This window comes from Marmota monax, unplaced genomic scaffold, assembly GCF_021218885.2.
Source record: "Marmota monax isolate L192 unplaced genomic scaffold, Marmota_monax_Labrador192_F-V1.1 WCK01_AAM20220418_F8-fsc00181, whole genome shotgun sequence".
In the NCBI taxonomy this organism is placed as follows: domain Eukaryota; kingdom Metazoa; phylum Chordata; class Mammalia; order Rodentia; family Sciuridae; genus Marmota; species Marmota monax.
The window spans coordinates 348,207-406,020 of record NW_026694276.1 but is presented as its reverse complement, the minus strand read 5'-3'; the positions used below and the strand labels follow the sequence as shown (position 1 = coordinate 406,020).

The 57,814-nt window shown below is 34.6% G+C and overlaps 1 protein-coding gene and 1 pseudogene across 3 annotated transcripts; one reads left to right on the top strand and one right to left on the bottom strand.

The window, feature by feature from the left end:
* Window positions 1-25,213: 25,213 nt before the first annotated feature.
* Window positions 25,214-43,625, bottom strand: Lrif1 (ligand dependent nuclear receptor interacting factor 1). Of its 3 annotated transcripts, XM_046467171.2 has the most exons (4): window positions 43,486-43,625; window positions 32,383-33,889; window positions 30,968-31,240; window positions 25,214-30,147 (listed from the first exon to the last, which is right to left on the bottom strand). In XM_046467171.2, the coding sequence occupies exons 1-4, from the start codon at window positions 43,551-43,553 to the stop codon at window positions 29,710-29,712; spliced, it is 2,286 nt and encodes a 761-aa protein (XP_046323127.1). In that variant the 5' UTR covers window positions 43,554-43,625; the 3' UTR covers window positions 25,214-29,709. The 3 variants fall into 3 exon arrangements, with proteins under 3 accessions (XP_046323127.1, XP_046323129.1, XP_058442292.1); XM_046467173.2 differs by lacking the exon at window positions 32,383-33,889 and having other exon boundaries at window positions 43,486-43,623; XM_058586309.1 differs by lacking the exon at window positions 43,486-43,625 and having other exon boundaries at window positions 33,606-33,742.
* A 6,077-nt stretch (window positions 43,626-49,702) lies between these two features.
* LOC124108661 (ETS-related transcription factor Elf-2-like) lies at window positions 49,703-51,937 on the top strand (annotated as a pseudogene).
* Window positions 51,938-57,814: the final 5,877 nt, after the last annotated feature.

The following is a 57,814-nucleotide window of genomic DNA, read 5'->3' as shown; positions in this document are numbered from 1 at the left end:
ATTACCAAAAGTAATTCACGTGTACAAAACACAACACACCATTATATCTTCCAAACATTTAAATGAAATTTACCATTATATCTTCTTTGTTCCCCATATCAGTGAGTGATAACACCAGGTTCCTAGCCATAACCTGGGCCTTCTCTTTAACTCTAGTCTGTGCTTTACTCCCAACATACACTCAGTCACAAAGTTATAAAGATTGTATAAGGATTGAGTCAAGCATTATCAAATTCATCTATTCATCTCATCTTATTTCTTGCCCACATTCCTTCAAAAGTCTATTATCTGCTCTCCTAGTATTCACCATTGGCTCTGTCTGAACTGTTCTCCGTATAGCAGCCCCAAAATGTGTATAAAACCTAATCAGGACAGGGTTGGGACTGTAGCTCAGTGGCAAAGTGCTTGCCTAGCATGTGTGAGGCGCTGGCTTCAATCCTCAGCACCACATAAAAATTAACAAATAAAATAAAGGCATTATGTCCATCTACAACCACAAAAATTGTTTTAAAAAAACATAACCAGGACATATTTATGCTTGAAACTCTTCAATGACTTTTGTTCTTAGGATAAAGTTCTAACTATCAGGCCCTACATGATCTATTCCATTCTTAGCTCTTGGGCTTCACCTCCTGTTATTCTCACTTGTACATTTTATGCTTTAGTTATATCAATGTTTATTTAATTTCTCTAAGCTTTATCCATGCTAATTAACTTTTCCTATTTACCACACACACCTTTGTCTGGATACTTCCTATCCTTTCCTTCCTATAAGAAACATTTTTATTTTTTGTTTTAATTAGTTATACATGAAAGTAGAATGCATTTATGCACTCTGATATTTCCTACATAGATGGGATATAATTTCTCATTTTTCTGAGTGTAAATATTGCAGAATCATATTGGTCATATAGTCACATATATACATACAGTAATAATGTCTGTTCCAATCTACTGTCTTTCCTATCCCCATATCCCCTCCCCCCACTCCCATCACTTCCCTCTACCTAATCTAAGATAATGCTATTCTTCCCTAGTGCCCCCTGCCTTAATGTGAATTAGCATCTGCATATTAGAGAAAAAATTTGACCTTTGGTTTTGTGGGATTGGTTTATTTTGCTTAGCATGGTATTTTCCAACTCCAACCATTTCTTGGCAAATGCCATAATTTTACTCTTCTTTAAAGCTGAGTAATATTCCATTGAGTATATATACCACATTTTCTTTATCCATTCATCTATTTAGGGACACCTAGGTTGCTATCATAGTCTAGCTACTGTGAATTGAGCTGCTATAAGCATTAATGTGGCTGCGTCACTATAGTATTCTGATTTTAAGTCCTTTGGGTATAAACCAAGTAGTGAGATAGCTGGGTCAAATGGTAGTTCTATTTCCAATTTTCAGAGGAATCTCCATATTGCTTTCCATAGTGGTTGCACCAATTTGCAGTCCCACCAGCAATGTATAAGCTAAGGAACTGAATAGACACTCCACAGAAGAAGAAACATTTTTTTCTAACCTCACAAAGTTAAATTATTATTGAGGTCTTCCATACTTCCATAAGATGCCATACTAATACCATTACATACATTTTCCCATTTAAATTTTGACAAAATATGTCTTGTATATACCTATGTAATAGTCATAGAAAATTCACAGATCTTATCTCATTTATAGATCTTAATACATCACATTTGATTGCCAATTCGTCTTTACTAACCATCAGTTTGTTCAAGTTAGAAACAAGAAAAAAAGCACAAATTAACTACAAATTAAAATTGGGCTGATTTCAATGAAGTATTAAGCATTACCAATACATGAAAGAGTGTTTGCAAAAAGGGAAAAATTGTTTATTGCTCATCAATCCTAGAACTAAGAGAAAGAAGAGGAAAGAGAAAGAAAGGGAGAGAAGTTTAAGCCCTAGGTTTTAGCCTTTCAACAACAACAACAAAATAATAGCAATCATCAGATGCATCAGCGGAGGAGGATAAAGGTTCTTAAATAGGATAGAAAGAAATTTTGAAGGCAGTAGATTGTATTTGTATATGGTGTATGTGTATGATACACATATACATATTTTTTTCATGGGTATTTAGTTGGGCTGGGGGTTGTAGCTCAGTGGCAAAGTGTTTGCCTATTATACAAAGAATCTCTGGGTTCAATTCTCAGCACTGGAGAAAACAAAATAAAACATAAATATATAGTTATCTTCAACTCATAAAGCTGAAGATTAAATATGTAGAACTTTTTGCAAGTCCATAATACATAAAATTTATAGATTCATAGTGGAGTAGAGAGGGGGAGCATGGGAGGAATAGACCAACTCTAGATAGAGCAGATTGGTGGGAGGGGAAGGAAGAGGGGCATGGGGTCAGAAATGATGGTGGAATGTGAGGGACATTATTATCCAAAGTACATGTATAAAGACACAAATTGGTGTGAAAATACTTTGTATAAAACCAGAGATATGAAAAATTGTGCTCTAATTGTGTAATAAGAATTGTAATGCATTCCGTTGTCATATATAAATAAAAAAATAATTAATAAAAAAGAATACAGACAACAATAAATGTTGGCAAGGATGTGGGGAAAAGGCACGTTCATACATTCCTAGTGGTCTATACCCAAAGGGCTTAAAATCAGCATACTATAGTAACACAGCCACATGAATTTTTATAGCAGCTTAATTCATAATAGATAAACTGTGAAAGCAACCTAGAAGCCCTTCAATAGATGAATGGATAAAGAAACTGTGGAATATACACACAATGGATTATTACTCAGCATTAAAAGAGAATAAAATTATGGCATTTGCAAGTAAATGGATGGAGCTGGAGAATATCATGCTAAGAGAAATAAGCCAATCCCAGAAAAACAAAGGCTGAATGTTCTCTCTGGTAAGTGGATGCTGATCCATAATGGGGGGCCTGGGGAAAATGGAGAAACTTTGATAGGGCAAAGGGGAGGGAGGAGTGGAGAGGGGGGAGGGGGGCAGGAAAGATGGTGGAATGAGATGGACATCATTACCCTAGGTTCATGTATGACTGCACATATGATGCAGCACTACATCATGTACAACCAGAGAAATGAAAAGTTGTGCTGCAATTGTGTACAATTAATCAAAATGCATTCTGCTGTCATATATACCTAATTTAAGTAAATTAATTAATTAATAAAAAAATTTTAAAAAGATTTTTGAGTTCTTTATATATTCTAGATATTAATCCTCTGTCAAAAGAATAGCTAAGTTTTTTTTTTCATTTTTTAGGTTCTTTCTTCACATTCCTAATTGCTTTGCCTTGCAGAAGCTCTTCAATTTGATGCCACCACACTTATTAACTCTTAGTATTATTTCCTGAATTTTGGGGGTTCTATTGAGAAAGTCATTGTCTGTGCCTATATGCTGGAGTGTTGAATATGTTTTCTTATAGAAGTAATACAATTTTGGATCTAATTCCTGGATCTTTGAACTTGATTAGTTTTAAAGTTTCTTTTGTGGCTTCTACGTTTAAACAATGATGAAGATACTTTTAACTGATTTTGAATCTTGCCAAAAATAGCTGATAAACATGGATTTTAAAAACACAAAAACAAACAAGGAATCTTTAAAGAGGTTTCAAAGAGCTGATAAGAGCACCACAAGGCACAAGATTCTGGGAACAAGGATACTGTGGGGAGATAACCTAATAATCCATAGCTGTCTTGTGCTTTAGGCATTTGTCAGTTTGGATACAAACTAGCGCCAAGCATCCCCTCAGAGAGCCACTTTCAAAAGGCAGAGAAATAGAGCAGTATGGAGGTAGGAGGGGAAAAATAAAGCCTTGAGGGACTGAGTCTCAGCAAGAAGGAGCAAATTGAAAACTTGAGTCTTACATTCAACTTTTTCTTTACCATATTAAATTCTAAAACTGTACAAGGCAGAGTTCCATGAAATTTTGAAATGAGAGGGTGGGAGGGGAGCCTTGGAAATGCAGAGCAGAATATCCTACAGACATGTAACACTAGAAAGAAAAGAATTTCAATTCAGGATTTGTTGGAATGCACATAACTCATTTGTGTGAACTCCTGAAGATTATGATATTGTAATGGAGAAATAAGCCTATAAAAAAAGAAATAAACCTTACCAAAGGGCACTCATCTTGATACCATGATTAAATAGATATCATCCTTATTTCAATGTCTATTAGAGGAAAATGTGAGCCCACTGTGGAAAAAATGACATCATATGGAAAATTATTTTCAAAAAAGTGGCATTCAAAGAAAAACTTATAGATGTGCCAGACACAAGAACAAATTACCTAAAATCAAAGGAAACCAATAGCCAATAGAAGTAGATAGAGGTTATCACAATATTGTGTGTATCATATAAGAACTTTATACTATGTTGATTATAATAAAGGAAAAATGGAGAATATACATAAGAAGTTATAGATTTTATCAGATAGTTGGAAACCATGAAAAAGAAATAAATCAAAATTATTTAAGTGAAAGACATTAATTAAAATTAAGAATTCAGAATAGAAAAGTTTTTCTTTTTTTCTGTTTTCTTGAGACTTTTGAAAAAAGCATGTACAAATGTTGAATTTCCTTTCTGAGACCATGGAGATAAGATTATAGTCTTTTTCTTTTATTCCTTAATAGGTTTAGGTTTTTTAATGGTAATTAATGTACAATACTAAGATAAATTTTCATCAAAATATATTTTGATCAAAATATATTTTCATTTTTATATGGTTTTGGATTTTTTTTGGCCATTTTCTTTTCTAGGATTTTTGTAGTTATGCATCTGAGTAAAATTAAGTTGTTATTTTTTAATAAGGTTGTCTTTGTTTAGTGTTGGTATCATAGTTATACCTAACTCAAAATTGGGTTAAAGTATGTTCTTTGTTTGTTTTCTGGATAGTCGTTGTGAAATATTGGGATAATTTCTTACTTGAACACTTGGCTGAACTTAACAATGAAGTCTTTGCTCCATGTGTTCAAGAATCAATTTTTGGACATTGAATCACTTATCATGACAAATTATAAACGTGTAAGAGTATGTGTATATCTAGGTTTTCAATTTTTTCTTGAGTTAATTTTTGTTATGTATGGAAGGATATAGAATAATAACCCCCAGAGAGAAAGAAGGCCAAAAAATGTGCCCTGGGCTCTGGACTTTTATCCCAGTAACAATGGATTTTGAGCTTTTGCAACTATTTTCCTGATTTAGACTTTGAACCTGCACAACTAGTTTCCTGACTGCCCAACCAACTCATTCTAACTCTCTAATCATTAAGTCACACTAAACATTCTGCTATGATTAATTTCATAAAAACCTATAAAAAAACAGACCCCTCTTTTGTAACCAGTTGCCATTTTCTACCCTGAAAATGTGCCATTCCACCACTGCTTAATAAAGAAAGCTTGCTGATCCATTGATTCAATTTATCCAACAATTCAATTGTTCCAATTTTGGTTATTTTTGCTTACAGGTATACTTTTTAGAATTTATTTATTTTATGTAAATATTTACATTGGCATAATTTATTCATAGTATTTTCTCCAGTAGTCATTAGAGATGTTTGCAAAATGTATCTAGTGTTTTTCATCTACTAGACACATGGTAGATTTCATGACCTTTTTGTGGTTGGATGGGCTCATGGGACTAGTTCATGCCAATGAGTTCTAAGCAAAAGTCATCTGTCACTTCTGACTTGGAACATTTGATCTAGTATAATATTTTTGTCTTTTGACTAGCTCATATAGTCCACTTAGGAACTCCTAATGGAGTTCTTTCTAGCCTCCTTTTTTGTTCTTTACATTTATCACAGGTTCACTCTATTTTTCCTCCCCCCTTGATTTTTCTTTAGCAATCTAAATATTGTTTTATCTCTACTCCTTCTGTTTCATCCTGTCCTAGCCTAAAGTTTTTAGCTGTTCTTTCAATTCTTGTGGTGACTACTCTAGGAATTATAACACGTGTGCTCTATTTGCCACTCTCTGAAATTCCAAGATGAGAAGACACTAAAAGAATTCATAACTAGTAAGAATTCACTTAGAGAAAATGCAAAAAGAAATACTTCACACAGAAGGAAAAAAAACCCTGGAGCTTACAAATGAAAAAAAAATTGTATTTGAAGAGTACATAAGCAAATGAAGACAAGAACCAAATTAAATATTGTCAATATATCAAAATGGCAAAAATTAATAAACACCTTTCTATAATAAGACTGGATGTAAATGACCTCAATTTCCAATTAAAAGATTTAGACTGAAAGAATGGATTAAAAAATAAGAGTGAACTCTATGTTGTTGGCAAGAGATTCACATCATAGGCAAAGATACCTACAGGCTGAAAGTAAAAAAATGAACATACTTTATATACAGAGTTATGAAAAATTGTGCTTTATATGGGTAATAATGAGTGTAATGCATTCCACTATTGTCATGTATTTAAAAAATAAATAAATTAAATGTAAATGGAGCTCCCAAACAAGCAGAAGTAGTCTTGTATCGATAAAGCATCCATCAAGTCAAAAATTAGTCAAAAGAGACAAAGAAGGTAACTTCTTGCTCTGTAAGAATAACAATTCAACAAAAAGATATAACAACAGTAAATATTAATGTCCCCAATATTGGTACACCTAACTACATAAAACAGACATGACTCAAATTAAAGACTCAAATAGACCTGAATACAGTAATGCTGGGTGATTTCAGCATACCTCTCTCACCAATAGATAGGTCATCCACACACAAACTCAATAAAGACTATTTGGACCTGAAAAATATTATAAATCAAGTAGAATAAATAGACATCTATGGAATATATCACACAACAGTAACAGAATACACTTTGTTCTCAGCTCCTTAAGGAAATTCCCCAAGGTAGCTCATATTTTATGCCACAAAGAAACCTTTAGCAAATTAAAAAATTTATATAATTCCTTGCTTCTTATCAGATCATAATGAAATGAAATCAGAAATTAACACCCCCACCCCCCAAAAAAACCCTACAGAAATTTATAAACACATGGAGATAGAATAGTACAATTTTGAATGATGAGGTAATATAAGAAATAAGGGGAAATTTTTAAAAATTATAAGACCCAAATAAGGATTGCACTATAATATACCAGAACCTATGAAAAAATATTGTGAAGGTGTTTCTAAGAGAAAAGTTTATACCTACAAGTGCCCACATAATAATATCAGAAAGATCCCAAATCAACAATCTAATGATGCATCTCAAGGCTCTTGAAAAATAAGAAGAAACCAATTCCATAACCACTAGAAGAAAGGAAGCAATTAAGATCAGAGTCAAAATCAATGGAATTGAGGATAAAAAACAATACAAATGATCAATAAAATAAAGAGTTCTTATTTCAAAAAGATAAACAGGATTGATAAGTTCTTAGTTTAACTAACCAAAAGAAAAAGAGAGAATCTAAATTAATAAAATTAGTGATGTAAAAGGAGAAATCACCACAGACATTACAGATATACAGCAGATCATTAGGGACTATTTTGAAAACTTACACCCCAATAGAAACAACTTATACTTCAAATAAAAAACCTGAATTAAATGTATATATTCCTAGATGCATATGATCTGCCAAAACTAAACAAAGAGGACATAGAAAATCTAAGTAGATCAATATCAAGCAATGAGATAAAAGGAGTAATAAAAAGTCTTCCAACAAAGAAAATCTCAGGACCAGATGGATTCTCAGCTGAATTATACTAAATTTTTAAAGAAAAATTAATGTTAATGTTTCTCAAATTATTTTATAAAATAGAAAGAGATAGAATACTTCCAAATTCACTATATGATGCCAGTATCACACTTATATCAAAATCAAGGAAAGAAAACTATAGACCAAAGTCCCTGATAAACTAGTTGCCTAATTCCTTAACAAAATATTAGAAAATCATATTTAACAATATTTTTTCATAATTACATTATGACCAAGTTGGTTTTATGCCAGGAATGCAATGATGTTTAAACCTATGCAAATCAATAAATGTAATTCACCACATAAATAGAATTAAGAACAAAATCACAGTCATCTCAATAGATGCAGAGAAGGCCTTTGGTGAAATTCAGCACATATTCATGATAAAACACTGAAGAAATTAGGAATAGAAGTGACCTACCTCAACATCTCAATATGATGAATCCAAAACTAAAATCATAGTGAAGAGAAAAAACTGAAAGCATTTTTTTTTAATCTGGAAAAACACAAAATTGTCTACTCATCCTACTCCTAATAAATACAGTATAGAATTTCTATTACTAGCCAGAGAAACTAGAACTAATTCTAGCCAGAGAAATCAGGCAAGAGAAAGAAGTAAAAAGGATAAACATAGGAAAAGAAGGAATCCAGTTATTAATGTTTGCACATGATATGATCCCACACTTAAAAGATTCAAAAAGCTCCACCAGAAGATTGCTAGAGCTAATGAGCAAATTCAACAAAGTAGTAGATTACAAAATCAACATACTAAAATCAATAGTATACACCAATTATTCATTATACACCATTTCTAATCATGTATTCATTATACACCAATAATGAATCTGCTGTGAACAAAATCAGAAACCAATCCCATTCATAGTAACCTAAAAAATAACACTTGGAACTAAATCTAACCAAAGAGGTGCATTATGAAAATTATTGAACAAAAATTGAAGAAGACCCCCCCCCACACCAAAATGGAAAGATCTCCTCCGTTCATGGATAGAAAGCTCTATACACTTCAATATAATTTTCATCAAAATATCAATGGCATACTTTACAGAACTAGGAAAAACACCGTCCTAAAATTTATTTGCAAGAATAAAAGCCCCAGAAGAGCCAAAGCAATCTTGAGTGTGAAGAGTGATGCTGAATGCATCCCAATATCTGACTTTCAATTATAGTACACAGCTATAGTAATAAAACTGCACGGCACTGACAAAAACATAGACCACTAGTACATAATGGAAGCTACAGAATCAAATGCATGCAGATACAATCATCTGATCCTTGACAAATGAGCCAAAAATATACACTGAAGAAAAGACAAACTTTTTAACAAATGGTGCTGGGAAAACTGGTCATCCATATGTAGAAGAATAAGACTAGTACCTTGTCTATTACCTTACTAGTACCTTATCTGTTCAAAAATCTACTCAAAATTTAACAAAGACCAAGGAATTAGACTACAAACTACAAAACTCCTAAAAGAAATTATAGGATCAACACTCCAACATATACGTGCAGGTAGTGACTTTACCAATAGAAAATAATGCCAAGAGTGAATAAATGGGACTATTTAAATTAAAATGCTTCTGTATTTTGCAAAATGCAAAGTAAATAATCTTTCTAGCTATTCTTCTGACACAGGATTAATATCCAGAATACATAAAGAACTCAAAGACTTAAAACTAAAACTCCAAATAACTCAATCAATAAGTGGGCAAATGAACTAACAGATATTTCTCAAAAGTATAAATATCAATGGTCAAGAAACATATAAAAATGTTCAACATTATTAGCAATTAGGGAAATGCTTATCAAAATGACTCTGAGATGTCATCTCACACAAGTCAGAACGACAGTCATCAAGAATACAAACACTGATATATGTTGGAGAGGATGTGGGGGAAAAGGAACACTTTTCGCTGTTGGTGAAATTATAAATTAGTACAAACACTGTGGAAATTGGTACAGAGATTCCTGAAAAAAAACCTAGGACTGTAATGACCCAGCTCTACCACTCCTGTGAATATATCTGAAAAAAAAATAGTTCTTGTACTGTAGTGACACACGCCTACCCATGTTTATAGCAGCAAATTCACAACAGCCAAACTGTGAAAGCAGCCTAGGTGTCCTAGGTGTCTGTCAATGAATAAATGAAATTTTTAAAATGTAACACACACACACACACACACACAATAGAGTCATAAAGAAGAATGAAATTGTCATTTGCCAGAAAATGGATGAAATTTGATAACATTATGTTTAAAAAAGAAAGCTAAACTCAGAAATTCAAGGGTCATATATTTTCTTTCATATATGAGAACTAGAGAGGGAAAAGGAAAAAGAAAGGTTGAGGGTGAATCTCATGAAAATTAGAAATAGTGGGACTTAGGGGTGGAAGGGGAGGAGAGAAAGGGGGAAGCTCTGGGGAATGATAGTGGCCAAATGATATTGTTATATTATGTGCATTTATAAAGATGTTACAAGAAATTCCACCATCAATGCATATTGACACATTATATAACACACCAATAAAAATATGAAAAAGAAGTTTTGAGGAAACAATATAGATCAGAATGTATTCATATATTTAGGTTAGGAAATGACTTATTAAGTACATCCACAAAGAAAGTTATTTCCTTAGTATCCTTGTAATGGCTTTGTGATCTCAAGTAATAGTTTCATTCCTGGTATGGGTGATCATATCCTCTCTTGTTAATTTTTTGACAGTCATACTAGGGTAGTTTTATTACATATGGAATTTGAATTTGATAGTTGTTTACTTTCATTCTTGAAAGATTTTTCCCTGCCTCCTCGGGCCTTTGTGGTTTCAGGTATCATTTGAAATGATATTCCCTTATGAGTAAATTTTTGTTACTCTTAGTGTGCTTTTCAGTCTTTGTCTCTGGTTTTCATAAGTTTAATTATGAGATGTATTTGTTTTGGGGAGGTTTATGTTACTAGGGATTCACTTAGTTTCTAAAGTCTGTAGATTATATCTGACAAATTCACGACATTTTCAGCCATTTTTTATCTGTATGCTCTTTCACTTCCATTCTTTTTTCTCCTCTTTCTATAACTCTGATAATAGAAATAGTGGGTCTTTGGTATTGTGTCTCACAGGTCTCTGAGGTTCTGTTCATTTTTTTATCAGTCTATTTTATCCTCCATGTTTCAAATTAGGTGAACTCTATTGATCTTTCCTCAAATTCATCAATTCTTTTCTGTGTAGTTTTCACTTTATTACCGAGTTTATTGAGCAGGGTGATCTTTTTTAAAAAAGATTTATATTTAAAAACGATTATTTATTATTTTATCTGGCAGAAAGTATTTATTTATTAATTTATTTTTAAATTCAGTCTAAGTAGTTACACATGATGGTAGAATGCATATTGACACATTGTACATAAATGGAGCACAACTTCTACTTCCTCTTGCTGAACATGGTCTAGAGTCACACGGGTAGTGTATACATAGAGTAATAATGTCCATTTCATTCCACCATCCTCCTCATCCTCACTACCACTACCCCCCCTTCACTCCCCTCTGCCCAACCCAAAGTTCTTTCATTCTTCCCTACCCCCTTGCCCCCATTATGTGTCAGCATCCACTGATCAAAGAAAACAGTCATCCTTTGTTTTTTGGGTTTAGCTTATTTCACTTAACATGATGTTCTACAGCTCCATCCCATTTACCTGAAAATGCCATAATTTCATTATGGTTGAGTAATATTCCATTGTGATATATATATCTATCTCACGGTTTTTTTTTATCCATTCATCTATTGTAGGGCATCCAGACTGGTTCCATAGTTTAGCTACTATGAAATAAGCTGCTATATACATTGATGTAGGTGCATCTTAAGTGTTCTTTTTTAAGTCCTTTGGGTATAAACCAAACAGTGGGATAACTGGGTCAAATGGTGGTTTCATTTCAAGTTTTCTGAGGAATAAGCGTATTGCTTTCCATAGTGGTTGCACAAATTTGCAGTCTGACCAGCAATGTGTGAGTGTACCTTTTCCCCCACATCCTTGCAAAAACTTATTGTTGCTTGTATTCATGATAATTGCCATTCTGACTGGAGTGAGATAAAATCTTAGAGTAGTTTTGATTTGCATTTGTCTAATTGCTAGAGATGATGAACATTTTTTCATATATTTATTGATTGATTGTATTTCTTCTGTGAAGTGTCTGTTCAATTCCTTAGACCACTTATTTATTGGATTATTTGTTTTTTGGTGTTAGTTTTGAGTTCTTTGTATATTCTGGAGATTAGTGCTCTATCTGAGGTGCATGTGGTAAAGATTTTCTCCCATTCTGTAGGCTATCTCTTCACATTACTGATTGTTTCCTTTGCAGAGAAGAAGATTTTTAGTTTGACTCCATCCCATTTATTGATTTATTTTAATTCTTACACTTTAGGAGTCTTGTTAAGTAAGTCAGTTCCTAAGCTGACATGGTGGAGGTTTGGGCCCACTTTTTCTTCTATTAGGAACAGGGTCTCTATTCTAGTGCTTAAGTCTTTGATCCACTTAGAGTTGATTTTTGTGTGGAGTGAGAGTGAGGTTTGATCTCATTTTGCTTAATATGAATTTCCAGTTTTCCCAGCACCATTTGTTGAATAGGCATATTTTCTCTGATGTCTGTTTTTGGCACCTTGGTCTAGTATGAGATACTGTATTTATGTAGGTGTGTCTCTGTGTCTACTATTCTGCACCATTGTTCTACAAGTCTATTTTGGTGCCAACACCATGCTGTTTTTCTTACTGTTGCCCTGTAGTATTGTTTAAGGTCTGGTATAATAATGCTTCCGGCTTTGCTTTTCTTGCTAAGGATGGCTTTGGATATTCTGGATCTCTTATTTTTCCAAATGAATTTCATGACTGCTTTTTCTAGTTTTATGAAGAATGTCATTGGCATTTTAATAGGAATTGCATTATAGCTGTGTAACAGTTTTGGTAGTATGGCCATTTGGACAATATTAATTCTGCCTATATAAGAACATGAGAGATTTTTTCCATCTTCTAAGGTGTTCTTTAATTTTTTTTTCTTTAGTGTTCTTTAGTTTCCATTGTAGAGGTCTTTCACTTCTTTTGTTAGATTGGTCGCCAAGTATTTTAACTTTTTTGAGGCTATTGCAAATGAGGTAGTTTTCCCCATTTCTCTTTCAGTGGATTTATCATTGATATATAAAAATGTATTTGATTTATGGGTGTTGATTATATCCTGCTACTTGATTGAATTTATTTATTCAATTTTTAAATTTATTTTTATTTATTCAATTTATTTATTATTTATTTATTAGCTTGAGGAGTGTCTGGTGGAATTTTTTGGATCCCCTAAATATAGAATTATGTCATTAGCAAATAGTGTTAGTTTGAGTTCTTCTTTTCCTATTTGTGTCCCTATAATTTCTTTCATCTGTCTAATTTCTCTGGCTAGAATTTCAAGAATTATGCTGAATCAAAGACATTCCTGTCTGGGAAAGAGGGCTTCCCTGTCTTGTTCCAATTTTTAAAGGGAATGCTTTCAATTTTTTCCCATTTAGAATGGTGTTGGCCTTGGGCTTAGCATAGATAGCTTTTAAAATGTTGAGGTGTTTTCCTACTATCCCCAGTTCTTCTAGTGTTTGAACATCAAAGGGTGCTGTTATTTTGTCAAATGTTTTTTTATCCATCTATTGAAATGATCACGTAATTCTTATCTTTAAGTCTATTGATGGATGAATTACATTTCTTGATTTCCATATGTTGAAACAAACTTGCATTGCTGGGATGAACCCCACTTGATCATGGTGCACTATTTATCTTTTTAATATGTGTTTGTATGCGATTTGTCAGCATCTTATTGAGAGTTTTTGTGTCTATGTTAATCAGAGATATTGTTCTGAAGTTTTCTTTCCTTGATGTGTCTTTGTCTGGTTTTGGTATCAGGGTGATACTAGCCTCATAGAATGAGTTGGAAGGGTTCCCTCCTTTTCATGGAATAATTTGAGGAGTAGTGATGTTAATTCTTCTTTGAAGGTCTTGTAGAACTTGGCTGAGAATTCATCTGGTCCTGGACTTTCTTGTTTGTTAGGCTTTAGATGGTATCTTCTATTTCATTACTTGACATTGATCTGTTTAAACTGTGAATGTCTTCTTGATTCACTTTGGGTAGATCATATGTCTCTAGAAAATTGTCAATGTCTTCAAGATTTTCTATTTTATTGGAGTATAAATTTTCAAAACAATTTCTAATTATCTTCTGTATTTCATTAGTGTTCATCATGATATTTATTTTTTCACCATGAATTTTAGTAATTTGGGCTTTCTCTCTCTTCATTGGTGTAGCTAAGGGCTTATCAATTTTATTTATTTTTCAAAGAACCAACTTTTGTCAATTTTTTGAATTGTTTTCTTTTGTTTCAATTTCATTGATTTCAGCTCTGACTTTAATTATTTTCTGTCTTCTACTTTTGGTGTATATTTATTCTTTTTCTAAGGCTTCAAAATATAATGTTAGGTCATTTAGTTTTTTGATTTTTTATTCTTTTTATGAATGAGCTCAATGCAATGAACTTTCTTCTTAGCACTGCCTTTATAGTGACCCAGAAATTTTGATATGTTGTATCAGTGTTCTCATTTACCTCTAGGTAATTTTTTTATTTCTTTCCTGAATTCTTCTGCCATCCATTCATCATTCAATAGCATGATATTTAGTCTCGGTGTTGAAATAGCTTCTATTTTTTATTTATCATTGATTTCTAGTTTTATTCTGTTATGATCTGATAAAATGCAAGGTAGTATTTCTATTTTTTGTATTTGCTGAGATTTGCTTTCTGGCATAACATATATATTTTAAAGAAGGACCGCTGTGCTGCTGGGAAGAAAGTACATTTGTTGTTGATGGATGAAATATTCTATATATGTTCATTAAGTCTAAATTATTGATTTTATTATTTAGTTCTATAGTGTTTTTGTTAGTTTTCATTTGGAAGATCTATCCATTGGTGAGAGAGGTGTGTGTTAAAATCACCCAGAACTATTGTGTAGTATTCTATTTGACTCTTGAAATTGAGAAGTGTTTATTTGATATATGTAGATGCTCCATTGTTTGGGGCATAAATTTTTATGGTAGTTATATATTATTTATGTTTGATTTACTTAAGCAGTATGAAATGTCCTCCTTTATTCCTTCTGACTAACATTGGCTTGAAGTCTGCTTTATCTGATATGAGAATGGAAACCCCTGCTTGTCTACAAAGTCCTTGTGAGTGATACATTTTTTCCCATCATTTCACCTTCAGTCTGTGGATGTCTTTTCCTATGAGATGAGTCTCTTAAAGACAGTGTATTGTTGGGTCTTTTTATTTTTAAAACCTAACTTGCCATTCTGTTTCTTGATTGATGTGTGACTGTCAGGGTTATTAATGAAACATGATTTGTTTCCCTGGTCATTTTGGTTTTTAACTTGACCGAGTTTCTCCTTTGACTTTTTCTTAATTTAATTCCTCCCTTTGCAAAAAAATTTGCTCCTTATGGAATATTTTGTGAGAATGCTCTGTATTGCAGAATTTCTAGCTGTGAATTCTTTTAATTTTTGTTTATCATGGAAGGTTTTTATTTCATCTTCAAACATGAAGCTTAGTTTTGCTGTTATAAAATTCTCTGTTGGCATACTTTTTCTTTCAGAGCTTAATAAACATTATTCCAGGACTTCCTGGCATTGAGAGTCTGGATTGAGAAATCAGCTAAGATCCATGTTGGTTTGTATGTAATTTGATTTTTTTTTCCTTTCACGGCAATTAAAATTCTGTTAATATTTTATATGTTAGTTATTCTCATTATAATGTGCCTTGGTGTGGGTCTGCTGTAATTTTGTACATTTGGGGTCCTCTAGGCATCTTGTAGTTGATTTTCCATTTCATTCTTTTTAAAAAATTAATTAATTTATTTCTAATTTTATTACTTTTAAAATTATATATGACAGCAGAATGCATTACAATTCTTATTACACATATAGAGCACCATTTTTCATATCTGGTTGTATACAAAGTATATTCACATCAATTTGTGTCTTTATACATATACTTTGGATAATGATGCCTATCACATTCCACCATCATTTCTAACCCCCTGCCCCCTCTCTTTCCCTCCCACACCTCTGCCCTATTTAGAGTTCATTTATTCCTCCCACACTCCCCCTCCCTACCCACTATGAATCAGACTCCTTATATCAGAGAAAACATTCGACATTTGATTTTTTGGGATTGGCTAAATTCACTTAGCATTATCTTTTCTAACTTCATCCATTTACCTGCAAATGCCATGATTTTATTCTCTTTTATTGCTGGTAATATTCCATTGTGCATATATGCCACTTTTTTTTAACCCATTCATCTATTGAAGGGCATCTAGGTTGGTTCCTAAACTATGGAGTTTAGCTATTGAGAATTGTGCTGCTATAAACATTGATGGGGCTGTGTAAGGAAAGCTGTTTTCAAGTCCTTTGGGAGAGGGATAGCTGGGTCAAATGGTGGTTCCATTCCCAATTTTCCAAGAAATCTGCATACTGCTTTCCATATTGGCTGCACCAATTTGCAGCCCCACCAGCAATGTATGAGTGTACATTTCCCCCCACATCCTCGCCAACACTTATTGTTATGAGATGAAATCTTAAGAGTAGATTTGATTTGCATTTCTGTAATTGCTAGTGATGATGAACATTTTTTCATATATTTGTTGATTAATTGTATATCCTCTTCTGAGAAGTGTCTGTTCAAATCCATGGCATATTTATTTATTGGGTTATTTGGGTTTTTTTGGTGCTTAGATATTTGAATTCTTTATATACCCTAGAGATTAGTGCTCTATGTGATATGTGAGGAGTAAAGATTTGCTCTCTATTAACCTCACAGATTGTTGTTGTTTTCTGAAAATAAACATTTTAGTTTGAGTCTATCCCTATTTATTGATTCTTGATTTTAATTCTTGCACCACAGGAGTCTTACTAAGAAAGTTGGGGCCTAATCCCACATGATGGAGATTAGGGCCTACTTTTTCTTCTATTAGACACAGGATTTCTACTTTTATGCCTAGGTCCTTGATCCATTTTAAGTTGAGTTTTGTGCATGGTGAGAGATATGGTTTTAGTTTAATTTTGTTGCATATGGATTTCCAGTTATCCCAGCACAATTTGTTAAGAGGCTGTCTTTTCTCCAATGCATGTTTTTTTGTGCCTTTGTCTAATATAAGATAAATGTAGTTTTGTGGGTTAGTCTCTGTGTCCTCTGTACTGTACCATTGGTCTATCAGTCTGTTTTGGTGACAATGCCATGCTGTTTTTGTTACTATTGCTCTGCAGTATAGTTTAAGGTCTGGTATAGTGATGCCCACCTGCTTCACTCTTCCTGCTAAGGATTGCTTTAGCTATTCTGGGTCTCTTATTTTTCCAGTTGAATTTCATGATAGCTTTTTCTATTTCTATGAGGCATGTCATTTGGATTTTGATTGGAATTACATTAAGTCTGTATAGCGCTTTTGGTAGTGTGGTTATTTTGATAATATTAACTCTGCCTATTCTAGAGCAAGGTAGATCTTTTCATCTTCTAAGGTCTTCTTTGATTTCTTTCTTTAGGATTCTATAATTTTCATTATATAAAACTTTCACCTCTTTTATTAAGTTGATTCCCAAGTATTTTATTTTTTCTGAGACTATTGTAAATGGGGTAGTTTTCTGCATTTCCCTTTCTGAGGATTTCTCATGGATATATAGAAATCCATTTGATTTTATACCTTGGTATTTTGTTGAATTTATTTACTATTTCTAGAAGTTTTCTGGTGGAACTTTTAGGGTCTTCTAGGTATAGAATCATATTATCAGCAGATAGTGCCAATTTGAGTTCTTCTTTTCCCATGTGTATCCCTTTAATTTCTTTCATCTAATTGCTCTAGCCAGTGTTTCAATAACTATGTTAAATAGAAGTGGTGAAGGAGGGCATTTCTGTCTTGTTTCAGTTTTAAGAGGGAATGCTGTTTTGGTGACAATCTCTTCCTTGATGCAATTTTCCTCCATTTAGAATGATGCTGGCCTGGAGCTTAGCAGATAGCCTTTATAATGTTGAGGTATTTTCCTGTTATCCCTAATTTTTGTGTATTTTGTCAAATGCTTTTACTGCATCTATTGAGATGATCATATGATTCTCATCTTTAAGTCTATTGATGTGATAGATTACATTTATTAATTTCCATATGTTGAATCAACCTTGCATCCCTGGGATGAACCCCACTTTATCATGGGGTATCATCCTTTTGATATGTTTTTTATTTGATTTTCCAGAATTTTATTGAGAATTTTTGCATCTATGTTCATTAGAGATATTGGTCTGAAGTTTCCTTTTTTTTTTTTTTTTTTGATGTGCCTTTGCCTGGTTTTGGAATCAGGGTGATATTGGCCTCATAGAATGAGTTTGGATGTGCATCCTCATTTTTTATTTCCTGAAATAAATTGAAGAGCACTGGTGTTACTTCTTCTTTAAAGGTCTTGTAGAACTCAGCTGTATATACATTTGGTCCTGGGCTTTCCTTGGTTGGTAGACTTCTAATGTCATCTTTTATTTCTTCAATTGAAATTGATCTGTTTAAATTGTGTATATGATCCTGATTCAATTTGGGCCAATTATACGACTCTAGAAGTTTGTCAATGCCTTTGACAAACTTTCTATTTTATTGGAGTGCAAGTTTTCAAAATAACTTCTAATTATCTTCTGTATTTCTGTAGTGTCTGTCATGATTTTCCTGTCTCATCATGTACGTTAGTAATTTGAGTTTTCTGTCTCCTTCTCTTTCTTAGCATGGCTAATGGTTTGTCAATTTTATTTATTTTTTCAAAGAACCAACTTTTTGTTCTGTTAATTTTTTCAATTGTTTCTTTTGCTTCAATTTTATTGATTTTAGCTCTCATTTTAATTCTTTTCTGTCTTCTACTGCTTTTGATGTTGATTTGTTCTTCTTTTTCTAGGGCTTTGAGATGTTATGTTAAGTCATTTATTTGTTGACTTTTTCTTCTTTTAAGGAATGAACTCCATGTAATGAACTTTCCTCTTAGAACTGCTTTCATAGTGTCCCAGAGATTTTGATAGGTTGTGTCTGTGTTCTCATTCACCTCTAATTTTTTTTAATCTCTTCCTTGATGTCTTCTGCAATGCATTGTTAATTCAGTAGCATATTTAGTCTCCAGGTGTTGGAGTAGCTTTTATTTCTTATTTTATCATTGATTTCTAATTTTATTCCATTATGATCTGATAGAATGCAGGGTAGTATCTCTACTTTTTTACATTTGCTAAAAGTCGCTTTGTGGAATAATATATGGTCCTTTTTTGAGAAGGACTTATGTGCTGCTGAGAATAAAGTGTATTTGCTTGTTGGAGGATGAAATATTTTCTATGTGTCAGTTAAGTCTAAGTTATTTATTGTGTTATTGAGTTCTACAGTTTATTTGTTCATCTTTTGTTTGGAAGATCTATCCAGTGGAGAAAGAGGTGTGTTAACGTCACCCAAAATTATAGTGTTGTGGTCTATTTGACTCTTGAACTTGAGAAGGGTTTGTTTGATGAACATAGACATTCCACTGTTTGGGGCATATATATTTCTAATTGTTAAGTGTTGTTGGTGTATGGTTCCCATGAGCAGTATGTATTGTCCTTCTTTATCCTTTTTGATTGACTTTTGTTTGAAGTCTACTTTATTTGATATGAGGACGGAAACCCCTGCTTGCTCCTGCAGTCCATGTGAGTGGTATGCTTTTTCTCAACCCTTCACCTTCAGTCTGTGGATGTCTTTTCCTATGAGATATTGGAGGCAGAATATTGTTGGGTCTTTTTTTTTTTTATCCAATCTGCTAGTCTATGTCTTGTGATTGGCGAGTTTAGGCCATTAACTTTCAGGGTTATTATTGAGACATGATTTGTATTCCCAGCCATTTTTGTTTATTTTTGGTAGTTAACATGACTTGATTTCTCCTCTGATTAGATTTTCCTTTGGTGTAATACCTCCCTCTGCTGATTTTCATCATTGTTTTTCATTTCCTCTTTGTGGAATATTTTGCTGAGGATATTTTGTAGTGCAGGTTTTCTAGTTGAAAATTCTTTAACTTTTGTTTATCATAGAATGTTTTTATTTAATCATCAAATCTAAATCTTAGTTTTGCTGGATATAAGATTCTTGGTTGGCATCCATTTGAGGGTCTGGGTTGAAAAATCTGCTGAGATATGGATTGGTCTCTTCTATATGTGATCTGATTCCTCTCTCTTGTGGCTTTTAAGATTCTATCCTTATTCTGTATGCTAGGCATTTTCATTACAATGTGCCTTGGTGTAGATATGTTGTAACTGTACATTTGGTGTTCCGTAAGCCTCTTGTATTTGGTTTTACAATTTGTTCTTCATGCTTGGTAATTTTTTTTATATTATCTCATTGAAGAGATTGTGCATTCTTTGGTTTGAAACTCTGTACCTTCCTTCATCCCAATAACTCTTAGATTTAGTCTTTTGATGCTGTCCCATAATTTTTGGGTGTTCTGTTCATGGTTTCTTACTTTCTTCACTGTGTGATCAACTTTATTTTCCAGATTGTATACTTTGTCTTCATTATCTGATGTTTTTTCTTTCAAGTGATCTAGTCTGTTAGTTATGCTTTCTATTGAGTTTTTTATTTGGTTTATTATATCCTACATTTCAAGGATTTCTGACTGGTCTTTTTTTCAGAGTCTCTCTTTCTTGAAGTAATCTTTTGCTACCTGTATTTGCTCTCTTATCTCTTTGTTGGAGTGATCAATTTTTGCCTGTTTATGCTTATTTAGGTCATTCTTTAATTCACAGATCATTTTAAGTATGAACCTTCTGAACTCCTCCTCAGACATTTCATTAACATTACTGTCTATGGTTTCTGCTATTATAATATCCTGGTTTGTTTGAGACACTTTCTTCTCTTGTTTTTTCATGTTGTCTATGTGTCTTTATGTTTTTCTTTTATTTTCTTTCTAAAAAGAAAAAATACAAAAAGTAAAACTGAAATAAGGTGTCAAAATATTTTTGAATCAAACAAATCAAAAATAAATTGCTTCTAGAAAGAGAATAATATAGAGAAGTCCACAACATTTTATTGAGAGAAATTAAAGTAGATGTGAATGAATGGATACCCACACTAGGGATTAAAGTTTCAACATCTGAATGGGGGAGGTGGAGGGGAACACAAATGTTTAGTCCAAGATTACCACAAGTTAAAAGTCTTCCCCTGCCCCCCACCATTTATGTACTTGATTTTCATATTGGTATATATCCGTAGTATATTTAATTCTAAGAGTTAAAGTCAAATACTATATTTACTTTTTTGTGCAAATTATTTCAACCTGGGTCATTAGGAGCTCTTTCAGGTTGATTCCTGTTTTCTCTTATAAGCCCCCATCTTCTTCTCCTTCTTCTTGTTCCTTACCCTTCCTCATATTTCCATTTTTGGTACTGGGGATTAAATTTCATGGATGCCTTACCTCTTAGCTATATATCCCCAGTCCTTTTTACTTTTTTGAGACAGACTATTGACAGTTGCTAAGGATCTCATTCTGTTGCTTAGGCTGCCTTTGAACTTGCAATCCTCCTGCCCCAGCCTCCCAGGTCACTGAGATTATAATTGTATGACCTGCTCACTTTTATGGTGAATTTTCTGCTCATACGTTTTCTCCATTTTTTATTGGGTTTTGCCCTTTCTTCTTCCTAATTTACATTTTAATAAAATCATTTGGCTATTGTGCTGATGCCAAGTTGTAGGACAACACTGGCGGAAGTTGAAAGGTAGTTATTTCAGAAACCCAGATGAGAAAGATAATCACAGTCGAGTTAGTGAGCTTCCAGGTATAATATAATAATAATAATATAATAATCAAGAGAATTTCTAAAAGACTGTTTGTAGGGCATAAAACAAAGAGAAAAATCTAGGTGAACTCCAATATTTCTATTTTAAAATGGAAGACTGGATTTGCCACTAATATAAATAGGGAAGACCTTTATTGAGGCAAATTTTGGGTAGGCTGTTTTTAAGGCCTTTTGGTATATACCAAAGACTGGAAAAATTTGGTCAAATAGTGGTTCCAATCCATGCTTTCTGCTTTCCAGAATGGTCTCTATCATGTACAACCAAAACATGGGGATCTTGATTAAAATAAGATGTACTCCATGTTTGTAAAAATGGATCAAAATGTACTCTACTGTCATGTATAATTAAACAGAATAAAAACTGTAGTATGAATGATAATCAAAATTTGGTTTGTGTTTGAGATTATTTCAAAATGTCCATTAGACTCCCAAGTGTAAATATCATGGAGGCAACTAAATACAGAAGTTTAGGGTCCAGAGAGGAGTAGATATTTTGATCCTCAAGAACTAGATGAGACCATCACATGAGTATAGAGTTAATAACAAGAATCAACCAATGGGACTTACTTAAACTAAAAAGTTTTTTCTCAGCAAGAGAAACAATAAGAGAGGTAAATAGGGAGCCTACATCCTGGGAACAAATTTTTACTCCTCACACTTCAGATAGAGCCCTAATATCCAGAGTATACAAAGAACTCAAAAAATTAAACAACAAGAAAACAAATAACCCAATCAACAAATGGGCCAAGGACCTGAACAGACACTTCTCAGAGGAGGACATACAATCAATCAACAAGTACATGAAAAAATGCTCACCATCTCTAGCAGTCAGAGAAATGCAAATCAAAACCACCCAAAGATACCATCTCACTCCAGTAAGATTGGCAGCCATTATGAAGTCAAACAACAACAAGTGATGGCGAGGATGTGGGGAAAAGGGTACACTTGTACATTGCTGGTGGGACTGCAAATTGGTGCGGCCAATTTGGAAAGCAGTATGGAGATTCCTTGGAAAGCTGGGAATGGAACCACCATTTGACCCAGCTATTGCCCTTCTTGGACTATTCCTTAAAGACCTTAAAAGAGCGTACTATAAGGACACTGCTACAACAATGTTCATAGCAGCACAATTCACAATAGCTAGACTGTGGAACCAACCTAGATGCCCTTCAATAGATGAATGGATAAAAAAATGTGGCATTTATACACAATGGAGTATTACTCTGCACTAAAAAATGACAAAATCATGGAATTTGCAGGGAAATGGATGGCACTAGAGCAGATTATGCTAAGTGAAGCTAGCCAATTCCTTAAAAATAAATGCCAAATGTCTTCTTTGATATAAGGAGAGCAACTAAGAACTGAATAGAGAGGAAGAGCATGAGAAGAAGATCACCACTAAACAGGGAGGGAAACAGAGAGAGGGGAGGGAAACAGAGAGAGAAGGGAAATTGCATGGTAAAGGAAGGAGACCCTCATTGTTATACAAATTACATATAAGAGGAAGTGAGGGGAAAGGGGGAAAAAACAAGAGAGAGAAATGAATTACAGTAGATGGGGTAGGGAGAGAAGATGGGAAGGGAGGGGAGGAGAGGGGAGGGAAGAGGAGGGGAGGGGGGATAGTAGAGAATAGGAAAGGCAACAGAATACAACATACACTAGTATGGCAGTAGGTAAAAAAGTGGATGTGTAACCGATGTGAATCTGCAATATGTATATAGGGTAAAAATGGGAGTTAATAATCCGCTTGAATCAAATGTATGAAATATGATATGTCAAGAACTTTGTAATGTTTTGAACAACTAATAATTTTTAAAAAAGAGAAAAAAAAGAAAGCAGAAGTTGAGTGGACACGGTGGCACATGCATATAATTCTAGTGACTCAGGAGGCTGCAACATGAGGATGGCAGGTTCAAGGCCAGCCTCAGCAACTTAGCAAGACCATGTCTCAAAATATAAAGGGGATGTAGCTCACCGATAGAGCATCCTTAGATACACTCTCGTGTATAAGATAAAAAAAAAGGAAAGAAAGAAAAGAAGGAAGGAAGGAAGCAAGCCAAAGCATACTAACTATAAACTAAAAACATTGATAAAATGGACCCCATTCAAATTCTGCTCATATGGCACCATTAAAATAGTAACCAATATGTGGAAACTAAAGAGAAAAAGGGGAAAGTGGGGCATCTCATGAAAATAGAGGAGAGACCAGTAGAAAAGAGGAAGGACCAGGAAAAGAGGAGAGAAAAAGACAAAATGTAAAGTGGTCAAATTATGTCCTGTGCGTGTAGGAATATGTAGCACCAAGGCCAACTGGAATGTATAAATACACCAAGAAAAATGGAAAAAGGAAAGTAAATGTAACCGATGTGATTCTGCAATCTGTATACGGGGTAAAAATGGGAGTTCATAACCCCCTTGAATCAAATGTATAAAATATGATATGTCAAGAGCTTTGTAATGTTTTGAATAACCAATAAAAAAAAGTGAGGAACTAAGCTAAAAAAATAAAAAAGAACCTATAGAGTGGGAAAAACAAGGAATTGTGTCACATTAGATTGGGTAGAGAGAAGTGATGGGAGGGGAAGGGAGGGGAAGGGGGCAAAGAAAGGTCAGCAGAATAAAACAGACATTATTTTTGCTGTATGTATATATGTGACTGTATGACCAATGTGATTCTACAACCTGTACACTCAGAAAAATGAGAACTTATATCCCATCTGATTCAAATGTATGATATGTCAAGGTCATTGTACCGTCATGTGTAACTAATTAAAACAAATTAAAAAAAAGAAAGAAAAAAACCCAGAAGTTTAGGGTCCAGAGAGGAGTAGATATTTTGATCCTCAAGAACTAGATGAGACCATCACATGAGTATAGATATAAAATAAAGGCATAAAAGGATTGAGCTCTAAGTAATTTCAACATTGAGAAAATCTGAGAAGGGGAGAAAACAGCTAAAGAGATTGAGAAGAGTCAATGGGGTATTAGGAAAACAGAATAATGTGTCCTGGAAGCAAAGTGAAGAATACATTTCATTAAGGACAGAATGATCAAAGGCGTCAAATGCTATTGACTAGGACAAATTGACTACTAGATTTAGCAATATGATAGATATTGAAGATTCTTGACAAAAGCAACGTTAGGGCTTGGTATGATGGCATACATCTATTCAATAAATATTCCCGTGACTCAGAAGGCCAAAGCAGGAGATCACAACTTCAAGGCCAGCCTCATCAACTTAGTGAGACTATCTCAAAAAAAATTTTTTTTAAAGGGCTAGGGCTATTGCTCAGTAGTAGAGTACCCCCAGGCTCAATCCCCAGTATGCCTCACCTTCCCAAAAAAGGAAAAAGAGAAAGAAAAAATTCTAGTTAGGGTGAATTTCAGATTGAGAGTGTTAACATTTGAGATCAGAAATATGGATTATGGAAAAATCATGAAAAAGGAGTCAAGCCACATTTCAGTATCATGGAATACAATATCAGAAGAAACATTGGTGCTTGATTACTTTCATGAGTTGCAAAGTCTTAATAAATGAGCAGAAAAATAAAACAGGTATGAAAATGAAATAAAATGGTGCCTATTAAATAAATTGCATTTATTTAACAAACACTGATAGTATGCTTATTATATGTAAGACACTATTCCAAGAATCTATAAATCAACTAAAATGGAAGTTATCACTTTCCAGTCTTTAAAAAAAATTTTAAGATTATTCTTTTCCAAACTTTAAAAATACTCAAAAAGGAGCCCACAATTTTGTTATCTTCTTTTATCTTCTTTAATACCAACTGTCCAAAGTTGAGTTCACTATTTCCTATAAATCAGCTCCTCTTCAGTCTTCTCTGTTAATGGTATTACTATCCATCCGATTCCTCAAGTAAACATATCTTTTAGTCATGCTTAATTCTTTTGTCCCTTTACCCACATTCAATATGGTCATAAATCCAGTAGCCATTAAATTAAAAATATAAATTTTTTACCACTCTCAAAGTGGGTTGCTTTTACCTCAACCACTGAAATGGCCCACTGACTTATTTTTAGCCTACTTATCCATTTACCTTACAGCAGACAATGACCTTGGACCAGTTGTCTTCTCTTCCTTATCTATAAGATTAGTGAATTACTATAGGCAAAATACCAAAAAAAAAAGTGTCTGGGAAAAAAGTGAATTATTAAATATTCTAATTATTGTTTTATTTTCATTTTGTTTTACTTTAAATACATAAATCCTGTTTCCTTTCAAATCTCAGTTCATAATTTTTAAGGAAAAGTTGACTTCTCTACCTAGACAAAAGCAGGACATGAGACTGCAATTGTGTACAAAGGATGTTCAAAGAGCTGTACTTTAATTCAATTTGTTCCTGTTGGATCTCTAGCCCTCATCACTTTTACTCCATGTGATAGGAGTCACTGACATGTAATAAAGAATGACTTGTTTCAAAAGGATCACTGGTTGTTGTACTGAGACAAGGCTGTAGGGGCAGAAAAGAGGGAGAGGGCTTAAGAGGCTACTAATAATCCACTCCAGGGCCTAGCGCATGGAAGATGAAAAGTGGTCAGATTTGAAGTATTTTGAAAGCAAAACCAAACCAATTTGAAGTAAAGGCAGGGTGTGAGAAAGAAGTAAAGAATGACAAGTTTTTTTGGCTTTAGAAACAGGTAGGATATTGTTATCAGCTAAAATGGAAAAAATTGTGGGTGAAGTTGGTTTGGGGAAAGAACACAAGTCCTATTTTGGCCAAAAGTCTGAGGTGTTTATTTAGATGTCTAATAGAGATTTAAATAAGCATTTGGCTATAAAAGTCTGGATCCAAGACAGAGATTTCAAAGTAAAGAAAATCTGTTGGTTGTTAATATTTAGTGTTTAAAGCCACGAACTGGATGAGAAAGTGAGCAAAAGCAGAGAAGCAAACCAAAGGAATGAAACCTAGAGCACTTAAATATTAAGAAACTGGGGAGAAGGAACCAGAAAGGAGACTGAAAATGAGCCACACACTGACACAGAAGTGTGATCTACTGGAAGTGAAATCAATGTATATCAAGGTAAAAGGAAACAGGACACTTGGCTGTTCTTTGCAACAAATCAATATCATAAAAAGAAATTGATACAACGGCTAAATAAAACACATAGTCCTAACTTTGATTCTGCTTTGGAAAAAAACAGTTGAAAATGATATCCTGCGGTCAAATAGGTGAATGTGGTGTGAATATTGTAAGAAATGAAAGTTTATTGAAAGGCTGAAAACTGTTAACTTTAAAAGCAGGATAAAAAAATAAAAACCTTATTTTGGTAAAAAACATACATGCATATAGGAGCACAGAGAAGATTGGAAAGCATATACATTAAGGTGAATGTATAACTTTAGTGATGAATGCTCAATGATGGGACTGTGAAGATTTGATTTTTAGCTTGCTATATTTTCTAATTTTTTCCACAATGAACATGCATTACTCTGTAATAAATGTTTTAAATATTTATCAAAGTTATTAATGGTTTATGAAATTATTAAGAAGACTGACAGGTGACCTTAAGATTAAATAACATGGAAATCACTGAGGACCTTCACAAGATCTATTTAAGTAGAGGGAGCAAAACTGAATGGAACTGTTTAGCAGTTCCACATAATGTTAAACACAGAGTTACTGTATAACCCAGCAATTACATGCCTAGGTACATACTCAAGGTAACTGAAAATATGTTCATACAAAAATTTGCACACAAACATTCATAGCAACATTTTTAGTAGCCCAAAGTGGAAATAATCCAAATATCCATAACAGATGAATGGAAAAACAAAGTGTGATACAATTGGCCCTCTTTGTCTGCAGGTTCCACAACAAACCATGCATCAAAAATTTGGATTTTTTTTTGTCTGTACTGAACACATACAGACTTTATTTTTTTTCAATATTTCCTAAACAATAAGGACAATTATCTACATAGAATTTACATTGTACTAGGCATTACAAGTAATATAGAAATCATTTAAAATATACAGGTGGAGATAAGTAGCCTATTAGCAAATGCTATGCCATATTATAAAATAACTTAATTATTCAAAGATTCTGATATCCCTGGGAAGGGTTCTGGAACCAATCTGTCACAGATATTGAGGGATGACTATATATTCATACAAGAAAATATATTCAGCAAAAATTAATGAAGTGCTGTTGCATCCTACCACATGGATGAAACTTGAAAATATTAGGCCAAGTAAAAACAAAACTAAACTAAACTAAAATATATTGTATGACTCCATGCAGATGAAATGTTTGCAACAGACAGTTTTACAGAAACAGTGGTACTTAGACAGGAAGGGATAATGAATGGGGTGATGGCTATGGTATAGGACTTGTTCCTGTTGTGTTCAAAGTGTATTGATGGTTGCACACCTCTGAACAGAATAAAAAACACTTTAAAAAGGGAGAATTTAATGCTATGTGAAATATATCTCAATAAAGCTATTTGTAAAAATAAAAATGCAGCAGAGTCTAGTTGATGTAATTATTTCAATCCTATTCAGTATTTTTTGATTTACTATTTTCTCTGTTGTTGCCACGACACATTTTTAAAAATCTTATCCCCCCATATTTGCTAATCATTTTCTAATTCTTCTCTCTTCTTAATCTCTATCCCCACACTACGTTCAAACTCTCCAAATTAAAAAAAAAAAAAAAGAAAAATGTATTCCTCTATTAAGAAAAACTACATTTCACAGTGTAAAAAGTATTGATACTAAAAAAAAAAAAAGTATTGATACTTTTTACACCATCTATATAACATATGTACATATTACCAAAGGGGGGAAAGGAGGAATAAAGGGAGAAGGGGGTGCTGCTGTCTAAAGACACATCACTTTAAGCCAACAATATATCAAATAGCCTGAATTCCAAATATTATTTTGGATTATATAAAATAACTGACAAATTACAAAACAGGTGTCCTTCCCTCTTGAAAAAATGGTTAAATACTTAAATGATGCTGCTATACTACATTTTTAATGAAATTTTAAAAATCAACAATGGTAGGTAGAAGTTATCGTTATTTTACAGGTAAAGAGACCAAGAGAGTACTTTTAAAGTAAAGGTAAATTTAGGTTTACTGCTAATTTCCTCTCTTGGACTGTAAAATTTTAATAGTACACACTAATTATCTATTGTTGGAGTAACACCTGAGCAATTTAGCTAAAGATACAACAATAACAAAAACCTTATATACAAATATTCAAACTTGGGAAGTTTTCAGTTAAAATAATAGAAAAATATAAATTTTTTCCTTCCAGAAAAAGGTATCTAAGAAAATGGTTCAGACAACTCATGTATATTATTCACAAGTCATACATGAATCACCCTCTTCTGTATTTCTTAAATTCTATAACCAACTGATAAAAAAAACAGGTTTCATTGTCAAAGAATATAAACAGGTTTCATTTTCAGAATACATCTATAATTTAACAATATTGGATGTGTAACTGATGTGATTCTGCAATCTGTATATGGGGTAAAAATGGGAGTTCATAACCCACTTGAATCAAAGTGTGAAATATGATTTATCAAGAACTATGTAATGTTTTGAAAAACCAACAATAAAAAATTAAAAAAAAAATAAATTAGAAAATCAATCCAAAAAAAAAAAAAACAATAGTCCCGCTGTTTATCTGCAGTTTTGCTTTCTGTGATTTTAGTTATCCACCATCAACTGCTATCCAGAAATATTAAAGCAGAACATTCCAGAAAGAAATAATTTATAACTTTTTAAAAAATTCTGTCATTTTGAGTAGTGTGATGAAATCTTACACTCCCCTGGCTCAAGACATAAATCCTCCCTTTGTCCAGGGTATCCACTCTATATCTGCTACTTGACCATTATTCACTTATGTAACTGTTATCAGAGTGACTGTCAACAGTATTACAGTGCTTGTATACAGGGTTCAGTACTATCTCCACTTTTGAACCTTCCATTTGAAAAGCATTCCTGGTAGATAAGGGTGGAATAATATACTAATACAAAAGTCTATTTTAAAAACACAGTTATTTCATATTAAAGTCTTTCAGTACGTAACATTTTTATTATTTTTGGTGCATCTTCTTACGCATTTCTTCAAGAGCTGCTTCTTTCTCTCTTAGCACTTGTTTAAGTCTTCTTATTTTTTCATCTCGGACGGTTTCTTCTAATTCTGGTGGTGTCACTGGGAAAATATCTTCAGTATATTTTTTATTAAAGAAATTACTTTGTTCAAAAGCTGCATATGAACTCAATGCACCTTTCTCCTCCTTCTTGTGGGAATAGTGTTCTACTTCAGTTATCTTTTCTTCTCTGGTTTTGCTGCAGCTTGTGGGAATGTTATTTTTTGATACCTCTGAAGTCGGTAAAACACTGCAGAGGGGTTGGGAACTGGTGACAATAGTTACCCCATTTATGACTGTGTTGCAGGTACTCTCGGTATTTCTCTTCTTTGTGTGATCCATATTCTTCATGTTTTTTGCTTTTCTTTTCTTATTAAAACCCTGTTGCAATGTTGAGTAAGATCATGAAAAAAAGTTATTGTCATATATATAATGTGCTCTCAAATTTAACAAAATTTGCAAACACAAATATTTAGCAAGTAAACTCAATTCAATGAAATTTACTTGGGCCAACAATAGCAAAAAAGACCAGGATCCCACAGTGTGGTATCAAAACAAATAGCATTGTCTATAATCATAGTCACTGAGAATAAACTGCTTAATTCACACCGTTCCTGTTCACGTATTAGAAGCTCTATGGACCTACCAGCAAAATACAATAGCACTTGTGAAGCACCTGAGAAATAGCTGATTTAATTTTTTTTTTCTTTTCTTTTGCACAGAAGATACATGTGGAAGGAAGCTTTTCATTGGGCAGGGTTGAGGTTCAGAATACTAGATGATAGATGATGACATAGTCATAATCAGAATGACAATAGATAAAGTTACAGGGACATATCTTTTCCACTATTATTGACTACTTAGGTTGCTTACAACATATTAATAGTAAAACTGCAATGAACATCTGCATGCTTATATTTTCCACATTCGGATAATCAGTTGAAATGTTATGGTCTATTCTTGTATTACAATGGGAAAAAAGATAATAGGTGAATAAAAACACTTAAAACAATGTCTTAACTGGGGATAGATTTTTATCTGTGCATGTTTCTTTTAAACATTGTTTTGGTATAATACATACTTGCAAATTTGGTAACAATCACCATTCATACCAGTGCACAAAACTAAAAATCAAATTAAAAAAACTAATATATTCATATATTTTTGTAGTATTTACAAGGGACACTTTAAGACCTATTACCTGTTTTCTCTCTTGTTCCTTCACCACAAACTCTGTCTCTGTGTTAGTACTACTCTTCATCACACTGCTAAAGGAATCAAAACTTTTTCCAGAGTGCAAATGATCAGGAATTCGAGTAAGGCACACTCGCAAATCTTTAGTGAGACCAAATATCTTTTTAAATTCAGCATCGCTCTTCAGACATGATGCCTTAACACTATTTCCTTGAGAGACTTTCTTGTCATTTCTTCCTTGAGAGACTTTTCCTAATGTTGATGCCATCTCATTCTGTATCTGGAATTAAGAAAACACAAACAATACTACTAATTACTCAATTTATCAGACTAGTAACTAAGAGATTATTTAATTTTTCATAAAAAAGATATCATGCTTTTAAGGATTTGCATTACCTTTACCTTACCACCCACACTCAAAATACTGAATTTAAATAAAATCTAAAATCATTCCCCTACAATTTCTACCTTTAGCTTGTTGCACTAGAAAGGTAACAGTCCATTCTCAAACAACTGAAATGAGAATAGAGGCCAATAACAACTTTAAAAAAAATGTAACATTATTTAGAAATTAGTCTTCTGAAACATTATGTCTTTAATCAATTGTGTAATTATCAGAATTCACTCCCTTACATCTCTAAAGTTTAATGGATTATTACTGAAGAGGAAAAATACTGACATTATAAAGCAGACCTCTAAGTAAAACAAGGAAAAGGTAGGTACATGAATATATAGTAAGCACACAAACATTCATATCTTAAGAACAGAGGGTAATTGGTGGGCATGAGGAGTCAGAGAGAAGGGCTAAAAAAAAGAAAAAAGAAACCTGTTTTAACAAAAATAAATAAATAAACCCACCACCAAAGATAATGATAAAATCTTATTTCCACAAACAATTGAAAGATACTGTCTAGTCCTATCCCACCCTTTTCACATTAAAAAAAAAACCTGAATATTTCTCCAATACCTTCTCTCTCTCTCTCACACACACCCCCCACAAAAAACCCAGTTCTCTATATACATGTTGCTCTCTTCATATACTAAAAGCATACTATTTTATTTATATATATATATTTATGTATGTACACAATTTTACTAATCTTTGAAGTCATATAATCCTCCCCCCAACTCTTCTAAGAAAATTTGCTGTTCTGCCTTTTTTTTTTTTTTTTTTTTTTTGGTTGTTGTTGTTAGTTTGTTTTTGTTTTGAAGAGTTGGCATCCAAATGATTCAAGATATTGTTTGGACTTGCCTAATTGTACTCCTTTTCAAACAATATTTACTCAGATGAGAGTTTTGACTTAATTAAGTATATGTATGATGGAGTGGGGGTGGGTAAAAGAGGTATCATAACTGAGAATTAAGAAAGAAAAAATTTCTATATAGATATATAAAAAGAATACCCTGACATGGGAAAATTACCTTTGATTCTTGGTCTCTGAAAACATACTGTTGTGAAGTAACAGTTGTTGCATCAACAGAGGAATTTATTTTCTCTATGCTCTGGATCGTATTTCCTTTTCTGGGGGCATTCTGTCCTGTACTAAATCCATCTGGAAAGACTGGCTTTGTGAATAAAGTCTTACTCTGTTTTAGGTAGTTACTGGATTGATTCATGTTATGTGGGTTTGTGGTAGAAAGAGATGATTTTTCGAACATTTTATTCTTCTCTGCACTTAGATTAATCATGGAAGCAAGCTGGGTATTTGAAAGTGATTTTGTCTCCATCTGTAAAGATTTACTTTTAGCCAAAACAATATTTACAACCTCTCTGGATATTTCTGTGACTGGACTTGAACTCACTACCTGTGATGTGTTTTTTCTTAGTGGAATATCAGGAGAAACAGAATTCTGATGGTCAATTTGTGATGGCAAAATATCTGCCCCCTTTTTAGCCAACAGATAGACTTTCCCATTAAACATAACCAAAGCATTATCTTTAATTGGCACACTTATGGATTGTGTCCCACTAGGACTGATGGTACTCAATGGTGGCATATTTACAGTATTATCTCCCAAACTTTTCCTATCTACGAAAGTTTTTAAAATCTTTGAAGCCACATTATTTGAAGATTTAACAGGAACAAGAGATGGAGTACAAGGCCGTAGATTTTCTTGAAAAATCCATTTCACTGGAGCAGCTTGAGAATGCTGACCACCTTTTAATTGTGTCTCTGCAGCAACTTTCGATGGAATTTGGGTGGTATTTAGTATCAGTGGCTTTGCTATTTCTTTAACAGGTTTTGGATAGATATTTTGAAAGTTCTTGGTAACTATATTTTTCACTGTATTTACAGGAGATACATAAATAACTGTTGGTATTTGGGAGGACTCAACTGCTCCTGAGGTACTTGTGGTTGCAGCTGCAAGTATCTTTTGCTGAACTGAAGGAGGCAATGATGATGCAGGTACGGATTTCACTTCAGCATGGGCTGGAATTTGTAAATGATGCCCGGAAGGCAAAACTGGAGACTTCACAGTCATTGGAAGATTCGGGGTTTTGACTACAATATAAGATGAATCATTTTGTGTTGAGGGAGGAACAGCAAATGTTTGCATGGTGAGTCCATCAATTTTCACACCATGACTCTTAACTTTAGAAACTGATGAGGTAAAATTTTCAGTTCCCACAGAAGTAACTCTACCTTTTTCTGCTGTATCTACTGTTCTTGTAAGAAAATACTTTGAAGAACTGGCTGGCTGAAAAATGGGCAATTGAACTGATGCACTTGTGGAAGAGCTGGAAATCTGAGTCTGAAAAGTAACTTGAACTGGTTTTCCTGTATTCCCTTTCAAAGCATCAGACATGACTGAAGATTGAACTAGTGGGATAAGATTTCCAGAAGAATTAGGAATTGGAAGTAATTGCAGAAGATTTTTTCCATCCGAGCCAATCGTCTGAACTACTTGATACATGCAGCCTGAAACACTTAAAAGAACATTTTGAGTAAATAAATACAACATACTACATGGTATATACATTTTATTTTTAAACAAATATTTGCAAAAATTATTTTAAACTATTAAAGTATAATAAAATACATAATTTCTTATTGTGAGTTTGCAAAGAGAAATATCTCATAATTAGGCAATAGATATGAGATATTAACATTTTTTCCCAGTAGAGATTTCTAAGGTTTTACCCTATATGACACTAGAATAGACTCCTTGAAACTTCTCCATTTCCTTGAATTCTTTCCCTTTCTCCTTTACTTTTACTAGCATTATCCCTTCTCCATTTCCTTGAATTCTTTCCTTTTCTCCTTTACTTTTACTAGCAGGATTCTCATTCCCACCTCTACTTATGTTTACTCTTTTATTCTCACTTTTTTCTTCCAAATCTATTCTATCCTCTTCCAACTGACAATGAATCACAAGTTCAGTTGTCAACCACTTTTATTTTCCTTAAGACATCTCACATAGTGATATGCTAGTATGCCACATTTCATACTATAGATTTAACTGGGTTACTCATGTAAGAACCATTTCCTCTTGTGATTTTTGTTATAGTACATTTGAGGTTTGGTGCTAAATAGTCTCTTGTCCTTATATTAGTTTAATTATCAATTGTCTCATCAACCCATCTGTATAATACTATGGCAATTTTAGCTGAACAGTTGTCAATGAAGGTAGAACAGACTGGAAATCAACACATTCTTTGTAACTAAGCCAATTGTGATGCTCATCGATTGTTAGATTTTAAGAAAAGTCAATACATACTAAATCTCTGTATAATAAATTATTTGGTGATTACTTAAATGCAGACATCTTAAGTTATTTATAACTAAAACTATCTTTCAGTTCTTGAAAAATATTGAGCTCTCATGGTCTCCAGGGCCATCTCACACGCTATCACTCTACCTAAGTACTCTTCCCAGACATAGTTCATCATAGAGCTCAAGTCTCAGAATAATTAATATTTCTCAAGAGATACATTCTCTGGTCAACTTAACTTCCCATGTCTTTCCTTCATAATTAATCTATAACATTATATCAACTAATTCCCTTTGACACAGGATGTTATATAATAACAGTGTTTGTTTTCATATCTATAGACTATCTCCTATGCTAAATTATAGTAACATGAGTAAGAGTCCATATGGTTTTCATATATTCAATGAATAAAAAAAAAATCAAAAGGACATTTTATGATGTGAAAAGTATACAAAATCCAAATTTCAGTATCTATAAATAGGTTCTTAATATTACCCAAAGTCACACTTTATATTTTTGTACATGGCTGCTTTCATGCTAAATGATAGAGTTGAATAGCTACAGCAGAGATCATATGGTTCTCAAAGACTAAAATATTTACTACCTAGTTCTATACAGAAAAGTGTTTGGTGGCTCCCCAGCTACACCAACTTGTAATCTCTTAAACTACTGCATAAGTGGATATGTAGAGACAATTATCATTAAGTAAGAAAAACAATGTATTTGAAAGAATACAAAAATGCTTATTCCTTTTGTTAAAATATTCTCTTCCCAAGGCTTTCAGTTTCTTTGCTAACTCATCCAATCTGAAGGACAGAACTCTTCTTTCCTATTCTGTACTTTTTCCTACATTTCTTTTATATAAATAACTTTGATTACTAAAATATCACTTATATGTCAACAATTCCCATATTTATATTTGTACCTTCTTTAAGATACAGGCTTATTATGTATACCCCTACTGCCCCTTGACATTTTTTTCAGAATCTTAAAAGCTCCTAAAACTGCATGGCTAGACTATCTCTGCCCATCATTACACTCAAAATTCCTTGCTATCTCATCTCTTAGGCACCTAAGTCAGAGCACGTAAATCTTGTTTTCTCATCCCTTATATCTAATTCATCAGAAATCCTATCGATATCATTGTTTAAATTCCGTTACCTGTTCAATTCTTTCCAAATCAACTGTTGCCACTCTAAGATAAGGAAATATCATCTCTGACTTAAGAGTACTCCAGTAGCTTCAAAATTTCTTTTTCCCTTTGGTCATAGATATCCTCTCCCTTTTAGTTCCATTCAGTACACTAAATCTGGTCCTTCCTGGCTTACAACATTTCTAGTTGCTTCCCATTATTCTTCGAATGGCAGAAAGAAAACCATTACTTCTGATGCAATGGAAGCCAAAGGAAGAGAGGATTTAAAGAAAATTGGGCAATTATGTGGAAAGCTTCTGAGAGTACAGAAAGAATAGGATTAAAAATATACACTGGATGGGCTGGGATTGTGGCTCAGTGGTGGAGCATTTGCCTAGAATGTGTACGGCCCTGGGTTCAAGTCTCATCACTGCATATAAATAAGTGAATAAAATAAAGGTTCATCAACATCTAAAAAAATAAAAATATATATACACTGGAGGAAAGACTGGCAAGAAGCTAGAAGAGGAAAAGTGGAGTTAAAGATGACCAATAAGGAGTTATCAAATAGAAACCAGAAGACAAGTAGAGGAATTACAACTTATAGCAGGAGAAATATCTTCTTCTATTGGAATTGAAAGGAAGGTTAGGTATACTTGCAGGTAAGGTACATAACTTTGGTGTCAGAAAGCTGCAATTCTGATCTGATAGCATTTATTTTCTTCATGAAAAAAGATATGACATCATCTACTGGGAATAAAAGCAAACATAGGGAGAGATTTGAGGAGGATCAAAAATTTGGAACACTCTTTGTGAAAGAATAAGCTGACCACAGAAAATATTAGAGTTGTCAGGTGTGCACTAATGGATGAGGGAGGCAGGTAGTAACTGTGAATTTGTGGTGCTACTAATTTGTACTCTTGTGAAATTTTCTTTCTCTCACTATACACAAGTAAAGAGAAAGCATACTGCTGAATTCATACAGGATGGCGATGATTTCAGAAGGGTACAATGAAAACTGAAAAGGAAACTGATAAGAGATATTAAAATGATAAAACAGAATTCTAAACTAGATACAAAGGAAATGAAAGAATCAAGGTTAAAATATAAAGAAAAAGGACTGGAAAGTCATATAAAGTTAAAGAAGTCATAGTGAAGTCTAGGGTATAGCTCAGTGGTAGAGCACTTGCATGCTCAATCCTCAGCATAAAACAAAACAACCCAAAAAACCACAATGGAAGCATTTAACAAGTAAGCTAGAAATATAAGACCTGATATTTAGAAAGCAGGATGCCTGAATCAATAATTCTGTAGATGCAGCAATTTCATCTGATAACAAGGACTACAGAATTAACTGGCTATGACAGAATGGAGAATAAAAAAAAACTGGGGGAAAAGATCTTCATATCAAAGAACCAGGCAACAAAGATATTATCCATATAGATGTTGAAGTCTATACAGAATTAGAAAGAAGACTGTGGGCTAGATGCCTAGTTCAATGGCAGGAAGACGGTAGATACTCTTAATGAGCCACAATTAAGAACTGATATTCCAGAAAGTTGTCTTGAAGCCCACTTTTTTGCAGTCTATTTTTTATCCTACAATTCTATTAAAACTTCATTCTCAAATATTACCAAATACGTCTTCATAGTTAAGTCTGTCTTCATCCTCATTCCCTTAGTACTGTCTGTTGCCAAGTGACACTGATGGCCAATTATACTTTCATCTTGAAACTCCTCTCATTCTTTTTGTGGTTTCTAGTGTGTACAATTTGTTTCTCTTGATTTTCTTTGCCCTCCCTTCCTTATTCATTTTTTGGCATTTTAAGTATTCAATCATGGCTATTCTCCAAAGTATAGTTCTTGACTCTGCTTTTCTTCTTTAAGACATTCTTCCTTAAAGAGTATACCAATCTTCATGGCTTCAAATATTCCCCTCAACTACTTCCTTCGTAATACTGACTCCTCAGGGTATACGCTTTTATTCCTATACCCAATATTGATCTCAGTTTCATAGTTGTGATGTCTTATAAAATGCTTCCATTTTAATACCATCATTTAAAATTCAGCAAGTTTAAATTAATCTCTATTAAAAACTAGTGCTTTATCCTACTTTCCAACCATATGATAGCACTATACACTAGGTCATAAAGGCTATAAATCACCAAGTCATCTCTAACGTATCATTATTATCTTCTTATTCACTTTAGATTCCCTGTAGCACTTTGCATTCATACTTATAAAATAAACAGTACAGAAATGTATACTGAATAAATTACCAAGTCTATAGTTTTCTATTTTTTAACAGACTGCATCCATCTTTTCTTTTTTCACCATTCCAACTTCTACCATCTAGATTAAACCTCATCATCTTGTCTAGAGCTCTTCCATCTGGTTTCTTTTGCTTTGATGTTTAAGCTAGTTTTTCTGGTTGCAATTACTACTGACTAGTATGTATACTAGGATAAATTGTTTTCATCTTGTTGCTTTGTGCTCAAAGTTTCAATGTTAATCACTGCCAACCCAGTTTTACACCAAAATCTACAACCTAGTCCCAATCAATCTTTAGAATACTATCTACAACTTCTCTATATGAAACCTTTGCTCTATGAAGAGACCTTTTTGCTATTCTGGAGTATGCCATGCAACTTATTCATTCTAAGTATTCTTTAATTTTTATTTTCCAACAACTTAAAAAGCTCAAAATTAATCTGCCTCACAAAACACCTGCCAGTCATTCAAACTCACAGTTTCTTTCAACTTTGGAATCACTGAAACACTTTCACTGGTGCAACTGATGCTGGAAGTTATGTAATACCTTCTTTATTGCCTTTTATCTACTAGCTATTTTTTTAAAAATAAAACAAAATGATATTTCCCCCAGCAACACTGAAACTCCTTAAGGTAAGAGACCATATCAATGACTTGCAATTGTTCTTCAACTACCAAGCACAGCAGACCCTTGAAAAATATTATATGAAAAATGATGCAGTTCCTTCCAGTCATCATTTCAACTCAACTATCTCAATGCTTTTTATTGTCTAGTATCCTTTAATATAATTATATACTTCATTTATCAGCAAAATCTGTCTAACAACTAGAAGTTTCATGTGAGCAGAACACATTTGTGTAAGAGCAAACATGTTTTAATTGAGATGGTATTTCAACAAATTACATATATTTCTGATCCTTTACACACTACATTAGATGGCCTCTACATTTCTGCTTTAAAAAAATTATTGCAAAAATTATTTTGAAATCTAATTATTGAACTCCCCACATGTTCCCTTCACAAAAAGAGGGAAAATGCAGCTTCTTCCAAGTCTACGTATCAGTAAAGATCCACATAATCTACCAGAGAACATAAATTCCTCAAGGGTAGTTTACTCTATTAATACCTACATCCTGTGCACATAATAGAGCAAATGAACTTTAGAGGTAATAAAGTTAGCTGGATTGAATCCTACAAACTATAATTTAAAAAATCCCTAATTTCCTGGCAATAAAATAGAATGGATTCTAAGTAATAAGCTGAAATGGAGAAAGTTAAGGAAAAAAGTGATACATTACAGTAAAATTCATACTCTTTCAATCAATATTCTTTTTTTCCCACATCTAGAAGTTAACACTCCATTTAAAAGGTTAACTAACTAATTAAATCCTACAAAGATGCTATTTTCTTAAAGATCATATTCTGCTGGATGACTGAACTAAAACTAGAATCAGAATCTACTTCCCGTGTTCTGGCTTGGTCACTTAAAAAGAAATTTACATGTTCTCTTCAAATCTTTATTTATTCATTTGTTATATGGAGAAAATAAGGATAGCTATAATGTTATAACTGCCTTGGAGCATGATAGATATAGTCTTCCATTAAATTTTGCAATTGGTGTCCAAAAATAAAGTCTTTTGAAAACATTATAAAAACTAACCAAAAGGCCTATTAAGCAGGGCACTGTGGTGCACAACCTATCCCAGCTAATTTGGGAAGTTGAAACGGGAGGATCACTTGAGCCAAGTTCAAGACCATCCTGAGCAACTGAGTGCGACTCCATCTCCAAAAGGAAAAAAAAAAAAAAGCCTATTAAACATACTGACGTTATTATATAACTTTTTGAGTATTCTAATATTGGCATGAGATGCATATTCAAATGGGATGAAAAAAATTTTGAAATATTCCCATAAAATACATCATTTCAACTGCTAGGAGTCCCTTTTCTATCTTACTATCTAATATGCAACATTAAGTACATACATAATATATGTAAGTACTTGTTATATATAATAACATGTCACATATTAAATGTATTATAATAGTTGTCATTAATTGTACTTCTAATTGCCCAACTAGGTGGGGAGTGTCATTAACACTTCGTAGTTGAAAAAGCAAGGTGGTTAGAAATAGTGTAAACTTTTGCAGAATACATGCTCTTCTTGAACAATCCTATTCACTTTCTGTATTTAGCATAACTCCACCAAAACAGAGCCCCAAAATTCAAATGTATCAACCGACAGATTAATGACAGATTTGTTAGCATGTATATACAATTTATCTCTCCCTCTCTCCCTCCCCCATCTCACATGCTCATACAAATTTCAAAAGTAAAAATGAAACTTGTACATTCAAATGTACATCAAACTGAAACATTATCTTTCTAACCAAAGCAAGACCCCTGTTGAGGACGCTAATTATAGCTGGAAAACAAAGGGTTAAGGGAGGACAGAAGCTAACTGCCAATCACATAACTAATTAATTCCTATTGCTGGGGAATGTATAATCACAGGTTTATGTTATAATACCTCTAAACTTATGACTCCTAATTTTCTATTTTTAGCTTTCATCCTGGGGTTTCAGATTCAAATATCCTTCTGATTGCTTTGTGTATTCTTCATCTCAGTTAATTTACCAATATACACCCAGAAAACTCATACTATCATTGATTTCACTTTCTTCATGGCAATCAATAACAAGGTCTGCTCATTTTCCATTCTACTACTTTAAATCCAATGCCTCCTATACACCATTCTAGTTCAGGTACACTCAGGATCTCTGAAAAGACCTACCTTACTTTCAAATCTATACTGACATCAGTTATCTAAAATATACACCTAAGCATGTCATTCTTCTCCTAAAATCTTCTAAACAATCTCCAACAGATGAAAAATAACCTCTTCAGCAGGGCAAGCCAACTCTTAAGAGTGCTCTACTTATCCTTTTCATAATACAAAAAAATCAAGCAAATTCTAAATTGTTAGAAACTAACCATATTGGTTATTTACCAAATTTTCTCTGGCCATATCCTGTATCTGTCTTTAACTGGATGGTTGACACTTATGTTTCCTAACTTGGTTGCTTCTGAAACCTTTCCTATAACTTCCTCGCTCTGTGCCCTCGCTCTGATAGCACCTCATGAATAACACGATCATAAAATTTATACATCTGCTTCTCCTCAACCCTCTCATTAGACTATAAGGTTTTTCATGGCAATGGCTGATAGCCCATTCTTCAGTCTCCCAATTTAGCACATAGTAGGTACTCAGTGCAAACCTACATAGGTACTATCACAAATATTCTCCAGATTTTCCATTTGAACTTGTAAGATTAAATTTGGGTTTTACATTTTAAATCTGGATGAATTACAATAAACATTCCATACCATGTTACTGAATTTTCCTAAAAAGGAAAAGAGCAATAACTCAGGAAAAATTCAAACTACAGAAATTAAGAAAATCAGTCATTTTATGAACAAATGATTTAGTACCATCAAAATTATTACCATAAAAATAACTAAACTTCCATTAAACTAAAATAGATGCCATTAATCATTACTTACAGAATTATATTTGGACATATGCATGCTATTACTTACAAAACAGAATAGAATCAAATATGCAATTGATAATTGAAGTGCTAAATAGCTACAGGAAACTATTGGGTGAATGTTCAAAATATGTGACGTAAAAACCTCAACGATTTAAAGAAATAAATGCATGTAAATATGAAGAAACAACAATGCATAAACCAATGAGTTAACAACTTGAAGTGATTTATGAATGTAACCAAAACAATTCAACTGGCAATGATTTTTAAAAAGTCAAAAAATAACCAAAAGGATTAGAAGCTGGATTAAAAAAATTCAAGTACACAATAAATATCCTTTAAAATATCTCAAATCTTATTCCTGATTTTGAAAATTAATGCAATCTTAAAATGAACTGTCTACAAATTATGCTAAGTCAGAGCTACCAAATACCTAAATACTAAAACAAGGTAAGAAAAATTAAACAATCATTAGAAAACAATTCTACTATTGCATCTACATACAGAGCATTATCTCTGCACCTTCCCCAAAACTTCCACAAAATAAAAACTGTATATACACAAAAGCTGACTCTTTTTATGATGTGCAATACAACGGTTCTTTCCAAGTAGTTCTTTAATATTGTTCTAGCTTAGTACTTATTAATAACAGTTTCCTTTTATAATACTATGCATAATTTTAAAGAATTACCATTAAGCCAGGTAATAATCCTATGTCCTGGGTTGTTCACATATCAAAAACAGCTAATATTTTAATAGTGCCTTACTCTTTTCTTAACACTATCATATATATATATATATATGATATATATAAATATATATATATATATATATATATTTTTTTTTTCTTTTAAATCTGAAAATATCTCTAGATGCTATTATTTACAAACTGGAAACTGAAGCCCTGGAATTCATAAATACCAACCCATAAAGCTGGGATTACATCAGATGGCCTGATTTTCTTCAAACACAAATTCCCTTTTATGAGTTTTGCTTCTAATATCGTTCTTTGTAATCAGTCTGGAGACCTATTAATATTATTCTCGCACCTAAAATACACTGACTATGGTATATATCCCTCTAGTTAATATTTTGTTGTTCCCATTTAGAATAACAAATTTTTAAAAAATACAGAATTACTGATAATCAATTTCCCAAAGTTTACAAGAATGTCTTTCTAAAAAACTATCTAAAGCATATACATCGTACTGAACGCCCCTCCAGTCAACTATTGTGCTCTCTATATAGACACTCAATGATGTCACAATCTCATATACCAGCTTCAAAGACGCTGTTAAAAAGTACTGGATTTACATGAGAATTTCTTTACTTTCCTCTTTACATAAAGCTATTACTTCAAGATTAAAATGTTCTATTTCCTTGTCCTAGCACAACTTTTCTTCCATTTTATATCCTGTCTTTCTCACTAACTCTCTGAAAAGGCGCCTATTCTAGCTGAAGGTCCAGCGCGCCCCCAAGGCTGCACTTGCTAATCCACGCCCACAGCGTGTTTTTCTGCCTGCGCCTGAGAATCTTCTAGAAGGGCTTGGTCACACAGTGCGTCGGCCATGTTGATTCTCCTCGCCCGTGGAGATCTACTCAATGCGCCTATGAAACTCGAGCCGCTGGAGTCCTGAGGAGCCCGCGCAGGGCTGCGTGCGTCAGGCTCCGGAGAGCCGTTTCCGGGAGGGAGACGCTCGCTGGAGCACCGGCGACGAGCGCTTTCCGCTGGAGTAGCGCACTCGGCGGGGTCCGACTCCGGTATACTGCGCAGCATCGGGAAACGACGGCCCCCTCGACAGCCTGCCTAGAGACCGGGCCAGGGGCGGGCGCGTGGAGGGTTCGAAACCGGTACTTACCAATGTGAGGCGTTGCCTGAATTTTCCTCTGCGGGTTTCAGGAAGACCCTCTGTAGATTATTGGACATTTTAGAGGGTGGGGAAGGGACAGATCATCCAGCAAAGTGGGGAATGTGGGGCCGAGGTTCTCAAGGAAGCGAAAATCAGAACGAGAGAATATTGGGCTTCAGTTGCCCTGAAGCAATTGTGAGGGGTTTGATGCGGAACGGAGGGAGACCTCAGGCTCTCGAGAGGGCGTATCCCCAAGCTTCCGAGGGAGGTGGCGCAGCCACCCACAAACCGGAAGGCTCCGCGCCGCGTCTGCACCCTCCCAAACCCTCTCGGAGATTCAGGCGTAAGTCTCCGCCTCCGAATCTACGTCATCGCTCCGCAGCCCTCGAAGCCGGAGAGGGAGGTGTGGCCTTAATGACACCGCCCCCAACAAGGACCTGATCGCTGAAGAAGGCAGCGTCCACTTGGCTCTACCGGCCCCGCCCACCGAAGCCGGTTGCCGGAGCGAAGCTCAGGCCCGGGGCATCCTGTATCGTCATGTCCGGTTACTAAGGCGAGTGGCTCGCTAAGGCTCCGCCCTTACGATGCGATCCAATCGCGAGTGAAGTTTGCCATCTCTTCTTCCGGATCAAGGAACAAATCGCAAAAGAAAATTCTCCGGACGTCTACGCAAAATAAAATATTTCCGGGGTCAATCGTAAATTTTTTTGTCGTTTTGCTTCTAGCCCAAGTTTTCATGCCTTGCCCTTGTTTGAAAAGACTAAGGCAGGCCTTTTGGAGTCATCATACAGTAGTGGTGTGAAAAAATTTTAGACGTCTTCCTAAAGAAGTCTTGTTACTAGTTCCCTGAAAATCCCCACTTCCTGAGCTTTTTCCTCTAGACTTATTTAACCCCTTCTTCCACTTACACTTTCATGTCTCAGTCAAAACTGTCATTTATTGCCATATAAACGATTTGTTAAGTCTCGAAAAATGTTATTCCTTATAAAAACATTTTTTGACACCTTTGTTTGAATCTCCAGAGAAACGCTTTTTCAGAAGTTTCTGGAATACTGAAGTTAAATATCTGAAATGGCCTCGGTCTCTGTTTAAAGTGTAGAAATTATAGTTAAATTGGCTCCGAAATGATGTGGAAGGGGTAGTTCCCCAAATCCAGTTTTATCTAGTGTGGGCAATCCCTGAAAAAAATTGATTGGCAGACTAAGTTAAGTAGCAAATTTGAATGTTTATTTTGATTATTTAAAAATGGAGTTATTTTTGATAGGCTTATTTCGCTTCCCATGATATTCTATTGTCATGTATAACTGATTAAGATAATTTTTTTAAAATTAAATGGAGTTATTTCTTTCTGTAACCCCATAAGGAAATAATACTTGTTTAAAAAACTTCATGTCCATATATAATAAAAATAATACTAACTTCTCTTCACTCTGTTGAAGGTTAACTTCAACTATATAGAATTTATCCATATATGTCTCATTACTGAAGAGGGGGGTAGAGTGGTGAGTTCTTAATGTTGCTGTGAATTTTTCATCTATCTGTGAAAGCAAACTACTGAATGCGTTTCCCATTCCTGCTTGTTAAATTTTTTCATTTACCTATCATTTCTTACCTTTTGCTTCTCATATTCATCACCACTCCCTATAAATAAGACAAAGTATCTCAGGATGGGTTTTCTGGGAAGCAGATTCTTAGGATGGAGTTGGGTATGCAGAAGGTGTATTAGAGATCAATATCTGTGGAAATAAAGGACAGGAAGCAAAAGGCAGAGTGAGAAGCTAAGCTGTGATCCCCAATCTCAGACAAGGCCTTAGCCTGCCCCACATAGAAGTCCAAAACTGGCATGAACTTAAGACGTTTTATCCAGCAGAGGTGATAGGTTTTATCCAGCAGAGTGATAGCTTTATGATGATCGGTTACTGTTTGAAGACTGTGATGAAGAGTTTATGCCTTTGGATAAGAAGGATCTCTTTAGTCAAATCAATTATTCAAAGAGGCTGATTGATAAAGCTTGTCTGCTGGCAGCACTCCCAATATCTGGGAGAATATGACCTTCATTCCTTAAGAGCATTCTGGGATGTGCATCACAGCAACCACTGTAGTCATTAAACCACTCAGACATCCATTTATTGCAATTGATGCTGTGTGTCATACTTATTAAGAATCTTCACTCAACAGCAATATTAATTATTCCCTCACTCAAAGCCATTGGCAATTTTCATTCATTGATTTCCTCCTAACTTTTTATCTATTTCTCCTCAGATCTTTTGAAGTTTCATCCTTCTCTTCTCAATCATTAAATAAGGGAGTTCCTTAAATCTTGATCATTAATCTTATTTTCTCAAACTGTCTTGCCTCTGCACGTGATTCATACACTCTTTTAAAGTTTTTTTTTTTTAATTTCTGTAGAATTGATAGTAGTAGTTCTACTTCCATTCCTGATTTCAGTAATTTGAGTCTTCTCTTTTTTTATGCTTGGTCCTTCCAGCTAGAGGTTTGTCAATTTTGTTGGTCTTTTCAAAAAATGAAATTTTGGTTTTGCTTATGTTCTCTCTTATTTTTCTATTCTCTATTTTACTTATCTCTGTAGTAACCTTTATTATTATGTTTGAAAGCTATATTTTTCTTCTTTTTACTGTTTCTTAAGAAGAAAAGTTGACAAATTCATATCTTTCTTATTTTTTAATGTAAACATAGCTATGAATTTTCTTTTTTCCTTTTTTACAAATTTTCTCCTCTTAGTAATTTTACTGTATCCCATATTTTATTTTCATAGTCACTTGTCTGTAAGAATTTTATGATTTTTTTGTAGATTTCTTCTTCAATTCTTCGATTTTCAGGGATATGTTGTTTAGTTTTCATAATTTTGGGACTCTTTCAGTTTTTTTCTTTCTAACTTAGTTTTATCATGTAGTAAGAAAAGATACTTTAATATATTTATTCTCAAATAAATTGAGATTTAATTAATGGCATAAAATATGATCTATCATGATAAATGTCCAACATACAATTGAGGAAAAATGTGTATACTATTGTCATTGGGTGGAGTATTATGTGTATGTGTTTAAGATCTATTTGGTTCATCATGTTTTCCAGCTCTTCTATTTCTTTACTTATCTTGTCTGGTTGTTCTATCCACTAGTGAGAAATAGGGTATTGAAGTCTCCAAATTTTGTTCTAGCACTATTTCTCTCTCATTTCTATTAATTTTGCATCATATATGTTGGTGTTCTTGGTTAGGTACATCAATTTTTATAGGTGGATTAAAATTCATCTAAGTTACATTATTGCAAAGAATTTTGTTTTCTTGTGTCTTTGTCCTGAGACTTTGTGAAAGGCTTACTTTAAATATGTTATAGTAGTTTATCTGGCAGAGAAAATTTCAGGGAATTTTACCATGTTCAGCTATCCAGGCACTCACAGCTGCTGCAGTCATGGGCTGAACAGGCACAGCTACAAATCATGCTGGTGGCAGAACTTGACATCATACATGTGCTGTGTTTTCAGGCATTAATGATGCAAGAATCATGGAGTAGTGGGGGTCTCAACTGAGATTTCTAAGAAGATCTGGGAGGCTAGGAAATGTGTAGTAGGGTATAATAACATGAGAATTCTGTGGGCAGCCCCTGAGACAGTGATACATGATGCTGAGAGAATAAAGTCAAAGATGCATTGGAGATCTCAGTAATTTGGACATGCTAGGAAAATAGAATGTCTTTTAAGGAAAGCTGCAGGCAACTTGTAGGGTTAGCCCAAGAGTATGGCCATGTGGGCTGCAGTCAGCAGAAATAGATGCCCAAGGGACCCACATCCCACCACCATGTGCCTCAAATATTGGAGCTACAAGATTTAATGTTTGGGTTTCAGTCTTGGTTGTGTCCCATTCCTCTTTGCTATTTTCCTATCCCTCCCTTTTAAAATGGGAATGTTTACTCTGTCCCAACATTTTATATTAGAATTTGTAACTTTTTTTAAAATAGGAACTCACAGAAAAACAATTTGCCTGAGTTGGAGGAGACTATAGACTTGGACTAACTAAATGCATTTTATATTGAGATATACATGAATCTTTGGAGACAGGGGAAGAATATTTTAGTTTTGGATCTGGAAGGTCCCCCTCAGGCTCATGTTGAAAGATTGATTCCCAGCTGGTGGTGCTCTTGGGAGATCCTGGAAATTTAGGAGGTGGGGCCTAGTTGGAAAAGGTAGATCACTAGGGCCATGTCCTTGCAGGGTTCATGTTGACCATGGTGTTTATCTGTCTGTCTCTCCTTCTTGGATGCCATTGGATTAGCAGCAGCCTCCTCTACCTTGAAACTTTCCTATAATTATGTTCTGCCTTGCCACAGCCCCCCCCCACACTTGCTTGATTGAATTGTGAGAGCCTTAACCCAATCAGTGAATTATTCCCCTGATAGGATTAGTTGAGTGGTAGACTAGGGTGTTTAGGGTGTGGCTGGAGGAGGTGAGTCCCTGGGGAAGTAGTTTGGGGGTAATATATACTTTGTATTTGACAAGTAGAGTCTGCTTCCAAGTCCACTTCCTTCCACCACACTGTTCTGCCATGATGTTCTTCCACAACTGAAGCTGCAGGGAATGGATCTGGCTTTTCTATGGACTGAAACCATGAGCTCCAAAATAAAATTTCCCTTCTTAAAATTGTTATGGTCAGGTCTTTTGGTCACAGCAATGAAAGAGCTGACTAAAACAACCTGTATGAGCAGATCCAGCTGTTTCATGGGTTCTTCATGCAGAGACATTGGTATGTTTATCCTGGGGCTGGAGCTGCTGCTTCACCTTGACTTACACCATGATCAGCTACAGCAGATGAGGGGTTGGACTTGCCTTCAGAAACATACACCGTGAGACCAAGACACACTCACATATACACACGCTGTGTCCTGGATCCTTGTGCATCCTCTGACAGGCAGCCACAGCTGGCTGGCCTGCCTCCTGCCTCTGGGCTGAGAAACCCTACCACTTAAAGGCAGGGCAGCAGCAGCCCGGCTGGTCTGTCTTAGGTATTTTCTTACAGTGATGAAAACCAAGTAACACATTAAGATCACGCTTCTGGCTGGTCCTTAGCACAGAGATAGCCTAAAAAAAAATAGCAAACCATGGGAAGGAGGAGAATCTGATTTCCAAAATTACTCCTTGACCTTCAAATGTCAAGCTTTTGACAAAAATGTCTCAAAACATATAAGAAAGACAAAGTTATGGCCCATGCAAAAAAAAAAAGAAAAGGAATTTTTTCCTAACCTCTCTCTACAATCCCTGATAGTGGAAATACTATAAAAATGACTTTAAAATAACTGTTTTAAAGATACTTTAAAAACCTTAAGAGATTTAGAAAGTCAAGAAAACAATGCCTGAACAAAATGCAAATATTAATAAAGAAATAGAACCTCTGGAAAAAACAAAAATAAATTCTAAATCTACAGTTATAATACTTAAAATTTAAACTTCATTAAAGGAGTAAAAGTCAGATTTAAGAAGAAAGAATCAATGAACTTAAAGATAAGACAAGAAAAATGGTCAACTTAGTTCATTTCTAAGAGTTCTTATAGTTTTTAACAGTTCAAACACTGTCCAAAAGCTCAAATCCAGTTTCCTCTGAGACTCAAAGCAAACTTGCATCTGAGCTCCTGAAAAATCAAAAGCAAGTTACATATATTCAATATATATAAAGGCACATAGTCAAGATTTCCACTCAGAGAAATAAGGGCATAGAAAGAAGGGATGGGACCAAAGCAAGACCAAAAGCAACCTGGGAAAACAGGACAGCTCCACATGCAGCATCTGGAGCACATGGCATCATAATATTCTCTTTGAAGAAGTTACATACCTCCACCCCTATGGCTTTTCTGGTTTCTGCCCACATGGCTTCTTGGTTGGCTTGTCTCTGCTTGATTCCTGCAGTTTTCCTCAGCAGATATTCTGTGATACTGGCAATTCTTAATCTTGGGGGTCACCAATGCAGGTTTGGATTCTTCCTTGCATCTCCATGCAGTGCTCTCTCAGGGGCTGCCTGCAGGAACTTTGATGATGCTGCACTTTGCCTGGACTTTCAGTTCTTCCTTTGAAATCTTGGTGGAAGTTTTCATGATTTCCTAATCTCAGCATCATGCATTCCTGCAGAATCAGCACCATGTGGTTGCCATCAAGGTCTGCCGCCATCTTGAGCAGTAGCCACATCTCTCTCCTCTGTGTACCTGGGTAGCTGAGTATGGTGAAACTCCTTCCTAGGATTCCTTGGGCAAGCAGAGTGCTCACCCAATCTCTTCTCAGAGGAATTTTTATTCTTATTCCCTTGAACCTGAAATGACCATGTAAGCTTCAATTACAACGATATAAAGCTTTTCTAGATTGCATTGTGAAACTTTCCAAAATTCTTCCCACAACCCCCCCTCCAAAACTCCCAAAACTTCTTAACCACATGGTCAGATTAGTCATAGCAACAATTTCCCTCTCAGTTCCAATTCGTGCTTTAGTCAGCTCTTTTGCTGCTGTGACCAAAAGATGTTCCAAGAACAATTACAGTGGGTGGGGGAAAGCTTACTTGGGGGCTCACAGTTTCAGAGTTCTCAGTTCCATATAAGGCTGGATCCATTCCTTGGGGCTTGAGATGAGGCAGAATATCATGGCAGAATAGTGTGGTGGAGGAAGTAAGCTCAAGACATCACACCAGGAAGCAGAGAGAGACTCCACTTGCCAGATACAAAGTATATATCCAAAAGGTACTCCCCCAGAGTCCCACATCCTCCAGCCACAACTTACCTGCCTTCAGTTACCACTCAACTAATCCTATCAGGGGGCATAATTTACTGATTGCATTGAGGCTCTCATAACTCAATCATTTCACCTCTGAATCTTCTTGCATTGTCTCACACATGAGATTTGGGAGACAATAACATTTAAAATATAACACAGGTGATAGAAATATCAGTTCATGGCAATAAGGCACACTGTACAAACAAGACAATTAAAGTTGCTGAAGTCCTGCTTCATATGGAATCTCTACTTGCTTGAGGAATTCAAGAAGTCCTGTGGAAATGTTTGTCCCTCCCTGTGTAAAAACTCCAGAATTTTTCAACATGCTGATATGAGGCCAGGTGCATTACAGAAACCTTAGAGGAGGTGTCAACTGAAGAGTCTAAACCAATACATAACCTCTCCTACATCACCATAGAGCCATGAACCAGTTAAAAAGAAAATGTTGGCTGTAAGCCCCAAACTCAATTTCCAATGGGTCTTCTGGGCTAGGTATCAAGAAGAAACCCAGAGAAGGAAAAGGAATCACAACCTATTGGTGCAATTTTTTTCTGGATCTACTTCAACCCAAAAATTCTTGTCCATGGTGTATTAAGTGGACTCAGAGAGAAAAGGGCATATCAAGCGTGTGGATTTGAAGGCTGTCTATAGGCTTTGGGGGAAAGCATAAGAACAAACTAGACATGAACTATGAGACCAGGGGACAAACTTTAAGATCCTACTACCAAAGGGAAATTCTTGCAAAGTTTGAAGGAGAGAGGTTTTTATATTAGCTCAAGGGTATGCCCCAAAACATAGTGGTCATAGGTGATGACAAAAGTTAAAAAAAAAATGCGATAAAGATTTGGCAGCAGGTGCTAATGAAAAATCATTAGAACAAGGGTCACTATCTAATCTCCTGAAAGCATCAACTTCTGTTCATGGTGGAAAAATCTCTTCTATAAATAGCTCTAGAGCAGAGAAGGGTGTGGCTAGAGTTGTAAATATCAGTTTCCCCTGGTCATGATGCCTCCTCCAAGTCTTTTAGCGTCACAATTCTGTGGCGGCAGCAGCAGCTCCCAGGATAGTTCATGTGGCAATAGATCATAATGACATCATTGAGTCAGAAGATTTCAACAGAGACTGATGAGTCAGTTCATGTGGGTACATTATTAATAACCAGCACTAGTCCAAAAGCAGTATTATCTCCAAAAAGTAGTCCTTCAGACAATCCCTACTGTGATGCCAGCCTCTGCTGAGAATGAGACAAAAATCACCATACAGTCTGCCAACATTATCATCATCCTAGCTACACAACTTGCAGTGTCAATACAGACAAAGTCAAATTTGGCTTGATCAGGAAGCATTCACATTGTCGGAACACCACTGGCTGTGAAAGACTTACTTCTGTTTTAATAGGCCATAGCACACCAACAGTGAGACTATCAATGCCTGCTCAACAGCTTCTGGTCAGACTCTGCCTCCAGTTATTAGTGCAATCATAAAGGGACAGAGGTTAAATTAGAGGCAGATGCAAGAAAGCAGGAACATGATGTGAAAACTTTGCAGCTGCTAGAAGAAAAACTGGAAGATGAAATAAGAAAATGACCCAACTCTGTTGTCAGGGGTTGTCAGCATCCCCTTAGCTCTTGCCCTTCCTGTAACTGTAAAGACCAAAGAACCAATGGCATTTGAGAACTATAGTTCATAATGACATCATTGGGTCAGAAGATTTACTATTTCATTAGTAGGCTTTAGACTATTAATGGTAGTACTGACATAAACATTTGCAAGGGAAGTCATCAAGAAAATCAAAGGAAGACTTTAAACCACTTTAATGTACATAAGAAAAAAAACAAACTTACTGGAAGTGAATTGCATACCCCATGTTTCAGTGGGAAATGAACTACACATTTAGATGCTGACACAAAACTGCCTCTTTCAGTAGGAAGAAACTGAACCTGTCAATAAGGAAAAGAACTGAAAGCTATCTAGCAGCTCACTATAATGTCAAGTTATACTAAGACTTGGATAATTAACATCTTTAAGAGGTTATATAGGGTTATGGTTTGGATGTGAAGCATCCCTTCAAACCTCATGTGTGGGACAATGCAAGAAGGTTCAGAGGAGAAATTATTAGATTGTAAGAGTCTTAACCCAATCAGTGAATTAATCCCCTAATAAATAATTGAGTGATAATTGAAGTTGTAGGGTGTGGTTGGAGGAGGTGGGAATTGGAGTGTGGCTTTGGTGTATCTGGTGAGTGGAATCTCTCTCTCTCTCTCTCTCTCTCACTCTCTCTCTCTCTCCCCCACCCTTTCTGATCATCATGTAAACTGTTTCCTCCTGCCACGCTCTTCCACCATGATGTCCTGCCTTACTTCAAGCCCCAAGGAATGGAGCCTGCTGTTTATGGATTGAGACCTCTGAAACTGTGAGTCCCTAAATAAACCTTTCCTCCTCTACATTTGTTCTAGTTGGGACTGGTTGGGTCTTTCAGTTGCAGCAGCAACAACAACAAAAACTGACTAAAATCTATAGTTTTCAGTATAGAGGGGTTGGGATGGGTGATCTCATTGTTACATGTAGCAATTTTTTTTTTACCATATGAAAATATATTTATAGATTTATTTATTTTCTTCTTTTTTATTTCTTACATACATGACAATAGTGGAATGCATTACAATCATAATGATTCATTCACAACATCATTTTTTGTAATTCTGTATATAAAGTATGTTTATGCCAAATTTTTGATGCATTTTATATGCATACCAGTAATTATTACTGTGTTTGCACACTACTCAACTAGTGCTATATGAAGACTCTGATATTACAGAATGTGAATTGAAAAATGGATCAAAAACTTCAGAAAAAGGATAGCAAAAGTGATCTAGAGTAATTTTTTAAAATATCATATAGCTTAAACAATTTTTAAAAAGGCCTTAGACTAATATTTTATTTCTTGAAATAAGCTAATAGTTTGCTTAATGATTTTTTTGTTAAAAGAAAAAAATTTAAAATATTGTACCTAGTACAGCATTGTTATGGAATTTACACATAACATTTTAGATGGTAGTTTAAGTCTGCCCATTTCTTAATTGTGGACAAATTAACTGTTGGTTCTGACCTTTTGCGATAACATGCCAATGTCACTCACTCAGCCCTGGCATGTGTAAAGACACATCAATTTTTGTTCTACTGTTTCTTAGAAGTTCAGGAGCAGCCTACACTTTTGTCAGCTCTAGTACCTACAGTTTTCTTTTTCTTGAAGGTATAGTCCATGTTTGTATAAATATGTTAAAATAGACTCTACTGTCATGCATAACTAAAAAAGAACAAATAAATAATACATAAAAGTACATTAAAAATAAATAAATAAAAGTTTAAAAGGGAAAGTACCAATGTTCCAATTTGGACTATAATGGTTTGTATATTCAACATTTGAAGTATGTTCTATTTTGTTGTGCTCTTGTTTCAATGTGTACTCTAGTAGGTTTTCTGAATTATAGAAATAAAATTTTAAGAAAAACACCTAAGGCTGCTGCAGACACCACTGCCGTGCCTAGAGGTCTTTTCTCTGGGCATAGCTTCTGTTATCTCCTCGGCCCCCTGCCACTGAGCCTGGAGGTCTTTTTTACAAGAGTGCCAGCTGCCACCTATACCACCACTGCCAATGCCACTGCCACTGATACTGATGCTGCCACCCGCAGGTCACCTGGAGGTCTTCTTTCTGGGTGCTGCTGCTGATGCATCTGCAGCCACCTGCTGCGGCTGCCGCAGACACCACTGCTCCCTGACACTGCTGTCACTGACACCGCTGCTGTCCCATGGAAATCTTCTGGGTGAGGCTGCTCCACAGCTGCCACTGCCATTGTCCCACTACATCAGCCACTGACACGCCACCAACCCCAACTGCTGCCACCAATCCCCGCCACTACTACTGCCACCACCACCCAGAGGTCTGCTGCCAGAGAGACTCCAGGTTTTGTTGCACATGGCTTCATCCATCTTGGGACACTTTCCAGGGCCTGGTGGAGCAGGGTGCCAGTAGGTATGCAAACCCAACTGCCTCTGTCTGAGGACTCTGGCCAGGACCTGAAGACCCAGTGATGGGGTGCCTGTGGGTTTGGCTGCACCTGGGGTCTTCCTGCTGGGAGTGCTGGTGGCCGCCATCTTGCTGCTGCTTCTTAGGGTCTCTTCTTTGTGTGAGGGTATCCCTGATGGTCTCTCTGCAAGTTGGAGCAGTGTTGAGATCTTGGCACTGCAGCATGGCCAAGCCAGGGGTATCTTAAGCCCAGATAGAGACTAGATCTCCAAGGGCTGATCTGGGCCTGGTAGTTCTGTGAGATATCAGAGACAGGGCTGAGGAACTTTTAAATGCTGATGATGGAGACAGTTCAGATTTCCATTGAGATTTGTTTTATTTTATTTTTCTATTTGCTAACATCTCTACCATATTTGGAGCAGTGTTTGTTTTATGCATCAGTGTGTGGAGGACAATGATATATAAATGGTGCTTTGCAGTTTTGTTTTACTCTTATATCTTTGAGTATTTTTCTTTGTTTGTATTCTTCCTTTCACTTGTCTGTTTTCCTGGATTCACTTTCCACCTTTTCTCCAACCAACAGCCATTCTTTGTTGGTTCCTCTTCCACTCTTTCTGTGAATTTTTCTAGCTTCTCCCTTCCTCCCTTGTGAACCTCACATACTATGCTACTTCTGTTCTCTCATCCACTGTTTGAAATTGAAAACTGTTTTAGCAAATTTTCTGTTTATCCTGTAGATGGTTATTGAACTCATCATTTTGGTTTATTTCAAGAAAGCAGTGGATGTCTGAGTGGGAGCTACTAGGTTTAAGGTTATCTATTGTTTACATTGGGTGCTATTGAAATTGATCTCACTCTTAAAGGCAAGGTGCTAGAACCCTTTAGGGAAATTATAGGTCTGCAGGGTAGAATTTGTGCTGCCTTAGCTCCACACTGCTAGATGTTAAAACACAAACAACATGAAAAAACAAGGGAATAAAGCACCCCAAACAAACCAAGATGCTCCAATGACAAAATCCACTGACAAAACAGTAGAAGAAATGTCCAAGAAGAAGTTTATAATGTACATAGTTAAACTGATCTGTGAAGCAAAGGATAATATAAGGAGTAAAATCAAAGAAAAATACAGGAAGTGAAATTTCACTTTAATAAAGAGTTAGATATTGTGAAAAAATAAGCAGAAATCCCTAAATGAAAGAATCAATAAACCAAATTATAAATTCAATAGAAACCATCGTCAACAGACTAGACCACTTGGAAGACAGAACCTCACACAATGAAGACAAAATATATTCACTTGAAAATGAAGTTGAACATGCAGAGAAAGTGATAAGAAACCATGAACAGAACATTAAAAAATTATGGGAAAACATCAAAATACCAAATTTAAGAGTTGTTGGAATAGATGAAGTAGCAGAGATACAGACCAAAGGAATACACAATCTTTTCAATGATATATCAGAAAAGTTTCCAAGCTAAAGGGTAAAATGGAAAATCAAACACAAGAGGCTTACAGGACCCCAAATATACAAAATTACAGCAGACCCCCACCAAGACACATTATAATGAGAATAACACAGAGAATAAAGAGAAAAACAAAAAAGAATTCACAACTAGAAAGCTTATGCTACAGAAAATTCTCAGCAAAACATTTCATGAGGATGAAGTGAAATAAAAGTAAAAACCATCAAAGGGATGAACTATACTAAAGAATAGTCAACCAAAGGAGAAACTAAGTTAAATATAAAAACAAGAAATAAATCAAAATGTCAGGGAATATAAATCATGTCTCAGTAATAACCTTGAATGTTAACAGCCTAAACTCTTCAATCAGAAGACATAGACTAGCAGATTGGATTAAAAAACAAGACCCAACAATATGCTGTCTTCAAGAGACTCACCTCATGGGCACAGACATCCACAGGCTGAAAGTGAAAGGATGGGAAAAAACATGTCACTCATGTGGGTTGTATAAATAAGCAGGAGTTTCCGTCCTCATTTCAGATAAAGTAGACTTCAAGATAAAGTTAATCAGAAGGGACAAATATGGACATTTCATACTATTTAAGGGAGTTTTATATTAGCAAGACATAACAATTGTAAATATTTATACTCCTAATGGAGCATCTGCATACATCAAACAAACCCTTCTCAATTTCAAGAATCAAGTAGACCACAATACAATAACACTGGGTGCCTTTAACATAACTCTCTTACCACTAGATAGATCTTCCAAACAAAAACTAAATAAATTATAGAACTAAATAATACAATCAACATTAGACTTAACAGACATATAGAATTTATCACCCATCAGTGAGTAAACATACTTTCTTCACAGCAGCACATGGATCTCTAAAATAGACCATATCTTATTCCACAAAGAAACTCTTAGAAATAATACCCTACATTCTATCAGATCACAATGGAATGAAATTAGAAATCAATGATAAAAAATATATTACTCTAACAAATGGAGACTAAATAATATACTATTGAATGATGAAAGGATAGTAGAAGAAATCAATAATAAAAAAATATTCTTAAAGGTAAATGAGAACACCAATAAAACATATCAAAATCTATGAGACACTTATGAAGGCAGTACTAAGAGGAAAGTTTATCACATTGAGCTCATTCATTAAAAGAATAAAAAGTCAACAAGTAAATGACCTAATACTACATCTTAAAACCCTAGAAAAAGAATAACAAATCAATCTTAAAAGCAGTAGAAGACATGAAATGATTAAAATCAGAGCTGAAATCAATGAAATTGAAACAAAAGAAACAACTGAAAAAATGACAAAATAAAAAGTTGGTTCTTTGAAATAATAAATAAAGTATATAAACCCATAGCCATGCTAACAAAGAGAGAAAAAAAACTCAAATTACTAAAATACATGATGAAGAAGGAACTATCACAACAGATGTGTCTGAAATACAGAAGATGATTAGAAACTATTTTGAAAATTTATACTCCAATAAAATAAAAAAATATCAAAGACATCAACAAATTTCTAGAGATATATGATCTACCCAAACTGAATGAGGAGGTCATACATGATTTAAACAGATCAATTTCAAGTAATGAAGTACAAGACACCATTAAAAGCCTACCAATCAAGAAAAGCCCAGGACCAGACAGATTTTCAAGTTCTACAAGACCTTCAAAGAAGAATTAACACCAATACTCCTCAAAGTATTCCATGAAATAGAAAAGAAGAGAACCCTTCCAAACTCACTCTATGAGTCTAGTATCACACTGATACCAAAACCAGACAAAGACACATCAAGAAAAGAAAACTACAGAGCAATATTCCAGATGAACATAGATATAAAAATTCTCAATAAAATTCTGGGAAATTTCATACAAAAACATATTAAAAAGATAGTGCACCACAACCAAATGGTGTTCATCCCAGAATTGCAGGGTTGGTTCAACATATGGAAATCAATAAACATAATTCATCATATCAATACACTTAAAAACAAGAATCATATGATCATCTCAATAGATGCAGAAGAAGCATTTGACAAAAT

Coding starts and splice junctions, on each gene's coding strand:
- Lrif1 (XM_046467171.2), bottom strand. CDS start 43,553: ATGTCCAATAATCTACAGAGGGTCTTCCTGAAACCCGCAGAGGAAAAT. Junction 31,241..32,382: donor TCAGAGACCAAGAATCAAAG/GTAATTTTCCCA, acceptor TCTTAATTCCAG/ATACAGAATGAGATGGCATC. Junction 30,148..30,967: donor AGGAACAAGAGAGAAAACAG/GTAATAGGTCTT, acceptor ACATTGCAACAG/GGTTTTAATAAGAAAAGAAA.